Source organism: Choloepus didactylus, chromosome 4 (assembly GCF_015220235.1).
Source record: "Choloepus didactylus isolate mChoDid1 chromosome 4, mChoDid1.pri, whole genome shotgun sequence".
Taxonomy (NCBI): domain Eukaryota; kingdom Metazoa; phylum Chordata; class Mammalia; order Pilosa; family Megalonychidae; genus Choloepus; species Choloepus didactylus.
Window position 1 is genome coordinate 121,498,034 of NC_051310.1, and position 60,948 is coordinate 121,558,981.

At 39.6% G+C, this 60,948-nt stretch overlaps 1 protein-coding gene across 1 annotated transcript; it reads right to left on the bottom strand.

Moving 5' to 3' along the window:
• Positions 1-1,661: 1,661 nt before the first annotated feature.
• AQP9 (aquaporin 9) lies at positions 1,662-53,192 on the bottom strand. Its single transcript, XM_037833854.1, has 6 exons — positions 52,804-53,192; positions 21,986-22,112; positions 16,254-16,391; positions 14,799-14,917; positions 10,341-10,558; positions 1,662-5,771 (listed from the first exon to the last, which is right to left on the bottom strand). The coding sequence occupies exons 1-6, from the start codon at positions 52,912-52,914 to the stop codon at positions 5,597-5,599; spliced, it is 888 nt and encodes a 295-aa protein (XP_037689782.1). The 5' UTR covers positions 52,915-53,192; the 3' UTR covers positions 1,662-5,596.
• Positions 53,193-60,948: the final 7,756 nt, after the last annotated feature.

The following is a 60,948-nucleotide window of genomic DNA, read 5'->3' on the forward strand; positions in this document are numbered from 1 at the left end:
AACCGAGAGAGTCTGACTCTAAAATCCATTCATTCGTTCATTCATACAACAAGTATTTATTGAGTGGCTGCCGAATTGCAAGCACCGGGGCTGCAGTGATGAGTAAAAGAGAGAAAAGTCCTGCCTGGGCAGTGTTCCCATTTCAATGGGAGGAGACAGACAGAACCCAACAAGTGTAATATATAATATGGGTATTTTCCTGATGGTAAGTGCTGTGGAGGAAAATGAAGCAGGGAGGATAGGGAGTGACAGAGAGTTCGGAAAGGCCTGGTTAATAGGGTGACATTTGAGCAGAGATCCAAAGGAAATGGGGAAGTGAATCTCGTTCTAAACATCAGACGCAAAAGCCCTGTGGCAGAAGCTTGCTCACTGGGTGGAGGATCAGGAAGGAGGCCCCCGCAGCTTAAGCAGAGACGACAAGGGAAGGGGCAGTAAGATGAGACCAGGGAGGTCAGTGCACAGGACACTTTGGAGGCCACTTGGGCTTTTACTCAGATAGAGGTGGAGCCACTGTTGGGTTGAGCAGAGGATTATCTAAGGATTACCGAGGCTAACGTGTTGGTAATAAGCTCTAGGGAACTCAGCAGGAAAAGCAAGGAGACCAGTTGGAGGCTCTTTCTACTAAAACCCAGATGAGAGATAATAGTGGCTTAGACCCAGGCTGTAAGTGAGAGAAGGTCAATTTAGAATACATTCTGAGAATGGAGCAGACAGGATTTTCATTGAGAGCCTATGTTCTCAATCACTGCGCCATTCTGAAAATATTTATTCACATTTACAATGGTTTGAAATTTAAAATGAAAAAATTCTTTCTGTCAAATCAAAGAAGGAACATTTGTCTGCTGGAGGATCATGAGGCTTAGCTTGCACATCAGTCTGGGGAGAGGCTCGGGGTGGGGGATGAGCACTGGACTTGGCTCTGAAGTAGGGTGGCCTCCTGGTTTTGGCACCAGAAGTCCTGGGTTCTGGGATACTCCTGAGTACTGGGCAACCTGGGAGAGGTGGTCACCCTACTCACACATGTGGCTTGAATTCCACCTTTGCCATGCTCCACTCTGGATCTTGGAGCAAAACATTCAGCTCCTCTGAGCCTCGGTTACCTCATCTCTAAAATGGGTTTCATAATCTACCTGCTGGCAGGTTTTGAGAGTCTTAGGAGCTACTGAATGTGAACACACTTATACACACAAGCATAATGTGTTAATAGCACATCACAGGATCTCTGGAACGTATGATGTCCAGCCCCTAGGAATTTGCGGCTTCTTTTGAGGGAGGTCGGGAGGCCCCTTTCCAGCCTGTTAGCTCTGCTGAGTAGGAGTGGGGGTGGCAGCAACATGTAGACAAGCTCCATGACCATGGGCTCAAGCGGTGGAGTGTCCCTCACAACCTCCAGGACTCCCAAGGCTCTCTCACATCCCCATCCCCACTCACGGGCTCAGCCTGCCATTGGTCCTGGTTCCTGAGTCACCACAGGCCGGGATTTGAAGTTTACTAGGAGGAAGAGACTGCAGTGTGACTGGGCTCTGGGAAAGCAGGGGGTGAGCTCAGGGGAGGAAGTGGGAAACAGGGCCTACTTTTCCATTAGGTGCAACCCGTAATACTTTTCGGGGCCCACGAAAATGTTTTGAACACTTCGAAAATCAGAAAGAAATCAAATATAATACAACTTGAACTATATTCATTTTTATACCAACACAGACATAAAATATAACTTTTAATATTTTTTATGCAGAAAGGGTCCACAAAGGCAAAGGGAGTTGGGTCTACAAAGGACATGATTTGGCCCTGGCGAGAGGCAAAGCCAAATTGTGCTAAGAGGAAGACGGCATCTCCAGCCACACATAGTTTCAAGGATTCTCTTGGCTAATTTGGTTCCTTTATATGGGGTTCTGCTTATATGGAGGCCCTTCTTCTTTAATTAATCCATGGGCAGCTTCTCTTGGATAAGAGCTACTCCATTTCCAGTAACACTTTTAGAGAGAGGTTGGGATTTGGTTTATCAATTAAAAATGAATATCTCATCTATCTATCTATCATCTATCTATCTGCCTATCTATCTACCCAATCTATCCATCTATCTCATTGTCATCTATTTATTTTTATAGAGACTTAGAGAGTCAACACAGTAAGCTTGACCAGGATGACCACTGCTTCTCTCCACATACTATTATTAGTAAATGTTATTTCAGAGAACACACATTCCCAGTTGGATAATTTATTTGAAATACTCTATTCATGATGCTCGGTGCGTTGAGTGCTACCATTTAACCTACCTTAATTCATTTATTAAGAAGTCTTTAGAAAACTACCTAAGATCAAACTAATATGGCCTTTGGTAGATTCTATCTGTGAAACTTTTATAAAAATATTCATCAACTACTTTTGCCTTTATCAGTGGTTTTCAAACTGTGAAACTGTTCTGAAGATGATCTGCTCCCTCGATTTCTCTGCAGAGACCCCTTGGGGGCTGCACTGGGGTAAGACAATATCACAAGCAGGATGAAACTCCTGATCCCCATTTGACCGCCTCTTTATTCATATTATCACATAAGGTTTTATTCAAACAATAGAGTCTGTGGCAAAATAAAATTTATAAACCATTCTCCATAACTGGAAATCATAATTCTTTTTTCATGATGATATTGCTGAAAATGGACATACCTTAAAATAAGACAACAGTGTTTATGTGTGTGTGTGTGTACACCAAAGCAGCTTAAAATGAATGATAATTTATATTTTAAGGATTGGAATTTTGAATATGACATTTTTACTCCACATATACTATTCAATAACCAACTCTGGGTATTGCTATTTAGAAAAGTCATAAAACCTTTGACATGCTCTGAGTTCTCCACTGGTTGGCTAATCATAGGAAAATTATGTTTTGGGCATTAAGATAAATTCTCCTACCAAGTTTTTCAGTTGAAAAGGGGTGGAAGGAGGAAGGACTTTACAATTCTAACTCCTAAAAGATCTATTTAAAAGCTAGATGAGTTGGCTGTAACTGGCTTCTAACACAGATAATTCCACCCATAAATATCCTCTTGGATAAGAAGCTGATGTGCAAACCCACTTGTAAGTTAGGAGGAGATGTGAGTGTTAGCACCTGGAACAAGAGGGCTTTTTTTCCATTTAAGAAAACCTTCCCAAGGATGATTTCCATAAGTGTGTGCTTCCTCTTCATAACCCTAATCATCAGTCATCAAGTAGTGATTAATGAGCACCGGCATTCGATCTCAGATTCCACATCCAACTTGAAAACTCAAATTTTGGGTTGCTTCTTCCTCAAAGAATTTTAGTCCACCTGTGGTCTGCTCTTTGTTTGGCATCTCTGCTCCTGGCAGAGCTTGAATTAGAGCACAGGGTTTCAATGTTTTTCCTACTCACCTTTCCTCAAATCCAAAGTTTCTCAGCCTTGGCACTAATGACATTAGAGGACAAATAATTTTTGTTGTCAGTGGCTGTACCTTGTGGTTGTTCAGCAGCATCCCTGGCCTCTACCCACTGGGTACCAGTAGCTCCTCCCTCCCCCACCTTGTGACAACCACAAATGTTTTCAGGCATTGAGAAATCTCCCCAAGGGAGGGGAGAAAAATTACTCCTTGTTGAGAGTCACTGCTCAACTCCCTGAGGATCCCAAGACCCTAAGAATACCACCAGGAATTTCTGACCACTAGACATGGTTCTCAAAGGAATCTTAGACTCATGTGATTCAACTGAATCAACAAATCCACCTGCACATTAGAATCACCTAGATATTTACAAATGGCCAACTGGGCATTAGTATATTTTTGAAAGCTCCCCAGGAGATTCTAATTTGTAGCTAGGGTAGACATCCTCTGAACTAAGTGTACCTAGCAGCCTTCATGCCTCTAAAAACTCAAAAGAGCAAAAACTTTATTTCAAAAAGGGAAGCTTCAGGAAATATCTTCAAAGCAAGAAAAAAAATAATTCCACATGCCTGTAGTTTGTAGAACATAGGCCTATCTGGGACACTTGACATCTGCTTTTTGTTAATCTAGTATCATCACAGAGCAGATGGGACACTAGATGCTTCTGGGAATGCTAGGCTTTTCAAAGGTTTGACTGAAGCAATTGCCCATAGCTCTCAGGTGGTTTCGTCCAAAGTCCTGGCATTTGTAACTCACAGAGACTCTTTTGACCAAAGTGACATCAATTAGAAAATTACCCAAGAGGAAATTCACTGAATGGAATGTTTGGTGTGGGCAGGCAAGGAAGAGCAAGACTTAGCAAGACAAAAGGCAGGCTAGGAAGGAAGGCCTTCTGAACATTTTTGACAGATGAAAAATATGAAGAAATTACTACCTCTTTACTGCTTTAGGAACAGTGGGAATAAAACCAGACCACAAGGGTCCTTATATCTGGGGATCCAGGAGCATCATGTCCAGAATGCTCTTGGAGCATGGGCAGCAGCTGATCCCACTTCGTGTGGCCAGACAAGAAGGGCTGGCAAAGGTTCTAGGCTAGATATGCAGCTTCTGCAAGGGATGCATTAGACAACGTTCAGCTTTCTATGTGACCTTGAGCCACTCACTTAACTTCCCTGAGATTCTGTTTTCCTCATCTGAAAAATGGACAGCATGATATAAACCTCAGACAGTCATTATGAAGATTAAATTAGATTGTATCTGTGAAAGTGCTTTCTGAGTTGTAAAACCAAGTAAAGTAATATTATCTTTCCAGGAACATTACATCCTCAAAATTCTGCTAGACCAGGATCCAATGGCTCTCTCTTTTGCCTTCAAGTGTATGTTTAGAATAATGGATAAGTGCAGCCACTGCCTTAACTTGCCAAAAGTCTGTTCTCAAGTGGACAATCAGGAAAATCCTTTTGAGCTAAAAATACAGAGTGATGTATTTTTCATGACTTGGGTTATAAGTGTATTTAAGTTATTATATACTAAAGACCAGGAAATTAATCGGTGCCCTCTTAAATGCAGAAGAGCAAGATATTAATCTGATAAATAATTTCTATTAAAAAATTCCATTTGATTTCTTGTGCCCTGAGGTTTCTGAGTGCCACAATGTCCTTTCTCTGTTTTCCACCTACATTCTACTGCTTCCTACGTCCCTTGGTTTGGAGATTATCAGTATTTATACAATGCAGTGAAACAACATAATTAGAGAGTTAACCCATTAGCTCCCTAATTCATGGACATATTAACTGGAACCATGGTTTTGTCTTTAGCTTTAGGTTTTGGTTAGTACTCAGAATGTAATCTTTGTGGACACTGAAAATAAGAATTCGGTGGTGGCTGAGACCATCCAGTTAGCTCCATAGTCAAGGTTCCGAGCTACTGGTGCTCATCGTGTCATAAGGATTCCCATTAAAGGATGAAGTAAACAGGGTAGGCGGAAAGACTGTTCCATGGACAATCAGGCCATTCTAGGGGAAACTGGTAAAGAGAAGAGGTCAGTGGTTTCAAGCCTTCACTCTGATGCCTTTCGGCTTAGGTGTCCCACACGGCTAGCAGAAAAAATTGGGTGGATTCCACCCCAGTCTTAAAAAAACACAATGCCATCTTTCTAGAAGAGAATACCTGCTCAGCCAATTGCAAATGAACTGAACATATCACTACATTATAACACTAAGTTCGTATTTCTCTGGATTTTCCTCTGGCTGCTCTGCCTTGAAGTCTGGCTCCGGCTCTGGGTGGTGGATCTCAATGAGGACGATGTAGATGAGGCCTCCACATGCAGCACCCACCAAAGGGCCGACCACAGGAATCCACCAGAAGTTATTTCCAGCTCTGAAACCAAATAAGGAATGAGTGATACCCAATTTGCCTTCCTTCTGGAATTACTGTTGAATTACTCACAAACCAGTCAGTCTTTCCCATGCTCATGGCTCCCCCTTTAACTCAACAAGAGCTAACGATAGAGGCATTCACTGCAGCTTGGCAATCGTCATCCTAGATTTCCCATTGAGTTCTGATTTCAGATGATATGCCCCATTGTCCTGTTAGTACTGATGAAAGAATAGATCCCATTTCTTCGCCTTTCAGAAAATATTGTCCCTGAAATCATGGTCAAGACTCAGGGTGCTAGGGAAAGTTCTGGTCAATGGCACAGAAATTGTTTCTCCCTCACACTGAGGCCTGAGGAGGACAAAGGGAAAGGAGAGCCTCAGGGTGTGGACAGATCTCTGGGCATCATCGACCTATGGTGGCAATCAGAAAATAAACAATCAGGAAATGTCTGCCAATGAGTGAGTGGATTTAAATAATCAGAGGTGGATATATGAATTACCTATTAAATCCATGCTTATTTTTTTGAGGCCACAGTTAAAACTACTCTCTGAAGAGGCTTTCCTGTCATAATTCTCTCTCCCCTCCAGTCATCTTCAAGGTCAGTACGGACTATGCAAGGTTTAGTTCCTGAGCAAAGCAAAGAGCTCAGTGAAGTGTCACCATCTTTTTTTGGAGAGGGGAAATGCATTTAAATAAGTCATGTTCAGAGCCAGCGTGACTATACAATATATTGTTTAAGACTGTATACGTTCAAGATAAAACTATTTTTAACAGCAGGGGAATGATGGACACAGAATAAGGATAATGCAGGAGAGCAGGGGAGTTGGGGCCAGGAGGAATACGTGGACGTATGTGAGCAGTTGACGATGTTCTGGTTGGGGGGAAGGATCCATGGCTTCTCTTTTAATCATTATACTTTATAGCTTACATATATTCCATGTGGCCTTTTGTTTACATCAATGTTGATTAGGTGGGAAAATAAGGGAAATAAATTTTAAAAAATAGGAGTCCTGTCCCAGGTTTTATGAGACCTGGTTCTAACCTCAGACCTGTCCAAAATCTTTGGGGAAGTCACCCCCTCTCTGAGCTTTAGTTCCTCCACCTGGATCCTAACATTCTCATAAATCTTAGTTCAGGAATGCAGGCTCCATGGAAGAGCACGGAGACCGAACACAGCAGCCACCAGATGTCACTCCCACTGCATGGTAGAAGAGAAGTTGCAGTTCTGCTCTCAGCACCCTTTCCCATGCCCCCAAATCTAGATCGACTTTTCTTTGAGAAGTCAATGAACAGTGGCTTTAAAGAGAATCAGGAGCCTTGTCTGGGAGCAAGCACATGAAGCGAGTATAAACCACCTTGTCTGGTCCATCATTTCCTTTCTTCTCTTACTATTTTATCTGTCATTGAACAGATAATCTGCCAGTACAGATGCCCTCCTTTCTCTGGCTGAACCTTCTTCCTTTTATCAGGGCTGAACATGTTGTGCCAAGGTCACAAGTCACAAATAGAGGTGCTCAGGTGTGGTTGCCTGCCTGGGGCCAGGATCACAAGCACACAGGGCAATGGACATTTGCAAACCACGATTTTGGAAATGTCAGGAAAATCTCTGTGCCAATTGTCTAAAGGACCATTTTGAGGGATTCGTTCCTTCATATAGAACATTATCAAAAATTAATAATGCCCCTGAGATTCTTTACCCATTAAGTCATTAACACCTTTATGTAAATCAGTGGAGAACACGTTGATGGGGAATGTACTAATATTTAAGAGAGAGTCGAGTCAGCCAGGCTCTGTGGACTCCGGCATCTGTCAGCCCTCCTGGACGCCATCTCCTGTTCGTCCTTCCCTGCGTGCCACACGGGGGCGAGCGAGGACCTGCGATGACAGCCCTGCTTTTCTCTGAGATCTTGGGTGCGGATCCAAACTAGGATATCTAATGAGGCACTTGGATACAGAACCCTGAAAGGATAGGACCTTCTAGGGACAATTTGGGGGCCTGTTATCCCTTAAGTTTTTTTGTGTGAGTACCTTCGAATGAGGATTTCCTGCCAGCCTAAGTCTTCTCTGTTTTCCACTCCACTCTTTCTTCTTTCAATTTATACTATGCAGTGATACCAGATTAATTTTGCTAAAGTGAAGCTCTAAACATGTCAAACCTCTGCTCCAAATCCTTTGCTGCTCCCTACAACCTCCGTGATCTGAAAACTGCCCTTTCCAACCTTCTATATGTACCCTTCCAGCTCGACTAGACCACTTGTTACTGTTACAGTCTGCCTTTGTGCACCAGCTTCTGTCTGCCTGAGATATCCTCTTTCCACATTTAAGTATGTCCAAGTGCAACAAAATGCCCCACTTCCACCCCCATAATTCCCAGAGTTGGGGAAGATTTCACCTTCTCTCAACAACTGGAGCTCGTTAGCCAAACCTCTTAATGGCACTTGACAACATCAGCATTGTGTAAGAGCCTATGTCATCACCTCTTAAAGAAAACATAAATTAGTGAAGGGCAGCAACTGGGTCTTTATCAGCTTTAGCTTGGGGTCTTGAACAAAGGAAAAGATATTTGAATGAATTGAATGAATGAATGAATGAATGCATAAAAGGAAAGGACTCTGATGATAATGAGGGACATATTTGTCAGAGCTTAACGTTAGGTGACCCCAGCATTCCTTACAAGTATGGGCTCTCCTACATATACTTAAAGCAAAAGCAGTATCTCTACTTTTTTGGAACCACCTTCACTCTTAAGGCTCTGGATGAATCACCTTCTTGGCTTCAGAGAGAGGCCAGAACATTTAGGCATCCTTCTTAAGGGGTCTGTATGAAACTGATAAAGGTGATTGGGGAGGAGGCCTTCTAGAGCAAGCCATGGGAGATTGGATTAAAGGAAGCTCATAGGCTAGTTCTGGGTTCTGGGAATAAGTAGATCTTTGGGACATATATTTTTGATGCTCCACGGAAAGAGTACAAGAGATCCTATGTAATCTGGGACATTTTATTCAACCTTTCCAAGTTCCAATGATGATCATTCTAGAACATCATTTCTCAACCTCAGCACTATTGGCATTTTGAGCCAAATAATTTTTGTTCTTGGGGTCTGTTCTGTGCATTATAGGATGTTTGGAACATTTCTGGCCTCTACACACCAGATGCCAGAAGCACTACCATCCAACAAAGTCCCCAGACATTGCCAAATGTTCCCTTGTGGGGCAAAATCACCTCTGAGAACCACTGCTCTAGAAAATTCATTGCATTGTCAATTTTTGAGGATAGGGAATGTTGTTTAATTCTCTTTGAATCCCTCAGCTCCTAGGACAAGCCTGACACACAGCATTTATTCATTCTTTTATTTATTAACTTCTTGTTAAGTCCTTTCTCTATGCCAGGCTCTGTTCTAGGTCCCGGGTGCATACAGCAGTGAATATGTGGTCAAAGTCCCAGTCCTCGCTATGCTTACACTCTAGAGGCTCTCAAGAATACTTGTTGTGGTGATCTGAATGGTGAAGGACAACCAAACTATCATTTAAATAGAGTCATCACAGGCATAGGACTACATGTACAGGGCAGCATTTAGGAGCATTCAAGTCCTTTGTTCTCACAGCAAACATTAAACTAAAATTTGCTGACACAGGTTTTCCTCCTTCCCTTTTTTTCATATTGGAGCCCTCTTTCTTGATGAACCAAAGTGCGTTCCTTTCCCATAGAGAGCCATGATAAGCAGATGGTGCTGGACCACTGTGACTTTATGGGAAGAAAAGTGGACCGGAATTAGTGGGGAAAATTTGTACTGGGAGATTCAGACCAACAGTTTGTATATTTCCTCAGCACATTAGGAGGGAGAAAGCATGGGGTCTTGCTGTCTACATTTGTTCTGTCAGGAATTTCTTACTCCTCCCTCAAGACCCAACTCAGCTCTCACATCTTCAGTGACGCCTTTCCAGACTTCCCCTGCAGAGCTCATCACTAGCTGTGCTCCCTCAGCACTTTGTTTAGGGGCTGCTGGAGGACATAATACATTGTTCAAAGCTAGTGTCTCATTCAATTTTGGATTCTCCTTGACTAGCATAGTTCCCACAGCATAGTGTGTTGAGTAAACATCTGTTGAATGAATGAATGAGTGAATGAATTAAGCATAGGTAGCATGATTCAATGGATAGAGCCTTGTAGTAGTATCAGAAGATGTAAATTCTAGTCCCAACTTTGTCATGAAGTCAGCGTGCAGCCAAGTTACACAACCAAAATATTCCCAGAAACCCATATACCAATGGAAGGATTATTATTACTATACTGGACAGGCCTATCTCTATTCACCTGAAACCAGCTATCTCCTTCTCCTTCTCTCCTCTCCCTCTCCTTCTCCTCTTTCAGTCTATCCTTCTTACACACACACACACACACACACACGCACCACAAAACACCGGTGAAATGTTCCACACTTATGATTGCAGCATGTACTTAATCCTCTCCCTTCGCCATTTGGACTCTCCTGGATCCCCAAAGTCAAAGCACGGCCCTCCCCAATAAGGCACAGCATGAATCTTTCTCTCCCTTTCCCACATTGTTACTTACGTGAAGACCCCAAATCCCCATCCTGCCAAAGCAGTGAATAGTCTGGGACTCAGGTCTCGAGCTGGATTCATGGCACAGCCACTGTTCAGTCCCAAAGAGGATGCAATGACAACAATCATGAGGCCGATGACAATGGGCTCTAGACCTCTGGGGACTCCCAAGTTTCTGGAGTCAAAAATGGCAAAGACAATCATGATGAGGAACATGGTGGCCACCACCTGGAGAGGGAGAAAACATCAGTGGTTTAGCTTGTATTCTGCCTACTTGCCCTCCTCAAAAATAATCTTGTTGTTAAAAACAAACCTAGTAACAACTCAAATCCACCGACTCTTAACTACTATACTATCCTGCTAAGCTACTACCCAGCTGCATAGAAAGGCAAGCTGCAGGCTGGAAAAATGAATGAAGGACTTGTTCAAAATTGGTGAGGAAAACAATGAGAGGTCAATGATAAATGGGCAAAGTAAATGAACAGAAAAGTCATAAAACAGAAAACAGAATTAGGGAACAAATAAGTGGGAAAAACTTCCTAGTCATGAAAGAAATGCAAACAATACCAAATGTTAGAAAAATTGTGCCAGTTATTTCAGGCTTTTCCAGGGGAATTAAATAGGTACAACACTTCTGAAAGGAAATGTAGCAATACTTACTTTTTTAAAAACTCTTAAATTATTCATACACTTTGACCCAGTTGGGTATTGGAGAACTAGACCATGGAAATAATCTAAAACATGGACAAGTCATACAACAAATATGTTTCCTTAAGTATTATTTACAGTACTGAAAAACTGGAAGCCACCTAAGTATGTAGTAATAGGGAAAAGCTACCAGATTATAGAGGGTCCATTTTATAGTGTATTTTACAGCCTTTGAAAACAATAAATATAAAAGTTATGTGGTAACATTAAAAGGTTTTGATATTAAATGAAAAAATATGTAAAATTATATGTGCATTATGTTTTATATCTAAAAGCATGTGCAAAAGAAAAATGTAAGACATATACAGAAAATGATAACTGGTATTCTTGGGTAGTAGGTTAAAGATGTTTTCCCCCCATTATTTATTTTCTAAACTTTCCAATTATGTTACTTTAATAGCTAATTGATAGCTACTATTTATTTAACACTTACTCTGTGCTTTGTCTCATTAAAACTTCATAATAATCTTATGAAATACATCCTATTAATATTCCCAATTTACAGATGAAGAAAATTGGATAGAAAGAAGTTAAGGAATGTGCCCCAAGGCACACAGCTCATAAGCAGAAGAGTCAGGATGAGAAACAGGCAACTGATTTTAGTTTGAGCTCTCCATCATTTCATCTAATTCCCCAAACAACAATATTAAAAGAATTTGGATTCAAAGAGACACATTCTGTAAAGGGTGCCCTTCTCTCAAAAATCTTTCCAGACTCTCCCAAGCAGAGTAGAAGCTCTCTCCTCTGGACTCTGTTACATTCTGATCTTTACTTCTATCACTGTCCTTATCACCTTGTAAGAGAACAATCTGTTTTACTTGTCAGATTGAGTGCCAGACTCTGAACTCCTTGAAGAAGTAATAGCAAGGAGGAGTACCTGACCCAATAGGTGCTCAATAAATATTTATGGACCAATGAATTAATGTGCATTGATTAAATTATTAAATATGCCTGAACAATATTTAGAGTCTAATACAATTTAGTGTCTTGAGATAAGATGATCCAGAAATATGATCATAGTGGCCAAGAGTGCTATCCACTGACTGATAATTGGTACTTTTTAACCTTCCCCCCCAAGCCCAAGGAATACAGAGAAGCTTCAGTGATTCTTAATGGTTGGAGCATCAGGGTTTCTAATATTCTTTTTTTTCTACTTAGCTATATATAGTAACTAGCTTAAAAAACCATGGTCCTTAGAGAAATTGGTAACTCACTTGGAGATGAGGACACAATAAAGAAAGATTAGGAGATATGTGGATAAACATCAGCCAAATATGAATAACCCTCAGTGAGGCTGGACCCTCACTCACTAGGAGATCAAACAACTTCCTTGTGACCAAGACACTTGATGAAACATCCTGGGGATAGGAATTGGGAAAATATGTGAAATTCTACCAGATTCCATTAGAAGAATAAAGTTAGCAGAGGGAGGCAAGTAGAAAGGGTCAAGGGTAGAAAAATCAGTAATTGTTGACTGCCTACCATGTGCCAGGGCTTTTACTGTCATGACAATTCTCTGAGGTTGGTAGAATTGATGTCATTTATCAGAAGACTAAGCTGGAGCTTCAAAAGTTTCTAAGTAACTTGCCCAAGATCAAACACATGGTAAGAGGCAGGGCTGGAACTGGGCCTCAAATGCTCTTCTTCGCAGCACAGGCTTATGCCAAAAGAGTCATCCTTGAGGCCGAGATGCCCACTGGGGCCAGCTGACTCTCAGGAGAGGAAGGGAAGTGATTCTGTGCGAAGGAGGAGCACATTGCTCCAGGACTCGAGACAGGGGCAATGTCCGGGTAGAGGGAGGGAGTATCGGGGCTGGAGGCTTCACTCAAAACAGCCAGAGAACGCCAGGAATTGACAAGAGGTCAATAGAGTCTCTATTGAGTCCACCCTGATTTCTGGAAAGGTCTTCCCTTTATTGAATGAAACTTCATGTCACCACAATTTCTTTCATTTATGGACTCACCCATTCATTTAACAAATATTTACTGCTCACCATGGGCTGGGAGGAGGAACTACACACACCAACGTATACTCACCAACTCTAATCTTTTTTCCACTTGGCAGCCCTTCAAATCATTGAAAACTGCTTTCACATCCAATCCCCCAGCTCCCCACTTTATCTAGAACAAATATTCTCAGTTCTCCATTTTGAGTCCTTTTACCTTTTTGATTCCTCTCCTCCAGGAATGTGTCCCGTTGAAGTGTGACATTTGGAAGTGAGTCTAATTCTCCCGGTATAGATAGAGTGAGACCCTTAATGACTTCATTGGAATACTCTTCCTCTATTACTGCAGCTTACAATAACACCCCTTTGTCTGGCCACCACATCTCTCTGTATGTTTTCCACTGACTCTATTCCCATAGGTCCTAGATCAACTAGAATCTTTCTGTTCCAAATTCCTGACATGATCCCTACAGCCCAGTTTCCCACTTGATTATATTCATCTTTGTTCCTTTGTCCTTATGTGATTGGTTTTTTTTCCTGAACTAGATTCTAAATTACTGTACAGAAACTGTTTACAAGGCATTTTCCTCATTTCTTTTTCATTTATTCCTTACAAGTGACCAGATGAGGGCTAATATCATCCCGAGTTTACATATGAAGAAACTGAGACCCCAAAAAGTTCAGCAATTTGCTGAAGTCACACAGGAAGTTGGGGGCTGAAATATGATTTTAATTCAGGTTCTCAGACTCTGAATCTCATGTCTTTACAACTCACCTTTACTTGTCAGTCCTTCAAGCTCTAGACACAGGGCTGAGCACATAGTGCATGCTCAGTAAACACTTACTGCCTATTTGGTTAGTGCATGCTCAGTAAACACTTACTGCCTATTTGGTTTGTTGATCAAAGTGGAGAGGAAAAAAGGTGGGGAACATAAGGGCATAAGTTTTTTATCCATCTATCGAATGGAGGCGACCATAGTTGGCAAACTGAAAGATCCATTTTATACACATGCCCACTATAACCTGCCCCATTATGTAAGTCCTGATTACAAGAGAGGAACTTGGGGTGGCTAAGAAGCTGTGCCTGCTTTCCTCCTTTCTTCCTCTCTTCTCCCTTCCTTCCTTCTAGCTTCCTCCCTCCCTTCTTCCCTCCCTCCTTCCTTCCTTCTCCCTCTCCTTCCTTCTTCCTGCTGTCCTGACAAGCTGACCCTGGAACCCTCCTAGGACACAATAAGGGAGGAAGAGCCTGTTGGGTGACAATATTGATCCTGCAACAAACTGGCCAGAATAGTTGTGCTATTGGCTACACCACAGATACTTGAATGCCAGCAGCTTGTTTAAATATCAATAAGGCAGAGATACTTAGGCAAATGCCTTGAGAATTTGGCTAAACCTGTGCACATGGGGAGACAGGTTACCCCAGGTTCAACTATCACCTTCATGGCCCTCGAATTGAGATGGAAATTTCTTCTCTTGAGGGAGGCCTCCACACTTAGAGTATGTGCACAAAAGAGACAATACATATATAGTGAAGTAACCCTATTTGCCACTACACAGATGAAAACGTCCAGTCATCTGCTCTTTGCTGGACTGCAACTGATGTGAAAACAAGTGAATATATTTTACAGAGGAAATAGAAAACTCTAGTGGTATCGGCTTTTGCAAATGTACAGATTTGTCAAGAAAGCTTGGGTGACCTCTGGCTTTGGAAACCTAACCTCTCCTTTCTGATAGGCTGATAATGCTTCTTTGCATTTCACTTTAACAGGTCATGTCTTTTAACCAAAGTCAGGTCTGTGTTGGATCTACACTTACCTGGTCTGCAAATGCATTCATCAGAGACAGATACGGGGCTGGGTATGTTGCAAAAATGTGTGCTGTTGCATTTTCTCCCACGATGAGCAATTTTCCACCAGCAAAGGACATAAGTCCATCTAGGGAAGACAGAGCTCTTGTGCGTTAGTGTTCTCTGGGCCAGGGTGAGGGAGGGGAGGCACCTTGGTGGCCTATGCGAGGCCTTGTGTTAAACAACTTCTATCAAACACGCAGGGGCCCTTTGGCATATCTGCATCCTTTGCCCCTCTCCACTTTGTAATATGGTAGTTTTAGAGCTGTCCAGGGGTCTCCTAGGGCTGGGACTGAGGAAGGTCAAAGGTTGAAAGCCCTGGGGGCCCTTGATGGTCCATCCCAAATTGGAACCATCTTTATAGCCAGTGAGTCCTGGAAACCAATCTTCCTTTGGGGGGAATACTTGGAAATTTCAAGACCAACTTAAAGCCGAAATGGGGCATGGACCTGATCTAGACAGAATTCATAATTCCCAGTGAATTCTCAGAAACCCATAATACTACTCCAGAATTCGAGGGTGCCATGGTATAGTAAAGATGCCCTTCAAATAAGAGAGATGACATCCACCAGCACAGCCAGAGATCTCCCTAGGCCTCTCTTGCCAGAGCAGTTGCTCTCTGAATTTCCAGTCTGGTCTCAAATTTCCCTTTAGTTCTCTTAGTCTTTAATTCTCAGGGTGGTGCTCTGTAGGTAATAACCCCTTCCCACAACCTATTTCTCCAAGGCTTGGTTCATAGATTCTAGTTCCTAAGGGTTTCAATTTAAGAGTCAAAATGTATTGAGACTCACCTTGTATCAGATGGAAGGAACTGCTTTAGCAATTGATTTCATGTAACACAAGAATGCGTAGAGGTCAAGTGGGTCATTGAAGTCACACAGCTATTTACTGACACAGTCAGAACCAAAGTCTAGGTGTTCAAATACCAAAGCAGTGCTTTACCCCAGGACTGTTGCAGAACTGAAGCCCTGGACCTTCAACAAAAGGGGATGAGGTTCCCCACCCAGCCCACTTCTCTGCTGTGCCCCTTCTGTGATTTTGTCACAAATTCCTTCTCTAAATACTTGTCATACCCTTTGACTCCAACGAACTCATCCTCTCTCAAATCAGAGAAAGCAGTGGCAAGGCCACTGGCTTCTTGCTTATTTTGTGCGTGTTCACATTTTAGTTCTAGTTGGGCCTAAAGGTAGGTTTCTTTAAGATCAGCCCTACATTTGAGATGCAACCATTTTCATTAAGATGCTTTGTGAATTTGCCCTGATGACAATGTTGGCCCCATTAGGCTAGAACTTAGAACTCTTAGCACCTGCTGCCAATTGTAGAAGCTTCCTTTTCTAGCTTTATCTATCTCTTCCTGCCAAGCAATTCTGACTTTCAAATTATGCCCAGCTCTCCCTCTCCATTGGATTCAGGGGCTTACTCACCATAGTAAATCCCAAAGAGGGTTGCAGCCCCTGCAAAGGCTCCCAAGAACTGGGCTCCCACATAACAAGGCAGTTTGAACCATTTCATCCGTCCAAAGAGACACATTGCAAAAGACACAGCTGGGTTAATGTGGCCACCTGCAAGGAAGATAAGATGATTGGGGATGTCAGATGGCAGGCCAGGAAGTAGAATAATTATGAAGAAAATCTTATCTGCAGAACTCAATCTTTTAGGCAAAGAATGTATGTGAGGAGAAAGGAGCTTGTGTGTGTATGTGTGAGTGTTGTTTGTGCTTGTGTGTGTATGTTGGGGGGGGTTGCTAATAATCCTCATAGTATCATTAAGAAGTATATGCTTCAAAGGAAATATAGATTTCTGAAAAGAAAGTCAGGGATAGAAAGACATTTTCTTTACTCATCTGGCTCATTTTTGTTGCATTTACCTATCTATAAGACCCCAAAGAGATTGATATAAACTATTAATGTCAATAGTTTTTTTTTGAAAGTCAACATACTTACAATGTTTAAATATATATCTAGCAATTCTCTAGACCATATCCAACAACTTAGGACTGAGATACTCTTTTGTAGGGGGAATGCCCATCTGATTGGCTTATCTGTGATGCCTCTCACCAAAGTAAGAGGTTCCATTCATTTTTTTTTTAATTAAATTCAGCTTTACTGAGATATATTCACATACCATGCAATCATCCATGGTGAACAATCACCTCTTTATGGTACCATCATATAGTTGTGCATTCCTCATCCAAATCTATCTTGGAACATTTTCCTCACACCAGAAAGAATAAGAATAAGGATAAAATATAAAAGAAAAACAGAACACCCAAATCAAACCCCCCCATCCCACCCTATTTTTCATTTAGTTTTTGTCTCCATTTTTCTACTCATCCATCCATTCACTGGATAAAGGGACTGTGATCCACAAGGTTTTCACAAGCACACTGTCACCCCCTGTAAGCTACATTGTTATACAATCATCTTCAAGAGTCAAGGCTACTGGGTTGCAGTTTGATAGTCTCAGGTATTTACTTCTAGCTATTCCAATGCATTAAAACCTAAAAAGTGTTATCTATATAGTGCATAAGAGTGCGCACCAGAGTGACCTCTCGACTCCATTTGGAATCTCTCAGCCACTGAAACTTTATATCGTTTCATTTCACATCCCCTTTTTGGTCAAGAAGATGTTCTCAATCTCGTGACTCGGGTCCAGGTTCATCCCCAGGAGTCATTACCTGTGTTGCCAGGGAGATTTACACCCCTGGGAGTCAGATACCACGTAGGGGGGAGGGCAGCGAGTTCACCTTTCAAGTTGGCTTAGCTAGAGAGAGAGGGCCACATCTGAGCAACAAAGAGACACTCAGGGAGAGACTCTTAGGCACAATTATAAGCAGGTTTAGCCTCTCCTTTGCAGTAACAGAGGCTCCATTCATTTTGAGGTGATCACAGTGTCTAAGTGGATTCTTCTCAGTTCCTCTCATAAACAATGTGTTTCTCTCACACACAGAAATGTAGCAACAATTACCCCACTCCCAACTCAACCTATAGCTGGAGAAATCAACCTCCTTGATTCTCATCTAGCCACAAGATCACAAGATCAGATAAAGTGTTTGCATTGTAGAAGTTCACTAACATCCCCAGCTGCCTTTGCTAGTAAGAACATTATCAACATCATCATCATCATCATCATCATCTCATCAACAACAAAGATAACATCAACATCAACAACATCAACAATAGCAACAACATTTATTGAACACTTGCCAGACACTAACATAGGGGTAGCATGCATTTAATCCTTTTAACAACCCAACCAGATGGATACTACTACACTTAACAGATGAGGGAACTGAGGCACAGAAGTAAAGTAAAGTAACTTTCTTAAGGCCACATGCTTAGTAAGGGATAGAAGCAGGATTCAAACCTAGGTTTATCTGAACTCTAGAATCTGTTCCATGTTATGCCACTTCCAGGCTTTATTCACCATTTTTATAATGACTTTTCTTCCTCACTGGGCAGGAACTTCAGAAATCATTTTTTTGAGCAATGCGGGCCTCACCTTCTTAGGGAAGAAGGATGTTCATGGAGGAATACAGATGTTATTTTGTAAGGAGGGAAAATTAGAATCAAGTTGTGGATACAGTTTTTAATAAAAACATTTATGATGATGATGATGATGATGTTACTACTTCATTTGAACCTCCAGCAGAACCCACAGGAGATCTTGTTTCTGGAAGCCCCTGCCTTTGTGGGCAAAGCTGTGTTTTTCCTGAGTTGTCATACAAAGGTGGGCTTGAAGGGGATTTGGGCTGTTGGCTGCACTACAAGTGTCCTTTCTGTACCTGCCACTGCCATGTAGGGGTTAATATGAGCAAGAATATCTCAATATATAAAAACACAGGTGATTTCCCAAAGCCTTACAAACACTTCAACTGTTTTGGTTTTGAATCCAAGACAGCCACAATTCTGAGACTAGGAGGAGTGCAGCGTACTGGTACAGCTGAAAACAGGTGTTGGGAGATGGAGACACACAGGGCAGTAGAAAGTTCCAGAAGCCAGCCCTGTTCCTCTCCTCCCAGAGACCAATTAGAGAGCAGCTTCCACCCAGCCAACCCCCCAGGTGGATACCTGCCTGGAGACACCTAGTGCGGAGGGAAAAGGGGGCCACAAGAAACCCACTCTCATCAAAAATACCTCCCTTCAGATGATTTCCCAATGAGAGACTTATTTGTTTAACAAGAACCTTTTCCAAATAAAATTCCCCACAGGTAGGTTTACACTTTTTAGGTCCTCATGATAGTGAGCACCCTGGGGCAGGAGTTATTATTTACCTAGGGCCTCAAGCAATGTCGGTCACTTAGTAGGTATTTGAGATACGACTGTTGAAGAAATAAATAATTAGAGACGTCTATTCAGATTGCTCAGACTACAGAGATCTACAGAGAGGGAAAGTCATTTGGGGACCAGCAAGAGTGTGTCTGGAAGGGAGCTTTGCAAAGCAATGAGGAAACTGGGCCGAGAGGTGGCAGAAGGGTTCAGAAAGGGAGCTGGACCAGTGCCTCTGACCACTTTGGCTGGGGGCCGAGTGGCTACTGGAAATCGCTCCCTGCAGAGATGAGTGGCCACCCCTGGCTTTCCACCAAGCACAAAGCAGAGCAGTGTAGTGGAAAGAACATGAGTTTTAGAGTCAGAAAGTCCTGCACTCAAAGCTCGGCTCTGCCAAGGTTGTTGTGACGATCAGATGTCCCACTGGAGCTCAGGAGGCACTACATAAAAGTCTCCTATGAGCAGGGTGAACTCTTGTGAGGTTCTTTTCTAGACAAGCCCTCACCCTCCCCATACCTATAGACAATTCTGTGATAGAGATAACATTACTTGAGTTGACATTAAGCAAGGGTGTTTTGCTTTTTCAAAAAATTTATTTTACTTATAAAATGTGACATCAACAACCACCAGCACGGTGCGGGCACAAGTAGGCAGCGTAAACAGCTTGTGTGAGATGCTGCGTAACTAAGGAGCTCTGCGCTCTTTTTGCTGGATTTGACTGTCAGCCCTTGGCACGTTCACAAGGAAGCAAGGCATGGAAACTTCCTTGCAGTAAGATAATGTTTTATATTTAAAAACCAAATGTCAGCTGACCTCACCAGTCTTTGACCACAAAATAGGATCACATTTATGTTTATACACAGTATATATTGGTTATTTTTGGAATCTTTAAAAAGGGCCTCACATGTGCCCATAAACCAGTATGTTATTGCAGGCATCATGAGATGGTCCCCTCTCACAAGCAAATCTTCTTCTTTTCTATTCCTGCAGCTGAGGATACTGAGGGTATCATCTGCATGGATGTCATAGTTGGGCCACTGGCGTTGTCCATGCATGTTCCCAAAGCCACCAGTCCTCATTAGCCTGAAGAGTACGAGGTTCCAAACCGAGATGGGTTTTCCAACCCAATGCCACCATTTATCTCCCATTTGGGTCTCACAGTCTCTTGTAAACAATTTGGTCAGCTTCTGGCTCCCACCCCTCTAACCACAGGGGCTTCCCCAGATGGGAAGATTTCATGCCATCCCCTCACTAACTCTTCTCCTTCCTACTCCCCTTTTCCTCCTACAGTCACTACAAAAATCCCCCAAGTGTATCAATGAATACAAACAGATAGGAAGGGTGCTAGCTACATTGGTAGGGTCTGGGAGCAACTTATCTTATAATGAACACTTTACAGTGTCAAATTCAGGGTGTTACATGGGAGAAATACTCCCAAACCACATCTGCGCCTAAGATATATAGCTGGAAATGTGCCTACATTTATACCGCATGGTCGATAGAAATCACACTTGTGTGAATGTATGGGAGTGGGTAGGGGGAAGCAATCAAGGATCCTGCCTGCTCATTTTAAGCTAAGGGTGTATTACATGTCTGGCTTCAAGGCCTGCAGTCTAATTAAAGCTTGGCACACTCAGGGCAGTCCCTAGTTATTCCTGTGCTTTACTAACAGTTTGCCTGATGGTAAGCAGTATAGTGCTTTGAGCTCAGCAAAGGCTCAACAAACGTTTGAGCAGAAACCCTGCTCATGCCAAGCAAATCATATATTCAGGAATCCATGTAACCCAGACCACCCTAGGATCTGAGTCTGATGTGTGGAAAGTGCACCAGCCAGCTAATGTCCATTCCATGTGCCCCGTCCAAGAAGTCTCCAGGGAGTCTAAGAAAGTCTTCAGTACTCCAAAGGCAGCATTTGTTACCAGACCACCTGGCTTAACTACAAGGGTCAGTCTGCCCAAAGCTCCTCCTGTAATGACCTCCCCATGTAGAACATTGTAATAAGAGGGACAGGAGCTTTGCTGTCATTTAGCAATGATAATCCAATCTTTGCTCTGCTTTGTTATCAGCTGCAGGACCTCTGGCAATTGACTTAATCACCCTGAGCCCCAGTTTTCTCTGTAAATGGAGATGATAATACCCACCTCAGAGCACTGTTGTAAAAGTTAAAGGAGATAAACTGTGTGAAGCACCTAGCACAGTGTCCAATTGGTGGTGGCCACTTGGTTCCCTATCAGCAAGGGTCTTGCCTTAGAGCTCTGGATTCCCAGACCAGGCTGCTGAGAGATTCAGAGTGCCTTTGGTAATCGGATCATTTCCACAGTCCCTCCTTAAATTCTCAAACTGCACTAAATATCATCATTTTATTTTGCTTCTTACCACCATGAGAGTGGCTTCCAATCAGCCTGCTTCTCAGCACTGAATTAGACCGAGACTTTCTGGATCAGACCTGCAATTCCATGAAAGCAGAAATGCAGAGATGCAAGTCCTCTCGTTGCTGAGGATAAAGGCCTAGAGGCTTGCCTCTGTTGGAATGATCTTCACTGAGCTGTTCATGGGATATCTGGGAAATGGTTTCCAAGCATGAGATAGAGCAAGAAAAAGACAAGCATTGATTGATGAAGAATATGATGTAGGAGCCAGACTTAGGAACTGGTCAGTTCTGAGTTCCAAATCCCATCCCTGTGTCTCATTAAATGTTGCCTTTGGACAAGTAACTTACCATTTGCTGGCCCTTTTAATCTTATCATCTGTTAAAAAATGGGATCAAATAGAAATCCTCACAGGATTGTTGAGAATTAAATAAATTAAGTTATGTGAAGCACCTAGTACCATGCTGGCACATTGGAGTGGCTGAGCTAATAGTGGCTATTATTATTTCTCTTACTCACCAGAGACACCTCCACTCACATAAATGGCCATTACAACTGCCATAGGAAATCCAAGATTGATAGTGACGATCCCTCCAAAAAGCCCTCGACTGAGGACGGCTTGGGCAACAGAGCCACATCCAAGCACCTGGAATAAGAGTAAAGCCCAGTGAGTAAGTGGGGTTGGCCATAGTCGAAGGCAGTTGAAAGTTACAGCAGTGAGAACAATTTTTAAAGCAGACTGATGGATGTGGGCAATGTCAGGCTTCAAACAAATCAAATCATAAAATCCATCTATGCACAGATAGCAAAATGGTGGTCTTGGGGCTGACTCCAGATGTGTTTTTGGGGGCTGATATACTGTTAAAAATTTGCCTACTTTTATATATCAGGTAATTTCACACAACAATGCAAGATTCTGACTTTTTAAAAATTTAAATGTGTAGGTTTACATGTAGTTATAAGAAATAATACAGAAATCTCATGTACTTTCTACTCATTTCCAATCTGGGTATATTTTTAAACAATCAGAAGATCTGACAAGCCTTTGGGGAAATAATCTCCTGGAGCAAAGTAGCAGGTGTCTGCCCCACTTTATAGAAAGCAAGTGCTCTCCCATTTGTATCACTTCATTTCACCCATTTGGGTCACCTTTCTGCCACTGTAGGCATTGAGTTTGAGATCTCTGCTCTGGAAGCTGTCACTATATGTAAGTTGATCAGGCACCCCAACAATTGTGGAAACATCCAAAAAGTTGGAAGTCCATTTAGACCATGTATTAGAAAGAGTATCTGAGGGGAGGCGGGGCAAGATGGCGGACTGGTGAGCTGTATGTTTTAGTTACTCCTCTAGGAAAGTAGGTAGAAAGCCAGGAACTGCATGGACTGGACACCACAGAGCAATCTGACTTTGGGCATACTTCATACAACACTCATGAACACGTGGAACTGTTGAGATCAGCGAAATCTGTAAGTTTTTGTGGCCAGAGGACCCGCACCTCTCCCTGCCAGGCTCAGTCCCGTGGGAGGAGGGGTGTCAGCTCCGGGAAGGAGAAGGGAGAACTGCAGTGGCAGCCCTTATCGGAAACTCATTCTACTGATCCAAACTCCAACCATAAATAGACGGAGACCAGACACCAGAGAATCTGAGAGCAGCCAGCCCAGCAGAGAGGAGACAGGCATAGGAAAAAACACATGAAAAACCCCAAACTAAAAGTGGAGGATTTTTGGAGTTCTGGTGAACATAGAAAGGGGAAGGGCAGAGCTCAGGCCCTGAGGCTCATATGCAAATCCTGAAGAAAAGCTGATCTCTCTGCCATGTGGACCTTTCCTTAATGGCCCTAATTGCTTTGTCTCTTAGCATTTCAATAACCCATTAGATCTCTGAGGAGGGCCCTTTTTTTTTTTTTTTAATCCTTTTTTCTTTTTCTAAAACAATTACTCTAAGAAGCTCAATACAGAAAGCTTCAAAGACTTGCAATTTGGGCAGGTCAAGACAAGAGCAGAACTAAGAGAGCTCTGAGACAAAAGGAAATAATCCAGTGGCTGAGAAAATTCACTAACCACCACAACTTCCCAAGGAAAGGGGGGTGTCCGCTTACAGCCATCATCCTGGTGGACAGGAAACACTCCTGCCCATCGCCAGCCCCATAGCCCAGAGCTGCCCCAGACAACCCAGTGTGATGGAAGTGCTTCAAATAACAGGCACACACCACAAAACTGGGCGTGGACATTAGCCTTCTCTGCAACCTCAGCTGATTGTCCCAGAGTTGGGAAGGTGGAGCAGTGTGAATTAACAAAGCCCCATTCAGTCATCATTTCAGCAGACTGGGAGCCTCCCTACACAGCCCAGCAGCCCCGCACCACCCGGGGGGGATGGCACTCACCTGTGACATAGCATAGTCATCCCTCAACAGAGGACCAGGGGGTGCACAGCCTGGAAGAGGGACCCACTTGCAAGTCTCAGGAGCCACATGCCAATACCAAGGACTTGTGGGTCAGTGGCAGAGACAAACTGTGGCAGGACTGAACTGAAGGATTAGACTATTCCAGCAGCTTTAAAACTCCAGGATCACCAGGGAGATTTGATTGTTAGAGCCACCCCCCCTCCCTGACTGCCCAGAAACACGCCCCATATACAGGGCAGGCAACACCAACTACACATGCAAGCTTGGTACACCAATTGGACCCCACAAGACTCACTCCCCCACTCACCACAAAGGCAAAGCAGGGAAAACTGGCTTGTGGAGAACAGGTGGCTCGTGGATGCTACCTGCTGGTTAGTTAGAGAAAGTGTACTCTACGAAGCTGTAGATCTGATATATTAGAGATAAGGACTTCAATTGGTCTACAAATCCTAAAAGAACCCTATCAAGTTCAGCAAATGCCAAGAGGCCAAAAACAACCGAAAATTATAAAGCATATGAAAAAACCAGACGATATGGATAACCCAAGCCCAAGCATCCAAATCAAAATATCAGAAGAGACACAGCACCTAGAGCAGCTACTCAAAGAACTAAAGATGAACAATGAGACCATAGTACGGGATACAAAGGATATCAAGAAGACCCTAGAAGAGCATAAAGAAGACATTGCAAGACTAAATAAAAAAATAGATGATCTTATGGAAATTAAAGAAACTGTTGACCAAATTAAAAAGATTCTGGACACTCATAGTACAAGACTAGAGGAAGTTGAACAACGAATCAGTGACCTGGAAGATGACAGAATGGAAAATGAAAGCATAAAACAAAGAATGGGGAAAAAAATTGAAAAAATCAAAACGGACCTCAGGGATATGATAGATAATATAAAACGTCCTAATATAAGACTCATTGGTGTTCCAGAAGGGGAAGAAAAGGGTAAAGGTCTAGGAAGAGTATTCAAAGAAATTGTTGGGGAAAACTTCCCAAATCTTCTAAACAACATAAATACACAAATCATAAATGCTCAGTGAACTCCAAATAGAATAAATCCAAATAAACCCACTCCGAGACATATTCTGATCACACTGTCAAACATGGAAGAGAAGAAGCAAGTTCTGAAAGCAGCAAGAGAAAAGCAATTCACCACATACAAAGGAAACGGCATAAGACTAAGTAGTGACTACTCAGCAGCCACCATGGAGGCAAGAACGCAGTGGCACGATATATTTAAAATTCTGAGTGAGAAAAATTTCCAACCAAGAATACTTTACCCAGCAAACCTCTCCTTCAAATTTGAGGGAGAGCTTAAATTTTTCACAGACAAACAAATGCTGAGAGAATTTGCTAACGAGAGACCTGCCCTACTGGAGATACTAAAGGGAGCCCTACAGACAGAGAAACAAAGACAGGACAGAGAGACTTGGAGAAAGGCTCAGTACTAAAGAGATTCGGTATGGGTACAATAAAGGATATTAATAGAGAGAGGGGAAAAATATATATGACAAACATAAACCAAAGGATAAGATAGCTGATTCAAGAAATGCCTTCATGGTTATAACGTTGAATGTAAATGGATTAAACTCCCCAATTAAAAGATACAGATTCGCAGAATGGATCAAAAAAAATGAACCATCAATATGTTGCATACAAGAGACTCATCTTAGACACAGGGACACAAAGAAATTGAAAGTGAAAGGATGGAAAAAAATATTTCATGCAAGCTACAGCCAAAAGAAAGCAGGTGTAGCAATATTAATCTCAGATAAAATAGACTTTAAATGCAGGGATGTTTTGAGAGACAAAGAAGGCCACTACATACTAATAAAAGGGGCAATTCAACAAGAAGAAATAACAATCATAAATGTCTATGCACCCAATCAAGGTGCCACGAAATACATGAGAGAAACACTGGCAAAACTAAAGGAAGCAATTGATGTTTCCATGATAATTGTGGGAGACTTCAACACATCACTCTCTCCTATAGATAGATCAACCAGACAGAAGACCAATAAGGAAATTGAAAACCTAAACAATCTGATAAATGAATTAGATTTAACAGACATATACAGAACATTACATCCCAAATCACCAGGATACACATACATTTCTAGTGCTCATGGAACTTTCTCCAGAATAGATCATATGCTGGGACATAAAACAAGCCTCAATAAATTTAAAAAGATTGAAATTATTCAAAGCACATTCTCTGACCACAATGGAATACAATTAGAAGTCAATAACCATCAGAGACTTAGAAAATTCACAAATACCTGGAGGTTAAACAACACACTCCTAAACAATCAGTGGGTTAAAGAAGAAATAGCAAGAGAAATTGCTAAATATATAGAGACGAACGAAAATGAGAACACAACATACCAAAACCTATAGGATGCAGCAAAAGCAGTGCTGAGGGGGAAATTTATAGCACTAAACGCATATATTAAAAATGAAGAAAGAGCCAAAATCAAAGAACTAATGGATCAACTGAAGAAGCTAGAAAATGAACAGCAAACCAATCCGAAACCAAGTAGAAGAAAAGAAATAACAAGGATTAAAGCAGAAATAAATGACATAGAGAACAAAAAAACAATAGGATAAATATCGCCAAAAGTTGGTTCTTTGAGAAGATCAACAAGATTAACAAGCCCCTAGCTAGACTGACAAAATCAAAAAGAGAGAAGACCCATATAAACAAAATAATGAATGAAAAAGGTGACATAACTGCAGATCCTGAAGAAATTAAAACAATTATAAGAGGATACTATGAACAACTGTATGCCAACAAACTGGATAATGTAGAGGAAATGGACAATTTCCTGGAAACATATGAACAACCTAGACTGACCAGAGAAGAAATAGAAGACCTCAATCAACCCATCACAAGCAAAGAGATCCAATCAGTCATCAAAAATCTTCCCACAAATAAATGCCCAGGGCCAGATGGCTTCACAGGGGAATTCTACGAAACTTTCCAGAAAGAACTGACAGCAATCTTACTCAAACTCTTTCAAAACATTGAAGAAAATGGAACACTACCTAATTCATTTTATGAAGCTAACATCAATCTAATACCAAAACCAGGCAAAGATACTACAAAAAAGGAAAACTACCGGCCAATCTCCCTAATGAATATAGATGCAAAAATCCTGAACAAAATACTTGCAAATCGAATCCAAAGACACATTAAAAAAATCATACACCATGACCAAGTGGGGTTCATTCCAGGCATGCAAGGATGGTTCAACATAAGAAAATCAAACAATGTATTACAACACATTAAAAATTCAAAAGGGAAAAATCAATTGATCATCTCAATAGATGCTGAAAAAGCATTTGACAAAATCCAACATCCGTTTTTGATTAAAACACTTCAAAAGGTAGGAATTGAAGGAAACTTCCTCAATATGATAAAGAGCATATATGAAAAACCCACAGCCAGTATAGTACTCAGTGGTGAGAGACTGAAAGCCTTCCCTCTAAGATCAGGAACAAGACAAGGATGCCCGCTGTCACCACTGTTATTCAACATTGTGCTGGAAGTGCTAGCCAGGGCAATCCGGCAAGACAAAGAAATAAAAGGCATCCAAATTAGAAAAGAAGAAGTAAAACTGTCATTGTTTGCAGATGATATGATCTTATATCTGTAAAACCCTGAGAAATTGACGATACAGCTACTAGAGCTAATAAACAAATTTAGCAAAGTAGCGGGATACAAGATTAATGCACATAAGTCAGTAATGTTTCTATATGCTAGAAATGAATAAACTGAAGAGACACTCAAGAAAAAGATACCATTTTCAATAACAACTAAAAAAATCAAGTACCTAGGAATAAACTTAACCAAAGATGTAAAAGACCTATACAAAGAAAACTACATAACTCTACTAAAAGAAATAGAAGGGGACCTTAAAAGATGGAAAAATATTCCATGTTCATGGATAGGAAGGCTAAATGTCATTAAGATGTCAATTCTACCCAAACTCATCTACAGATTCAATGCAATCTCAATCAAAATTCCAACAACCTACTTTGCAGACTTGGAAAAGCTAGTTATCAAATTTATTTGGAAAGGGAAGATGCCTCGAATTGCTAAAGACACTCTAAAAAAGAAAAACAAAGTGGGAGGACTTACACTCCCTGACTTTGAAGCTTATTATAAAGCCACAGTTGTCAAAACAGCATGGTACTGGCACAAAGATAGACATATAGATCAATGGAATCGAATTGAGAATTCAGAGATAGACCCTCAGATCTATGGCCGACTGATCTTTGATAAGGCCCCCAAAGTCACTGAACTGAGTCATAATGGTCTTTTCAACAAATGGGGCTGGGAGAGTTGGATATCCATATCCAAAAGAATGAAAGAGGACCCCTACCTCACACCCTACACAAAAATTAACTCAAAATGGATGAAAGATCTCAATATAAAAGAAAGTACCATAAAACTCCTAGAAGATAATGTAGGAAAACATCTTCAAGACCTTGTATTAGGCGGCCACTTCCTAGACTTTACACCCAAAGCACAAGCAACAAAAGAAAAAATAGATAAATGGGAACTCCTCAAGCTTAGAAGTTTCTGCACCTCAAAGGAATTTCTCAAAAAGGTAAAGAGGCAGCCAACTCAATGGGAAAAAATTTTTGGAAACCATGTATCTGACAAAAGACTGATATCTTGCATATATAAAGAAATCCTACAACTGAATGACAAGAGTGCAGACAGCCCAATTATAAAATGGGCAAAAGATATGAAAAGACAGTTCTCTGAAGAGGAAATACAAATGGCCACGAAACACATGAAAAAATGTTTAGCTTCACTAGCTATTAGAAAGATGCTAATTAAGACCACAATGAGATACCATCTAACACCGATTAGAGTGGCTGCCATCAAACAAATAGGAAACTACAAATGCTGGAGAGGATGTGGAGAAATTGGAACTCTTATTCATTGTTGGTGGGACTGTATAATGGTTCAGCCACTCTGGATGTCAGTCTGACAGTTCCTTAGAAAACTAGATATAGAGTTATCATTTGATCCAGCGATTGCACTTCTCGGTATATACCCAGAAGATCAGAAAGCAGTGACACGAACAGATATCTACACGCCAATGTTCATAGCAGCATTATTCACAATTGCCAAGAGATGGAAACAACCCAAATGTCCTTCAACAGATGAGTGTATAAATAAAATGTGGTATATACAAACGATGGAATACTACACGGCAATAAGAAGGAACGATCTTGTGAAACATATGACAACATGGATGAACCTTGAAGACATAATGCTGAGCAAAATAAGCCAGGCACAAAAAGAGAAATATTATATGCTGCCACTAATGTGAACTTTGAAAAATGTAAAACAAATGGTTTATAATGTAGAATGTAGGGGAACTAGCAATAGAGAGCAATTAAGGAAGGGGGAACAATAATCCAAGAAGAACAGATAAGCTATTCAACGTTCTGGGGATGCCCAGGAATGACTATGGTCTGTTAATTTCTGATGGATATAGTAGGAACAAGTTCACAGAAATGTTGCTATATTAGGTAACTTTCTTGGGGTAAAGTAGGAACAGGTTGGAAGTAAAGCAGTTATCTTAGGTTAGTTGTCTTTTTCTTACTCCCTTGTTATGGTCTCTTTGAAATGTTCTTTTATTGTATGTTTTTTTTTTTTTTAATTTTTTTTCATACAGTTGATTTAAAAAAGAAAAAAAAAACAAGGAAAAAAATATGTAGTGCCCCCTTGAGGAGCCTGTGGAGAATGCAGGGGTATTGGCCTACCCCACCTCGGTGGTTGCTAACATGACCACAGACATAGGGGACTGGTGGTTTGATGGGTTGAGCCCTCTACCATAGGTTTTACCCTTGGGAAGACGGTTGCTATAAAGGAGAGGCTAGGCCTCCCTATGGTTGTGCCTAAGAGCCTCCTCCCGAATGCCTCTTTGTTGCTCAGATGTGGCCCTCTCTCTCTAGCTAAGCCAACTTGAAAGGTGAAATCACTACCCTCCCCCCTACGTGGGATCAGACACCCAGGGGAGTGAATCTCCCTGGCAACGTGGAATATGACTCCTGGGGAGGAATGTAGACCTGGCATCGTGGGACGGAGAACATCTTCTTGACCAAAAGGGGGATGTGAAAGGAAATGAAATAAGCTTCAGTAGCAGAGAGAGTCCAAAAGGAGCCGAGAGGTCATTCTGGTGGGCACTCTTACGCACACTTTAGACAACCCTTTTTAAGTTCTAAAGAATTGGGGTAGCTGGTGGTGGATACCTGAAACTATCAAACTACAACCCAGAACCCATGAATCTTGAAGACAGTTGTATAAAAATGTAGCTTATGAGGGGTGACAATGGGATTGGGAAAGCCATAAGGACCACACTCCACTTTGTCTAGTTTATGGATGGATGTGTAGAAAAATAGGGGAAGGAAACAAACAGACAAAGGTACCCAGTGTTCTTTTTTACTTCAATTGCTCTTTTTCACTCTAATTATTATTCTTGTTATTTTTGTGTGTGTGCTAATGAAGGTGTCAGGGATTGATTTAGGTGATGAATGTACAACTATGTAATGGTACTGTAAACAATCGAAAGTACAATTTGTTTTGTATGACTGCGTGGTATGTGAATATATCTCAATAAAATGAAGATTAAAAAAAAAAGAAAGAAAGAGTATCTGACATGCAAGAAAACAAAGAACTGCTGGGGGGATAGAACTGGAAATCAGACTCCTCTATCTATATGTCTCCTCTCCCTGATGAGACTGTAGTTTCCTAGAGAGCAGAGACAAGCAGTGCTATGCTTGTATTAATCATTCTGCAAGCAGTTGTACAATGAAGATGAAGTATGATAAACTTCAGCTGGTAGGGGACATTTGGGTGGGTAATATCAGTATTCAGAATGATTTGGAATGAATATATTATGGTACATCCATCAATGGAATACTATGCAGCCATAAAATAGAATGAGGGAGATCTGTGCATACTAAAATGGAATAGATACTGCCTATTATATTAAAAATTCACTCTCATTTCTTTTCATATGCGTGAGCTATCTCCATGAATACACAAGCAGCAGGAAATGTGAATGAGCCCCATGGAGGGAAAAATCAGACAGGTGTGGGAGAAAAACTTCCCACTTCATGTCCTTTTCACCATGTATTCACTAATTTTTTAAAAAAGGATCAATAGTCATTGAACAACCAGTTACAACCCATTTAGTGATGGTCCATAAAGAAAGACTTGGCAAAGGAGGATTATTGGGATGAAGAAAGTGCTTAGAAAAAAGATTGAAGAGTCACATGCAAGTTAGATAGGAAAACAACTTTAGGCCACCAAGATAAGCAATGGTCATCAGCCATCCATACTGTGGTTTTAAAAGGTAGTGTGACCCTGTAGGTATAAGATCTGAGATCGTCAGAACCATTAGGTCATTGATCTTTAGAACTGGCCATCTTTTCCTAGAATATAGAGTCTAGTTTGGGTTTCACAACTAAAGAAGAGCATTCAACTTGGGGGAGGGCTCCGCATTGGTAATAAATATTATTTAAAGTCAGGAAAATAAACATGAGGAAAGCTTTCAGAAATGAGTATATTTAAGGAGAAAAGATTAAGAATGTGAAGTCTTCTTTGCAAGAAAATAATAACTAGATATTGAGTATCTTCACAATGGGATCAACCAAAGGAAAGTCTTAAAGTGAAATATGAGAGGTTGTACATAAACAATTTCCTGATAGTGATGAATTCTAAGTAGCTCTCTGGGGTGCATTTGTGAAGTCCTTCAGAGATACATAATTTACAAACAAGGGAGATTAAAACATATAAAATGATTTCCATTAACTCTTTCTCAAAGGCACAGAAATTACCTAGAGGATCTTTTAATGTCCCTTCCAGTCTCCAGTTGTAAGATCTACTTGTCTTAGTTCTAGCTGCTATGGTAGGGAGAAGTCGGAGAGCTTGACAGCTCAAGGGAAGTACTAGGTCCACACATCACATCCACATGGCAAACTTTGAGTTTAATCACAAACTTGGCTCCATACCCTATGTTGAATTTTAAATAAAGTTGCAGCGGTAACATGTTTCATTTTTCCTTTTCAAGAAATCCCCTGGGATCATTTCATAGCCTACCAATTTTTCATTACTTTTTCTAGAATCTCTATCATAATAACTGCCAAAATCAAAATCATATTGCCACCATTCTTTTTAATTTAAAACCAATTAAATATCCAGGCACAAGTTTCAAGCTAACAAGAATTTTGGTAGCATCTCCTGAAACCACTCTGGTTTCCTTTTTCTGCATGCCCTGGGTATTACTGTCTTCCTTCATATCAAAAGAACTGTCCATTACGGTGTTGCAGATAAAACTTCCAGCATGGTTACTTGCTCTAACCTTTAAGAACTGCCACACCTTTTCACTTTTTAGACACAGAAGAATCTCATTATATCTCTTCTGCCCTCCCTATCTGGAAAGCTTTTCTATGCCCCTCACCCATTCACATTCTTCTCACCAAATCTCACCTCTCTTTACTGATCTTGACTTCTTCTCTGCAATTCAGTTGTACTGTCTGTACTATACAATAAGTACCCAATTGTCTTCCAAGTACCTGATCTTGATTTCCTTACCTAGAAAACAATTTATTTTATTCTATACTGTTGGATGTACTGTTTCCTGAGTGTACCACCTACTCCTCCCTTACAGGTAATCTACAGAACTTCCAGGTCTCTTCTAACTTCTTGCCAGGATCCAGCACCTGCTCAACCTAGCTGCCTTCTCCAGAAGTTAGTAAATTAAAAAGCCATGAGGAGTGGGGGACATTACAAAGCCACAGTTCTAGTCTTCACTGTATCCTCACTGTGTCCCCAAAACTTACTTGTCTCTCACTAACACTCACTATATTTTCCCAAGTGTCACCAAGCCTTCTCTCTTATCATCATCCCAAGCCACCCACCCCACTTTCTGCAAGCAAATAATTCCACCTCCTATTTGACTCAACACCTATTAATTGCAACTCAGAATATCATGTGAACATTGTGTTCCTTCTGTCTACTGCTGCATAATTACTTTCAAACTTAGTGGTTTAAAGCGGCAATAACATTTATTTTGCTCATGAGTCTGTGGTTTGGGCAGGGTTTGGCAAGGCATTTCACCTCTGCTCTATTCAGCATTGAATGTAGCGGCTCAGAAGCATTATCTGAAGGCTTGTGCATCCACAAGTGGCTGTGAGCTGATGTCACACCTGGGGTGCTGGTCAAAACACCTACAAACATCTCCAGGTGGCCTGGCTTCTTTACAACGATAGCTAGGTTCTAAGGGTGAGTGAACATACAGGCATCAGAGACTGTGTTCTTAAACCCTGCACCACAACGCCTCTCAGCTTATGGCACTATGCTGGATCTGAACTCTACAGCACGCAGAGTGGATTTTATGTCGTCATTCTCCCTATAACATCCTTAATAGGTGATCGTCTGGTCCATGTTGGATTACCTTTAGGGGTAGGAAACTCATCACCACATTAGAAAACTTGTTCTCAATTTTTTTATCATTCCAGTGGTTGGGAAATCTCTCCTTATAGGAAATCGTTTTGTCTCTTTGTGATTACTCTCCAAAGATTGGTCATTTCATAGTTGGGGAGTTTAAGTGCTTTGGGTAGGAAAGCAACACTAGAAAGGAAAGGGTAAACGCTATTTTTATTATCATATTCCATGCATGACAGGAATGAGAGAAAGAATTTCAAGGGAAAACGAAGAAAGACATTGAAAAGGCAGAATGCCCGCAAAAGATTGATTGGTATGTGTATGAGGTGCCCCTAGTCACCCCCAATCACCCAGTCTAAACATTCTGGAATCATTTGCCATTCTTTTCCCTCCTCTCCTTTGGCTTCCCATACCCAATCATTCCCAAATCTCGCCAAGCCTTCTTCTGCAGCCTGTGACCAGTTTCCCCACCTCCAGTCTCTCTCTATCCAGCAACCATGCTTGTTAATACACCCATTTCCTGATGACTCCACTGCTCAAGAAGTGCCACACAAACTCTGCAACCTGGTACCAAGGGCTCTCTATTGGCTGATCTCTTGGCCCAGAATTGCTCACATGAGTCCTCTGCATCGGCCAGGTTTGTGTCCTAGTCACTTCCCTTTGAGCCCACAATGCTCCTTCTGACCTCTGCTCACCTTCCAGCAGGGGAATCCTTTTCCTGAACCTTCCCCAGCTAGACCCATCTATTCTTAACCCTGAGCTGAAAGCCTACTTTTTCCAAAAAGCCATCTTTGACAACTTAAACCCAAAGAGACCCCTTCTACCATGTGTCTACACTGTCATTTCATTAAAACCCACCTTGTTTTGAAGCTCCCCAATAATGTCCTTTAGGATAGTTCATGCTTCTTTGTATTCTTGCTCAAAAAATATTTGATGAAAGAAATTAAGATATCTTAATATGAGCGGGGGCAGGGGTTCAGGGAAACCCTGGGTAAATGCCTTTTCAAGAGAAAAGATTAATTTGGGGGTAGGACATGAAAAGTGGGAAGCATAATTCCTAAGAAATAATAATTGAGAATGCTGGGCAGTTGCCATAGTCCTTACGAAAGGATATTTAATGGAGACAGTGTGAGACCTAAAGGGGGGATGTGATTATCATGAACTGAAACTCTGGGAATGAGCAGAGGGAGTAATAAGCCCACAGATTTTATAGCATTTGACTGTTCTCACATCTCTTGCACATCTATTACCTTCTTTAAAGTGTAAACCAAGATGTTTATAGCATGTATGTGATGCATAATAGACAATAAATATTTTTTTCAATGATTATGTGAAACTTTGCCCTTTCAGTAAATAAGTAGTTAATGAAGATTAGGAATTTCTTAGTAAAAGTTTGCAAATGCATGCCACCTGGGACTAGGGACCACTGGGAGTCTTAAAATTATTGCACAGGGTTTGTGATTCGCTGTGTGCATCAAACATTGTCCAAAGGTGAACAAAATAATATATCTTGAATTTTGCTATATTTACCACTACTTTGAAATGTATGTAGATGTTATGATCAATAACAAAGTATTGATTAATTCACAGTATTCTTCAGTGGTTCAGTATTTTAAGACTTAATGGATAGTAAAAGAAAAGTTACTATCCTATAGAGTTCTGGAAAAAAATTGAAGTTAAAAAAAAAGGTCTTACTACTCAAATTAATATTCAAAAAACAAACAAACAAACTAGGGAAACACTGTCATGGACTTCAGAACAAAGGTTGTAAGTTTACTATCTTTAGTCATCTCTTTTAGGGTAGTGTGAATAAGGAATACAAATAATAGCTACCATCTATGTGGTGCATTCTTTGTGCCAGATTCCATGTTAAATGCTATACCTGTATTACTTCATCATTATTCCATTATTAACTTACAGTCACCGTGGGAGTAAGTGTTATTATCTCCATTTTATGGATGATGAAATTAAGGCTCAGAAAACTCAACAACTTGTCTATTGTTACATAATCTTAAAGAGACAGAGCTGGTATCTAATCCCAGGCCTGTCTTAGGCAGATGACTGTGCTCTTCAGCATGACACAGTGGATGGAGCAAGAGGTTATCAGAAGCAACCAATGCTCCCAAGAATTTGTGGATATATTCAGGGAGGACATTGGATTTTCCAGGGGATGTGGGATGGGGGCGCTAGTCTACTTGTGCATTGAAAGTAAAGAGCTATCTGGGAAGGGTGAAGGACTTGGAGATCTAGGCAACAGTCATCTGTTACCAATCTATCCAGGATGAAAGGCTGCACTGTAAGCCAGATACATCAGGCCGAGGAGAAAGAATGGAGGTTGAAGCTAATCTGGGAGCTTCCTTGTAGTTCCTGGTCTTTGTGCCTTGATAAAGTGGCTTTTCTGGTGACAACAAATGTGGTCACCCTGGTTCAGAAAAGACCCAACACCTGTGCTTTTCCACCACAGCTTCCCAGTGACTAGAGAAAAATTCTTTTCAGCTCCATTTCCTTCTCTTTTTCAGAGATTGAGATATGTTGGTGATTAAGACCAGCTTGTTAAATTTATGTTGAAACTATTTTCTTGATTTCTATTTGCCTGACTTCCAGTTCTTCTGAAATAAGTGACTTCTACTAGCTGACCAAGTGCTTACCAGTGGAAAACTTGACCAAAAAGCAGAGTTAAGCCCATTTCTCTCTTGTTCTTTCTTGCTACCTCCTTTCCTCACAGTGTCCCCTGATTTGGGGAGTGTCACCAGAAGGCACACTCACATGCCCAAACTTTCTTAATACTGGAAAGTGAGCAGACTGGGGTGGGGACACTGAGATACTGCCAGGATGCATCTTTCCACACTGACCAACCATACTCACAGGCCACATAGATTTCTTGTGTTGTGGTCAGCATTTGGGAGACTTATTTAACATTCATTTCCATTTTCAAGACCAAAATTCAAAGGGGGAAAACATAAAAATAATAAGAAAAAAGACCCAAGGGGCCAAACAATTCCCCCACCCCCATCTGCCCCTTTTACTGAACAAGAGCTAAAGAAGTAACCCAGGTAGCCATCCTAAAATGCCCTGATACCTCCAAATTTCACCTGGCCAGTGTTTATTTATTATCGTTCTTTAAAAAAATTCTTTTCTAGGAAGATAATACACTCCTTTAATCCAGTAGTGCCTGTTCAGGGCACATTTTTTCATATGCACATGGCTGCACCAATGCAACTCAAGATGTGTATGACTGTTTGAACATGTATGTTGACGCAGTTCTTAGAAATAGGTAAGGAATACATTTTAAATTAGACATATGTTCAAGTAGATATTTTGTCACTAAATGATAGAAATGTTCATAAAACAGAAGTCAACACTGGAAGAGCATGTCTGTGGCAACATTTGCATTTTAAATAAACTGCTATATATATATATAGTCATGTAGTCCCCATAATAACCTGATGGGGAGGAAAATTCTCCTGTTTTTATCTAAAGAAACCAATAAATTAAGTGATTTGCCTGAGGGCATACAGCTAGTGAAAAGGTCTTTTTGAAGCCACAGTTGACATTTGAGTTCAAAGTTCATGTTCCCTAGCCTACGCTAAACTGCTTTCAACTCCCCCTGAACCAAACAAGTAGTTTGTCCAGATTTGTGCCTCAGAAGTCTGTCTTTCAAAGAGATCAAATCATGGGAAATTAAAATTCCCAAGTCTGTAAGCACCTCCATCTTGGATTTGCCATTCCCTCAACAACTCACACATTTGTCCTTACGTAAGTACATTCAAAAATCTAAGTGGCAAACATGGTGCCTGTGATAACAGGGATGCAAAAAATGAGACACAGGTCTCCCTTGCAGACCAGTGGGAGAGATAAGATACACAGCTGTAATGCAAACTGAGAAGTGGTAAGAATCACAAGGAAAGTATGGATGAAATGCAGCATTGTCATAAGATATCGGCATGTTATCATTAAAGACTAACTTAAGCATTTATGCCTGGAGAAAGTGCACGGAGATATGAGTTTTCATAATCCAACCTTACTAACTAAATGGTAGTAATTTTGACATTTAAGTCTCCCCACATAATCTAATCACTTGATCAATTCTTTGAGAGCACAATACTATTAAATCTGAGATACATTGATAAATGTACATGAGGTATAACAAATTAGTTTAATGGGGAACTAAGCTATCGCTTCTGATATTGCCTAAAATAAAAATGGTTTGCTTACTATTATCTCACTCAATCTCCCCAGGGGTAGGATGCAAAAGGAAAGGACCACATTCTTGCACGTATGGAAATTAGATTTTCAATAGCCAGCCTCATGTAAACAGATGCTACAAAACAAAAGGATTAGATCCTCAACATCTTTCCATTTGCCCTTTTCAATAAGAAATATTTAGTCTTTGAAGACTGTGGTTAAGGACAACTTCAGAGTAGAGTTCCAAAATGGTGTCCATGGCTGAAGGTATCCTATGAGTGGAATTGACCCATTGATGTGTTTTTGTTTGTCCAACATGGTAATTTCTCTTTAACTTTGGAAATTGTTGCCAGTATTTAAAAATAGAAAAATGGCACGTAAAACTCTGGACTTCTGACTACCTTGAAAAACTGGAAAACCCGGTAAAACCTTACCATATTCCTGCTCTGCCACCATGGAAAGCATCTGAACAGTGGATGCATCCCCCCCACTCCCTCCAGACAGGGCATACACTGTCCACTTCTACCCTAATCCCACTTTGCCCACCTCCCTCATATATATTATCTGCCTGGCCTGAATATGCTTTAGGCTTTTGACTCCAGTCTTAAGGTCTGAAAGGAGAAACCCATTTAGTTTTTGATGCCAGTGATTTTGGGGCCCTTCAGAAAAATCATGGTGATAATTTACCCAGGCTGAGATGCAGCATAGCCTCCTAGTTCCTATTGGAAGGATCTGCAGCTGTCCTCAAATGAAGGTCCAGTTTCAGGCAAAACTTTCTCTAAGGGGGTGGTGACAGAGAGACCATAACACATAGTCCCCATTCTTGAGAAGGGAGTTACCTTGGGGTTTGCCAGAGGCTCTCCTCCTCCTGTAAACATTTTGCTTTTTGTAACTGGAGAAGCAGGGAAACAAAGACCAATCTGTCAGCAGTCTTCTCTGCAAACCTTGGTCATCTAGCCTGTGCTTTAAGTATGTGTTATTTGAAGAACGACATCCTATCTTACCTGTCCATACATACCTATTCAATTTATGTCACTGTACCCATTTGAACATATGATAATAATAGTAACAAGAACAGTAATTTTATCAAGTGCTTTTTATGAACTAAACACTTTCCATACATTAGTCCATTAGTCTCTACATTGACCCTATGAGGCTGGTGCCCTTACTATCTTCAGTTTACAAATAAGGAACTTGAAGCTTAGAAAGGTGAAGAGAATTTCCCACATTCACACAGGTAGTAAGTGATAGAGTTAAGGTTTGACTGCATACAATTTTCTCTACTGAGTGGATAAATGAGCCTATATTTGCAGCATGTGTAATTACCATGTGTATTAGTTTCCCAGCTACTAAAACAAACACCATAAAATTTGCTGGCTTAAACAATGGAAATTTATTGGCTCACAGATTTAAGGTTGGAAGAAGTCCAAAATTGAGAGCAAGCTGATGCTTTCTCCAGACTTTGGCATTCTGGAGCTGGCTGCTGGCAATCCTTGGGGTTCCCTGGCTTTTCCATCACATGGCAATGCACATGGTGACTTCTTCTCCTTTCTCTCCCAGGTTCCATTGACTTCCAGCTCCCGGCTGCTCCCCATGGTTTCTCCTTCTATGTCCAATGTCCTTTGCTTAGAAGGACTTCAGCCATATTGGATTAAGGCCCACCCTCATTCTGTTAGGGCACACCTTAACAATATCTTTAAAAGTCCTATTTACAAATGGTTTCACACTCATAGGACTAGGGGTTGGGGCCTGAACATGCCTTTTGTGGGAGACATGATTCAATCCCCAAAACATGGGCCAGGTATTCTCATATACATGACCTCAGTTATTCAACCCCATTACTTAATCCCCATTTAAATGATGATGCTCAGAAAAAACTGAGTGACTTGACAAAAATCAGATAGGTAATAAGTGGAAGAATCCAGTCTGGAGTCAGGTTCTCTGATGTCCAACGCTGTGATCTTCCTATGGGTCTATTTGTTCCCTTTATTAGGACAGAATGCATATTTATGCATGGCTTTCCAGGCAGTTAGTTTTCCAACTGGAAAATAAAACTAATAAAACTTTCTCAGTCATAACAAAAATTGTCACAAAGAACCAAGACTGAAACCTAAAAGTTCTGGTTAAAAAGAAAGTATTTGGTGGTGTGCAGCCTGAGAGAATAGCAGGATGAGATCAATCATCCCTCAAGAACGAGCTGTACTTGAAAAGTGATATTAGGGTCAGCTCATAAAAAGAGAGGAATCTGAGATTTGGGAACCAGGTGAATGGGCAAATGGCCAACCTCAGTGCTCTCCAAATTGACTCTCCAAGAGTACCAGGAACAAACTCAGGCCTCAGAAATGAAAGATGATTAAATTTCATTATTTCTATTAAGCTGAAAAGACCATTGCTCTCCTTTGCTGACCCACACCAGCCATTCACATCCCTCAACTCACCCCAAATAATGCTGATCTGGACAAGAACTTGATCATGATCTCTGGACCCAGATAGAAACTATATAGAAGTTTACATTTAAAGTCATGTGTATTCATATTAGGAGAACTGTGGGTATGTGTGTGGTGTGAGGGTTGCTGAAGTCAATTCTCCCTCTTTACAGAATGACACAACAATTTCAAATACACCTCAGGTCACTCTCAATCTGGAAGATCCCTGAAGACAGAGGAGTTCTGGGGTCTGATTTGTTTCTCAGATTCATTCTAGGTCCTGCATTTCCCAAAATGTGTTCCACAGCTCATCAATCCCATGAGATGATCCTCAAAAAAGAGGTTTTGTAGTCAAGGAAGTCTGGGACAGCTGTATATTCTATTCTCCTCTTGGAGATTTACAGCAAACATCAAAGGCCCTCATAATTTCCATAGTCAAGAAGTCTGTTTAACTTAGGTTAAGCCAGTGTTTCCCAAGTATATTTTTTTCACTATATAGCATCTAATGAAACTTGTGTTCTTCAGCACACATTCTGAGCAACTCCCTAAAACAACTGGAATGGCCAAACTTCACTGTGGGGAGTAAGGAGTTGAAGAAGATACACATTAAGTTGTACAATTTTTAAAATTACAAAAGGGAATAAAATGAAATATGATAAATTCATCTACTTCTCACTCCAGATGCCAAACTCCAAATATTCTCCACTCTCAATACTTTCTTGTATTTTCTTTCAAAAATATGATATATATGTGTTTATACAAATGGTAATATTTTATACATACTATTCTCTGCATGCTTTTTCATTTTGATACCTTATAAAGTCTTTCCATATCAGCATGTAAAGATTGGCTTCACTATCTTTAATGGCTTATACAGGATTCCATTACATGATGCATCCCATATCTTTAACCAATTGCTTCTTGAGAGATACATAGATTTTTTGGGAAGTTCCTGGTAAGAAAGTCTGAACTTCCAGATAGAGTCTAAGGCATATGGGTTGATTTGAGGCTGAGAAGGACTCAGGTCACTTATGTCTTGATTGGCTATCCTGGGTTTGTGTCTTAGCATGACTTGCCAACCTAACAAGAGTAAGCAGAGCACATGTGTTAGTATATTTTTCTCCTAAAAATGTTGCTTTGCTTTGCAGGTTCAGTGACCTTAACAATCTCATCCCAGACATGAAATTAGGTGCCCCCTAGCTGTATGGAACAACCCTCACTGTAGGGTTGTTTTAGCAATTTGATTTGTCCTAATATTCATTGTCTCTGTTGTATAAGGCTTCTCTCCCTGGCATCGCATTCACTCAGTGCTGTATCTTCATTGCACGGCTGATTTGTAAAAACAAGACAACTTCTGCTCTCATTCACATGTTCTCCTTTCTTTCTTGTCAAGTAAAGGGAACATGTTGCAATGGGCTTTGCTACTCTAAAGAAAAACCAACTAAACTCACTTCTGGAAAGTGAAAAAAAAAAATGCTTCCCCTTTGCAAGTCAATGAAAACAACAATTTTTCTGGTTCAAAATTAAAGCTGAAGGATCAAAAGATGAATTCTGTTTGGTGAATGACTTTTGGCTACAAGAGTCTCCAGCCCTTAGATCAGTGACCCAAAACAGACTTCTCTCCCAAGGTCCTTTGGAACTGTGAAATTTCCCAGCCTAGTCTGGTTATTCGTGTTCACTGATGATGAGGGGAAGCCCTGAGGAAAATCCCACTCCAGCTGACACTGACTTGAGGTCTAAAGACTCGGATGGAATCTGCCTCACATTGAAGAAGCATGGAATCTCTTAGTCATTCATGGCCACATGTCCCACTTTGGGAGAAAGAGAGCAGATAGCTGCTTTTTGCGGATAGTGTGCTTCAACAAGACACCTATGTTCAACAATCTTCTTTTTACAGTTTTCCACTTCACAATAATCATTTTCAGTTAGTGATATACTTAATGAACATGGAAGAAGCAAATGTAAACCTGCTCTGGAAGAATAATTCCACAGCTCAGGCTATATGGAATTACCATGGAGAAAAGTAAACTTCCCTAAAGAGTTTACAATACAAATTTACAAAACATGCAAGGAAATGCTCGTCATGAGTGAGAGTAAGTAGCTAAAACAAGGAGGATCATTAGTTCTCCCAGAGCTTTAGATTAAAAAAATCATAAAAATACTATATTTATATTAGACTTTAGTGAATTAAAGAGATAAAACAAATGATAAAAGAAAAGAAAAAAGAAAGCCAATTAAGAAAAAGAACAAAACAGAACTTCTAGAAATGAAAAAGTATTAATGAATTAAATACTCAATAAATGTGTTAAACAGATGATGAGATACAACTAAACAGGGAATTAGTGAACTGGAAGGTATATTCAAAACAACTACACAGAATTCAGCATGGAGATGTTAAGAGATAGAAACAAAAGAATGGTTAACAGACATGGGGAAATTTTGAAGGGATCAAGCATATATACAAATATAATACAAAAGAAGTTCTAAAAGGAGAAAATAGACAGGGAAAGAGGCAAGGCGACAAAGCTGAGAATTTTCCAGAATTCTTGAAAATTGCCAGTCCTTAAACTGAAGATAAACAATGAATTCTGAGCCCTCCAAAAGAAAAATATGGTCTCTTCCAGCCATATTATAATGAAATTTCAGAATAAAAAACAAAGAGAAAATCTCAATAACAATCAGAGAAATGTAAATTATTAAGGACAAAAATTAGACTGACAACAGACTTGTCAAAAACAATAATAGAGACATTGGGATGACACTTGAAAAATATCAAGCCAAAACAATTATCAATTTAAAATTTCATGCTCAGCTAATATATCTTTCAATCTTGAGAATGAAATAAAGACATATTCGGGGAAACAAAGACTGAAAGTTTATCCCTCATACACCCCTCCTGAAAAAATTCCTAAAGGAAATACTTCACAAAGAAGGAGAATGCCTCTAAAAGAAAGAAATGGATGTATGCTATAATAATTAGCAAAGAAACCGGCAAATGATAGCAAATTTAAATAAGAATTCACAATTAAAAACATTATTGAATAATAGTGATGACTAATGAGGATGGACTTAAAATATTAGACAACAATGAAAAGTAACATGGAGAGGTTGATTGGAATTAAGATTTTAAAAAATCTGTGTGTTGTCAAGAAGAGACGTTGACTTACTTTAAACTTTGTTAACTCAATAATGCATTTTTAAAACTTAAGGGCAAATACTTAGAGAGTAGAAAGGACATATAGAGGAGAAAAGGAAGGAATAAAAAAAGTTTATCAACTCAATAGAAGTCAGGAAAGGAGAAAATAAACAAAGAAAAAGCCTGGTATAGAAAATGAAAAAGAGAGAGAGAGAGAAAGAGAGAGAGTTGATAGAATAAACCCAAATTTATTTGTATACATAACAAATAAATATAAGAAATTAAACTCATCAGTTAAAAAACAGAGATTCTCAAACTGGATTTTAAAATTCAACTATAAATTTTCTACAAGGGACACACCTAAGACATAAAAACTCAGAAAGGTTGAAATAAAGCTTGGAAAATGAGGTTTAGGAAAAGTATTAACCAAAAGAAAGCTGGTGTATCAAATTAACATCAGATAAAATAGACTTTAAGGTAAAGTCATTTTTAGAGATAAAGATGGTCATTGAAAATGATGATAAATGAAACACATCACTAAGAATATATAAGAAAACTGAACCTGTACACCTCAAGATCTGAAACAAAACTTAGCAAAATTGTGGGTTTAAGGTGACAAATGCACAAGCCTAAGAATAGTTTTACAAGCTTCTTAGAAATTTATCAAGTAGACACAAATTAATAAGATACAGAAAGTTTGAACAAAAACTCAGCAAATTTGATTTAATGGTTATAGAAAGAAACTTGCATACCATAATTAAGGAACACATGTTCTTTTCAAGCACAGGGGAACATTTACAAAAATTTACCATATATTAAATTTGTCTTGATAAATAATCAAGGACTGATATCATTTAGACCCTTTTTTCTGATTATAATGAAACAAAATTAGAAATTAAAAAAGATAATTCTCAAAATTAATGTTAAAAACAAATGTTAAGGTGCATTTACAGATATTGTATGGATTAAAGGAAAAAAAAATCAGTGAAAACATAACCCATTGAAAATTCCAAGAAACATCTCAAGAAGGACTTGGAAGACAAATATAAAGCCTTAAATGCACATACTGTTTTGAAAAGCATCAACAAAGTATATTAGATAAAGAAAACCAGGTAAACTCAAAGAGGAAAGAAGGATGTAAGAAAGATCAAAACAAGAATTACTGAAGTGGAAAATAAAAGAAAACCACCTTAAGAATTAAAAAGAGTACATAATCACAGATCCAGTAGAGAGTTAAAAAACCATAAGCAAATACTATAAAAATCATTTTAAAATATTATTTTCAAAGTATTAATTTTCAATGCACTAATAATTTTGAAAAGCTGCATTTGAAAAGGCAGATGAAATACAATTTTCTAGGAAAAATATAAATTGTCAAATTGAATCAAGAACAGAAAATTTGAATTAGACCTATAACTTTTTGGGGTATCTCCTCTCTCTAAGACTCTCTCCCCACAAATAATCTTTGATAAACAGGTAATCTCCATTTTATAAAAAGTGTTCCAGAAGATAGAAAAAGAGGAAAAGAACTCCAATTCATTTCATGAGACTAATAAAACCTTGACAATAAAACTAGAAAAGGACAACACAAGAAAAAGAAATTACAGATCATATCCTAAATAAAACATTGCAAACTAAATGCTGCATGATTAGGTAAGAATGATTTAACACTAAAAAATGTATCAATGTAATTTACTGCATCAACAGATAAAAGGAAAAATCCATGTGCTCATTTCAATGATGCAGAAAAGATATTTGAAAAAATTCAACAATCATTCCTAATGAAAAGATTTAGCAAATGAGAAATAGACAATAATTATTTACTCAAGTGAAGAATGTTTACCAAAAATCTGTAGGAATTATATTCTTTAAAGAAGATGGTTCTTTAAAGTTGGTAATAAAACAAGAATGTCTACAATTATAGCTTCTATTAACATTGAACCAAATACTGTAAGTATAATTAACAATGCTGAGTGTGAGAACAGTTGAAAGGGGAAGGCTAGGGTCATCATGCATGTCACTAGAAGGAAGGCTAGCGGGTAAAACCTGGGACTGTTTAACAGTGAAACCGTAGTTTCACTACAGGTGAAATGACTGTAGTTAACTACAAATGTAAGAACGTTCTTACATGAACTGGAACTAACATACATCAGTATTAGATGTTAATAATAGGGTGGTATATGGGAAAAATTACAACTAGTGCAAACTAAGGACTATAGTTAACAGTAACACGGTAATATCCTTTCATTTATTGTAACAAAGGCCCTATACCAAAGCTAAGTGTCAATTATAGGAGGGTATGGGGGTGTGGGGTTTTTGTTTGTTTGTTTGTTTGTTTTCAGAAGAAATGAGAATGTTCTCATATTGATTGTGGTGGTGAATGCCTCACTATGGGATTATACCAAGAGCCACTGATTGTATAGTGTGTGAATTATACACATCATTACACTAGAGGTTTTAACTAGAATAAGATAAGAAGAAGAAATTAAATATTTAAGGATTAGAAAGAAAGAAAATAAAAGCCTGCATTAGTCTCAGAAAAAAATGCTTGTCTAGCTCAGTGGTAGTCCAATAGAACATTTGGCAGTAAGGAAAATGTTCTATATCTGTGCTGTCCAATATGGTAGCTACTAAGCATTTGAAATACAACTAGTGAAACTGGGGAACTGAACTTTTAATTTTATTTAAGTTTAATTTTAATTTAAGTAGCCATATGATTAGTGGCTATCATATTAGACAGTGCAGGTCTATACAGAGTATCCAAGATAATTTACAAACTTGCTTGAATTAGTCAAAGAGTTTAGCAAATTTGCTGAATACAAAATCAATATATAAAAATCAATATTGTTCTTAAACCCTAATAACAGGCAACTAGAAATTATTTTTTAGAAATTATTTTTAAAAAGATAGCATTCACAATAGTCACAATAACTATAAGGTGCCTAGAAAATATATCTAACAAAAGATACATATGAGTATACAAAGTAAATTATAAAACTTTAATAAGGACTATAAAAATCAACCCTACGGATGAAGAGCTATTTCATGTTCATGGATGGGAAGAGTCAATATTCCAAAATGTCAGTTCTACTGAAAATAATATATAAATCTAATGCTATTCCAATTGAAATCTCTACAGGGTATTTGTGGAACTTGATGAACTGATCCTAAAATTCATGGGAAATAATCCAGAGCAACAAATGGCCAAGAAAATATTGAAGAAAAATATCAGATAACGAAAATTATTTATAAAGTGATTTTAACAAAACTTATGGGATTGGTGCAGGTTTGGGCAAATAGAACAATGAAATCAAATAAAGTCAAGACATAAAACTACATATATATGAGAACTGGAATATGACAGCTATCATCAAAATCAATTGAGATAGGACAGACTGGTCAAATAATGGTACAGGGACAATTGACTATTCTCTGAAAAGAAATAATAGACATCTACTTCACATCATACATCAAAGTAAATTCTAGTGATTTAAAGACCAAAACATGAAAGTCAAAATATTAAACCTTAATAAGAAATCATAAAATATCTTTAATGTCTAGATTTTAAATAAACACCAACATCCTACAACCAAAAAGAAAAAGTAACCCACCAAGAGACAAATGCGCAGAGGATATAAATAGGCAATTCTGAAAGTTGAGCAACCTCATGGATAATTAAGGAAATGCAAATTACAACTGCAATGAAATTCTATTTCTAGCCATCAAAGGGGCAAATATATAAAAGTTGAATAATACCAACAATCAGTCAGATGTAGGAACCTGGAAACTCATTTGTGGCTGCTGGGAGCATAAGTTTGAAAGCACTTTGGCGAACAATTTTACAATACATGTGAAGTTGAAGATATACCTAGGACCACCAAACCACAGCTTGGTGTATGCTCAAGAGAAACTCTTGAACATGTGCACACAGGTGTCCATTGCAGCAGCATCAGTCATCAGCAACATAACTGTTTATGTGGGAAATGGATAAACAAACCACCACACTGCACAATAGTTAAAATGAATTAACTCCATCTCTATGCTCCTAAATGAATCTCAAAAACATGTCTTTTGGGGAAAAACTCAAGTAGTAGAAGGTATATAAGCTATGATGCCATGTACATAAATTCAAAAACATACAATAGCATGTATTGTTACCTTCGACAGTAGTAAAATTTCAAAAACATCCATGAGAATGATAACGTCAGCACAGTGAAGAGAAGCCAAAGAGATCTGATTCTAATCCCAGCTCCACCACATACTTGCTTGTGGGCAATTTGCTTAACTGTGCTAAACTTTCATTTCCTCATCTGTAAAATGAGAATAATTCCTTTCCCTCATGAGATTTTTTTCAGGATTAAAGAGCATCTGGTGTATGAGGTATGTTCAATAAATGTTAACCCCCTTTACCCACTCTTGTCCTTATCACAGTATTTGAAGAGGTAGAGCTAAGTGTCAACTCCTGCTTCAGGCCTGTTTGTATCCCCCAGGAGCAGAACCCTCGGTGCAAGTGTTTCTACACGCTCAGATTTTGAACCTTCGACTTTCTTAAAGTGACAGAACACTCCGATACTGAAGTACAAATCCATGAAGAACTGAGAACTGAACATAAATCACAAGTAAATAACAAGAAGCAGATAGGATTGACTGTGGAAGTTTTCATTGATTTCCTCCTGTGAAAAGAGCATTTGACAGAATTCTGTGAGACCGTGGACAAGACTCTATTCTCTCTTCAGAAAGATGCAGGGGTCAGACAACTGAGACCACTTCATCCCAAAGCCAGGCTGTGAGGCTGGAGGACAATGAATCCCTCCACATCTTGGGCAGACAAGCCACCAGTGGCCTGAATCCACCAGGGCACTGCTGAGAGGAGAGACTTCCTGTTTACCACCTGTTGGCAACCTGACAGCTCTGGCTCCATGGGATTCCCAATCCTGGCCATCCCAGGTGTGGAGTAGGGGACAGTTTGGCAATGGAATAAACTAGACCCAAGCAGGGAAGAAACAGAGAAAGGGTGGGAGGCTATCAAGTCAGAAAGCAAAAGAGAGTCTCTTGAGGCCCACTTCCTGGTGGGTCCTTTGCTCCTAAACCAAAAGGGTGGTCTCAAGGAGAATCTGGAAAATAGAAGAACTAGAGAAAAACACCGGTGCTATGCATGGGACCAGGTGAACACCTCAGATCCCTGGTGCTAAAAAACATTTCAAGAGGGTTATAGGTGATGGAGATGTCCAAAAATACTATGCTAGCACATCATCTATAAAATTTCCTTACCATGATCACTTCTGTCCTATATAGGATCTTGTCCTTTAATAACCTCTATGGTCCACTGCATTTTAGGCTAACAGGTTAGTAAAGTTCTCTTGGGCTTTCACCTGAAAGGAGTTAATCCTCATCAAATGATAGCACATTAAGAATGACTGGAGTCAAAATGTCAGCCTTGCATTCGTTGGCTGGGTGACATTGGGTGAGCCTCTTAATTATGTTACACCTGATTTCCCACCTGGCAAAATGGAGTTGATCACTGTTTTAGTTTGCTAATGCTGCAGAATGCAAAACACCAGAGATGGATAGGCTTTTATAAAATGGGGGTTTATTTCACTACACAGTTACAGTCTTAAGGCCACAAAGCATCCAAGGTAACACCTCAGCAATCGGGTACCTTCACCGGAGGATGGCCAATGGCATCCGGAAAACCTCTGCTAGCTAGGAAGGCAGCTGGCGTCTGCTCCAAAGCTCCGGCCTCAAAACGGCTTTCTCCCAGGACGTTCCTCTCTAGCAAGCTTGCTCCTCTTCAACACATCACTCCCAGCTGCACTCCGTCTTCTCTCCTTGAGTGAGCTCATTTATATAGCTCCACTGATCAAGGCCCACCCTGAATGGGCGGGGCCATGCCTCCATGGGAACATCTCATCAGAATCATCTCCCACAGCTGGGTGGGGCACAGTCCAAGCAAATCTAACCAGCACCAAAATTTCTGCCCCACAAAACTACAAAGATAACGGCATTTGGGGGACACAATACATTCAAACCAGCACAATCACCTTCTGTCTATCTCCATGGAGGATACTATTCTGAGCTCCTCGGAGGAAAAGTACAATGGAAACCCCAGGCCAGTGCGAGCATAAGGGAGGGCAACTGAGCTGTGTGCTGATCAGGAGAAGAGGTGATTGTCTCAGCCAGTGCCTCAGCTTCCCTCTCAAATAAAAAGGGCCCCATCCTATCTCAGAGCTGTCTACTAGTACTTGGGATTCTAAATAATGAAATAGACCAAAATTGTACTGAATTATGCCCTGCACAGTGGATGTCTCCTCCAACTTGGTTTATTTTACTCTAAAAGCCACCTGTATATTCTTCTGTTTCAAGAACATTTGAAACAAATGCCCCTGATATATAATAGGCCTACTCTAAGATCTGAGGATACTCTGTAAGAGCAGTTTTAAAGCCTTAGAATTTCTATAGCCACATATCTGAGAACCAGCCGAGAAATGAATGACGAACTCTGTAACTCTGGCAAGGAGGGAAGTTTTGTCATCAAGGGACTGGGGAGGAGACATGTAAAACACTGCAATGCCTGAAACTTCTCATATACCACCCCACTTCCTTCCCTCCTACACTGCCCACTCCCCCAACCCTTCCGTAGCCTGTGTCCCAGGCCTCTGCCCTCTCTATTTCCCCTTCAGGACACAGATCCAGAGGAATACTTTTAGCAGAATTATTTGCATTTTTCATTCTTAGTGATGCTAAGAGGTGGATCTCTAGTATAGAAGCTTGACTGTGTGAGCAATGAATTTAATGTCTTATCTTCTCCACTATTGAAGTAGAAGTTGCGTACTCTGAAGGCCACCTTGGAAGGAAGCTATTCTACTTCAGGAGGAAATATGGTGGTTTCTTGGGTTGTTCACCTCAGCATCTTCAATAAGATGAGCTCTGTAACCAAGAATCCTGGAAAGTTTGAAGACAGAAGAGGGTACCTGGAATAGCAAAGAGGGAATGTAGCCCCTGTGAGAAATGACTAGAGATCCTGAGAAGTAAAGACACTTGCTTAAGTGTACAACAGAAGGGCTGGTCTCATCCATGTGCACAACAGGTAAATTAGAATGGCCGCAAGTAAATAAAAGGTAACCCATGGCTCCAATCTGTGGAAATGTTGAGGCAGAGAGTCTGATTCATCATCTATCAGGGACATTGCAAAAGGGATTCCAGCAATGGGAGTGGAGAGCATAGGTTCTGGAATCAGAAAGAATCTCAGTTCTTTGCATTCCTGGCTTGGGCCAGTCACTCCGTCTCTTTGAACGCTCATGTCTCCAACTGTTTATGGCTGATAATAAAGCTTTCCTAATGCAGCTATTGTAAGGATTAAACAAATGTATCAAAAGAACTTAACACACAGAGGGTACTCAACACATGCTCCCTGTCCTTGCAGCTCAAGGCTTCTAAACCTCTTCTCTCTGATCGGAAAGATGCACTGCAAACTTTTTCAGACACTAGCAAAGCTGAAAGGGCCTGGCTATCCAGATGTCTAAAAGGCTAAACTGGAGCTAGTTCTTTGGCTTATGACTAGTTAATGTTAACATTAGTTATAGTTTTACAAAGAATTTTTCATGGATTTCTCTTCCCTTAATGTTGCCAGTAGGCTTTATTATTCATTTACACTGTGGTATGAGTGAATGTGAGATGCTTTCCCTAAAAGCAATTTTTTGAGAGGAAGGAGAAAAATGGTAGTACGCTGCCTGGGTCTAGGGGAGAAACCAACTTCATGATTTGAAAAACTGATGAATCCTGCATATCCTCTTCTATCTTTTCAATGTCCCCATTCCTCCCTGCTTTATCATCATGGGAAGATTTTTATGGGAAAAAGCAAGGAATAAATGTACATTTTTCCAATAAAGCAGAAATAATTACTTTGGATCACTTTTGATTTAGGTTTTATTGATTAAATAATTATTGTGTTTGTGCAGAAAATTCTTGTTTACCCATTCCTACAAACCTCCACAAAATCTAAGCCTATCTTCCCAATTATGGATTTCATCAGGGTCCACTTTGAAAATAAATGTGCAGTATTTCAGGAAATGACTAGCATTAGCCAGAATATACTAAGTTTAATTTTTTAACATACAATAATATTAAGATATTATTTCTTTAACTCCCACCATGAATACTATGGGGCAAGTATTCCCCTAGTACCAGTCGCAGGAGTAGAATAATGAAAGGGTGAAAGCAACTTTCGCCTTCTCAGTTCAGGAGGGATAGGGTTATGAAACATGTTGTCATTAAGAAATAAAGAGGTTGTTAACTTTAAAGGTTGTGAAAAGGATGTTTATTTCACTTCCTCCTCTTTTTTTTCTGCAGAGTACTAAGAACTGTAGCTCTATTTGCTTCACTTTTCTGCACTGCAGGTCATTATGGGGCTGAATCAGTCTGCAGTGGAAACCCCTCTCTTTGGGACACGATTGTCAAGTAACTTGACTCAAGGGTCTCTGCCTTGCTGAGGGTGATTTTTCAGTAAGCAGTGAATGGAAATCAGAGGAGTCGTGGGCTCGCTCTTTCTCTTTTTCCCATCTAACTTCTCCTACCTTAATTGCGATCAGAGCAGCAAGAGCTTATGGACAAGGGAAATACAGAAATGCAAGGAATTGTCCATAACACCTTGAAAATACTTGTGTGAATCAGGAAAAGAAGAGGCTCTTAGAGACCAGAAAACTTTGACTCTTCATTTTCTACCAGTTCAGTTTTCTGTGTTCACATTCACGTGTATCAATCTCCACTTTGCTGACACAACTTAAGCTCGTTGTACTTTCCTCCAAATTATTATGTATTCACCCAAAGCAAGGAATTTTTTGTGCACAAAGTTTGCTGGCAATTCTCTATAACCATAAGAAAACTTAAATTATTGATATCCAGAGTAGGGAAGCTTTAAGTAGGTTTTTATTTTTAAAGCAAGTTAAAAACAAATGTTGCCATACATTTGCTCCATAAATGGTCTGACTCCAACTAAAAATGCAGGATCCAGACAACAGAGGACTATGCGGCAAGATGAAAGCCTAGAGCCCACACCACTTAAGAAAACTTTCCAATCTCTTATTAATAGCTGAATAAGTCTCTGGACAAAATCCTCAAGAGATTCTTAGAATCATTCATATCTAGAAGGTTCTTGAAACTGTCTAATTAAAGATCTTTGGAGATTAGCTTGAGTTAAATAGAGGAAAAAAGGATACAAAATCAGGAGCTTGACTATGGCAAGTGATCTGACAATATAATATTTGCCAAGTACTTACAGTAATGACCTGTTTCTTGCCATCCATAATTATTGACTGCCAATACTTATTTCAGATAACTGAGTTGCCACAAATGCATGTGGAAAGCAAATAGGGTATAAATTAATTAATCAATGAGAAAAATTTCAAACAACTGACTTTTTATATCACAAAAGTCATTTTAGGGTCTGAGTAAATCCTTGAAATGAAGCAAATGCTTGTTTCCCCCTCTTCCCACCTCCATAAACCTTTGTGGATAAATGAAATGAATTAATGAAAATGCAATATTGTGGCCACTAAAATAACCAAACAGCCTGGAAATAACCTGTTGTTTCTGGAAAGAAATGACTCCAATAACTAACTTTAAAAACAAAATAAAACTCTCTACCACCAGCTAGGCAGATAGGGAGGCATTATTTAGTCAGAATTCAGGAAATCAGGAAATACTTACAATCATAATAAACGTGCCCAAGAACTCGGAGAGTGTTTCTTTAGCTAAGCTGCTCTTCAAGGCTAGTTTCTGCTTGAAGCTCTTTGCCTTCTGTCCCTTGTCAGACTGCATCTTGGGGCTTCTCCAAGGACCACTCTCTCCACCAATATCTGCTTGTTCTGGTCCTTACTTTTCACTTGAACATGAAAATGGATATTCTGACAACTCCTCACAGATTCCTGGAGATGTCTGGTGAGATTCTCCAACTATACAAACACTGTCCCAATTGAGGCTGTGACTTAATCCTCTTCTGGTAAAACTGCCATCCCCTGTTTGCTGTTGTTTGTTTGAAATAGCAAGTCAGAACCTGAAATCCCCCAAATGATCCTTTTTTTGTGCCTGATAGATTAATCATTACCTTTATTCTCAGAGTATTTTTTCTGTTTTTTTTTTTTTTTCTTCAGAAATGAGAAAAGAGAGGTTGCGCTGGTTGTGTTGCCAAACCACAGAGATGGGCTCCAGTCCAGAAGAGATTTACATATTACACAATTGTAGGCTTCTGATTTTTTTTTTTTTTCCTATTCTGAAGTGGGTGGTTGGGGTGTAGTTTAGAATTGTCAAATCAGATACATATATATCCAGTGTAAACATTCTTTTCTGAAGTTTTCATGCACATTGGAGAATATGATAGGGAATACAGATTTACTGTTCTTCCAGATTAAGAACTCTCTTTTTTCTTCTAACATCATTTCAGAGACTTCATAATACCACCCTGAGGTTGGTGAGAACCACTGCATCCATTTTAGAGATGGAGAAATTAACACAGTGAGACCACTGCAAGTATCACTTCACAGTCTGTGGTACACGATGGAGTCTACACCTTGGTTATTGAAGCCGGACATCATCTGATGGATAGTTTGGGATCCAAGAATCAGGAAAAATAGAGAAGGCAACTTCTTGAGTTGCCTGGTAAGTCTTTCTTCTGAAGAAGCATTCTCATTTGAAAGCCAAGTTACTTCTCTTCATTTGGTAGGAAATACTTAGGCAAAATACCTAAAAAATAAACAACAGCAGCTTGAAATTCTATACTGAAATATCACTGAGATCAATCTGAGTATATGTCACCCCAATTAAACAAGAAAGGGGGGAAATACACCCAAACAACGCTCCTAGTTTATACCAGTTAAGTTTGATGAATTAATATCCTTGCTCCTTACAGACAAACAAACTGCATTTTGGACTATATTCTTGTCCTGTCAAATATTCAAGCCTTGTTTTCAAATCTAGTTTGTCGGAAGAAACAATATCCAGCAGTAGTATCTGAATACCAAAGCTGTCCCATGGAATTAGTACCCACGCTGTGTCCTTCCTCCCAACCCTCCCACAGAGAAGCCAGCTCTGTTTCAGGCCCTGTCCTACCTTTGCAGGAAGCTGCCGTTTCCAGCTGAGAAGGTAGGCAGGAAAGGAGGGAGGAGAGAACCAGGGAGGGAGAAGGACAGGACATGGAGAAAGCAGCTTCTGAGAGTCCAAGGGCAGAAGGAGATGCCTAATCTGCAGGTGAAACTTAGAGTTTGGGCCTAAAGAAGTTATGACTTGCCCAGGGACTCATCATTTCAAAGCCAGGACTAGAACTCAACATTTTGGCTTGAACTCCTGTTTAAGTTATTATGGACACCATTGTCTAGAAGAGATGTCTATGACCACACTTTACCAAGTCCCAGTGGATGGACCAGAGAAACAGGACTTAATTGCAGTGACTACAACTAATACCACACAAAGATGTTCCTTGGTCTCTTCCTCATTCATCTAACAAATATTTATGGCATATTCATTATGTGCCAAGCACCACACATAGCAAAGGCACTCAGGGTTCTTGGCCTCCAAAGAGCCTAGAGTCTACTGGGGAAGACAGACATAAATGAAATAATCACACACCACAAAATATAAAACCACAACTGACATGTGTGCTATAAATATAGGGAATATATTTCAATGAAAGAATATAATGGGGGAATTTTGCCTTGTCAGAGAGATACCTGATGCTTCTCCAAGGAAATCATGTCTGAGCTGAGATCAGAAGGAAGCCTACAGGCTAACTATGTGAAGGGTAGAAAGTATGCATTTTCAAAGGCTTTGGGGAAGGGGACAGCGAGATACCTATCAAAGAATGAAAGCAATCTACTGTGGCTGGCCTCAGAGAGAGTGAAAGAGTTGCAAAATGAGGCTGGAGCCATGGGCAGGAGCCAGACCATACTGTGAGGCTTATAAGTCATGTTTAGGGCTAAAAGTGGGGGTAAATCATTTGGGTGGCTTAAGCAGGAACACGAAGCCATTATTTTTGAGCTTTGTAAGTGTCATCCTGGCTGAAAGGTGGAAAGGAAATTGGAGGGGGCCTAAAATGGACATAGGTAGACTACTTAAGGGGATATTATGGAATTCCAGAACTGGGTGTTAGCTTTGACAATGGAGAGAAATGGAAGGATTCAAGAGTTAGTTATATCTTAAAATTGAAAGGACTTGGTGGTGGACTGGATACAGAAGATGAGGAAAAATGGAGTCTTCAAGGGTGATTCCTTGGTCCCTGGCTTGCAGTGGAAGGTGATGCAAGGCACTGCCAGAGGAGACACTGGAAGTAGACCAGGATTGCAGGGGAAGATCATAAATTCCTCTTGAGCAGATTGCACTTCAGGAGCTCTCTGGTGTTTCTGAGAGGTGTCAGGTAGGAAGTGACACGGTTCCAGTGTTCAGAGGAAGGATCTGTTTGCTTACAATGGTGATAACTGCAGCCAGGGATAAAGATGAGGTTACCTAGGGAGAGAGTTTGAAGGGAGCAAAGGCTGAGCTTTAGGTACTGAGCATTTAATGTTTGGGTACAGTAGGATGAAATATTTATTATTTCTTTTACTGTCACCTCCATTATATGCCTTACAATCTTCAATTTTTCTCAAATATATTTTGATGTGTAGCACAAGGTAGGGCTCTAATATTTTTGCCCAAATATTTTGACAAGTTTTCCAACACTATCTGATTTGAAATTCCATCTCTCCTAAATAAAAAATTCCCCTTAGTAAAACTGTAATTTTAATTACTCTTATCTTGTTACACTTTTTGATATATTTCTGGCAGAGTAGTCCTTCCTGTCATTATTTTCAAACATTTATTAGCTAGATGAACAGTTTTAAGTTGCATCTCCTTCCAACTTTAATTAAAGAAAAAAGCATTAAATTTATAATAAAGTTGCGTAAGTATTGAATTTTCCCATTCATAAATATGGTCACCTCTCCATCTATTCAAGTAAATTCTATGTCCCTAAGCGAAGTTACACATTTTCCCCACTGGGTCTTGCAAATTCTTGTTGAGTTTATTTCTAGGCATTTTATTTTTGTTTATATTTATTTTTGAAATCAGAATGAGTGCACTTCTTTCATTCCCTTTTCTAACTAATTATTACAAGCAAAACTATTTTTGGGCACATCTTGTATCTGTCCATCCTAAAGAGTTTCTTATAGTTTCAAATAGGCTTCTAGTTTATATAGTGAACATTGTTTCTTCCCTACTCAATATCTATTATACCCTCTTTTTAACAGTACCAGATTTCATTTGAAAATATGTTCTTTTGCTATGCAACTATGGGTCTTGTGGAGAAGGCTAACGATTCCCAGTTCTAATAGTAAATACTTATTATTCTAAGTATATTAGAGACATTTGTCCTCTTGTGAAACTGTGCCTGGTTCAAGAATAATAATGCAAGTTAATTTGGGCCAATGAGATTTGAGAAGAGGCTTGTTGGGGCTTTAGAAAGGAGTTCATGACGTCTATGAAAGCTATAAAACCAAGTTCTCTATCATCTACTGGACATGAACAAGAAAGTTTGTAGCCCTAACCATTATAGGTAGTTATCCTGTCACTTTGGGAGGACTAACCTTCTAATTATGTTGACACAAAGACTAGCAGAACACAAAGATAGGCAAAACCTGAGACTGTGATAACATCACCAAGTTCCTGGATCAACCCAACCTTGGATCTACTCCATCTCTGGGCTTCTAATTATGTGAGCCAATAAACTTTCACATTGTTAAATCAGTTTGAATAGTATTTCTGTTAATTTCAATATTAAAATGCACTAACTGAATTCATTATCTTGGATTTTTGAGGTATAACGTAACATAATATAAATAATCATCATTTAATCTCTTCTTTTTTTAATATTTATACAAGTCATTTCTTTTTCTTTTCTTGTTGCATTGGCCAAAACCATTGCAAAAATGTTGAATAACAATACTGAGAAAAGGCATCTTTATATTGTTCCTGAATTTAAAGACAATGCCTCTAGTGTACCCTTTATTAATTTTCATGTTCCTTATTTATCATGCTAAGATAATTTTTTATTGTTGGATTTTATTAAATGTCTTTTGGGAATTTAGTGAAAAGATTTTATCTCAAAAATTTCTTTTGTTATTCTTTATGTCATGAATTGATTACAGTTGAACCAGCCTTGCATTTCTGGAAGGCTCTCTAGCTGGTCATGATAAATATACACACACAATATCCTAACTAGGTCAGGCCCACCTGGGATAATCGCCCATTTGATTAACTCAAAGTCAACCGATTAGGAACCTTAATTACATCTACAAAATCACTTCCATTATATAATAAAACATAATGATATGAGAAATGTTCCAATTTTATATTCACAAGTCTGCCTCATACTCAAGAGGAAAAATTTATGTATCTTAGAATTCTTCCTACCACACTTACCTGTCAAATTCTGAGCAATACATATTCAAATCTTCCACCATGACTATGATTTTGTCAAATTCTCCTTGTAAAATTGGAAGTTTTTGCTTTATATATGGCAATGCTATGTTGCTTGTGGTAGCTTTGTAATGTGTCCACCTGTCTAGGCTGAATAAATTTGGTTAGGGTAGGCCAAAAGAGAGATTCTTGTGCAAGATTTGGAGAACAGAATTGAAGCAGCACCTATTTTGTAGTTCACAGGTTGACATTTGTCTGATGCCTCACCTTGTTGGTATGGCAGTGGCTAGATTTACAACCACCCCACCTGCTTCTAGATCCTGCTTTAGTTTCTCTGACTCTTGGGCCAGGTGTGTTTAGCTCCAAGTGTCCCAGCTTCTACAGGAAATCCATACCATCAAGGTCAGAGTCAGCACAAGTTGACACAGCTTTTAGTCTATCTTCATAAGCCACAGATTGTGCTTGTTGGATCCAGCTTGTTCTTGCTTTTCCCCAGTTGACATCCATCTTTCCTTCTCAAATGCCTGTTCACTGTATTTTAAGCTCCAGCATCAGATGTGAAGAGAATTATTTTGGTTTTCTAGCTGCCAAAACAAATAGCATACAACAAGAATGGGTTAACAACAAGAATTTACTAGCTCATGGTTTCAGAGGCTAGAAGGCTTGCTTCCTCCCAAGGTTGGTATCTTCTGGCTGACCAGCAGTCTCTGGGGTTTCTTGACTTTTCCATCACATGGCAAAGCACATTGCGCATCTTATTCCTTTTCTTGTAGGTTCCATTGACATCTAGCTTCTGGTTGCTCTCCATGGCTTCATTCTCCTCTGACTTTCACTTTACTTATAAAGGACTCCAGTAATCTGTATTAAAGCCCAACCTGTGCCCAAGAGTCTCCTGCTGCATGCCTCTTTGTTGCTCAGATGTGGCCCTCTCTCTCTTAGCTAAGCTAACTTGACAGGTGAAATCACTGCCCTCCCCGCTTCATGGGATCAGACACCCAGGGGAGTGAATCCCCCTGGCAGCGTGGAATATGACTCCCAGGGAGGAATCTAGACTCGGCATCATGGGATGGAGAACATCTTCTTGACCAAAAGGGGGATGTGAAAGGAAATGAAATAAGCTTCAGTGGCAGAGAGATTACAAAAGGAGCCGAGAGGTCACTCTTGTGGGCACTCCTACGCACAATATAGGCAACCCTTTTTAGGTTCTAATGGATTGGAATAGCTAGCAGTAAATACCTGAAACTATCAAACTACAACCCAGAACCCTTGAATCTTGAAGATGATTGTATAAAAATGTAGCTTATGAGGGGTGACAACGGGACTGGGAAAGCCATATGGACCACACTCCCCTTTGTCCAGTGTATGGATGGATGAGTAGAAAAATGGGGGCAAAAAAAACAGGCACCCAGTATTCTTTTTTACTTTAATTGTTCTTTTTCACTTTTATAAGTGAATTAATAAGTGAATTTCAATTAATAAGTGAATTATAAGTGAATTTCACTTTTATAAGTGAATAATAAGAATTTTTATTCTTATTATTTTGTGTTTGTGGTGATGAAAATGTCTAAAAATTAATTTTGGTGATGAACACACAACTATATGGTGGTGCTGTGAACAACTGAATCTATGCTTTGTATGACTGCATGGTATGTGAATATATCTCAATAAAATTGAATTAAAAAAACAAAACAAGCAAAAAAAAAAAAAAAAACTTAAGTACATCAATCAATACCTTAAGAGAATGGGTTATATTTTATCTGTTTCAATAAAAATATTAAATAATATGTCCAAAAAACAAAAAGCCCAACCTGATTCAGTTGGGCCACACAGTAACTGAAGCAACATCTTGAAGAAATTGTATTTACAGTGGGCTATACTCCCCAGAATGTGGACCAAGACCAAAAATATGTCCAAACTGGGGTATGCAATTCAATCCACCACAACAACAATCATATAGAGACTGCTTAACCAGCTCCCACAATTGTGTAAAGTCAAATCTTTTATATATTAGCGGTTCTGCTTCTCTAATTGAACCCTGACAGATACATTGTTTTGTATTTATTTTCATGACTATGACTATTCTTTATGAGTTTCATCTTTTATCAAAATAAATTGTTCTCTTTCACCCATGTAATGTTTTTTGTCTATAGTATATACATTACATACTATCAACATTGCCACCCCTGCTTTTGTATTTGTTTGCTATATCTTTGCCCATCCCTTACTTTTCAAACTGTTTAATAAAAATTAGCCCTGCGTTACATTTTTGTAATGCAGATCTAAATCTTTTGGAGTCATTTTGGAATCTTTTGAAGTCATTTATTTTAGTACTAAAATGGAATTTTACAAAGAGAAATGCCTTTAACTATATTCCTGATTTCAAGTGATTCCTCTCTAAGAGATTCTTTTATATGGGTAACTTTAAATAGAGTCAGAACAGGGAGGCCATGGTAAGCCGATAAATCAGTACATGGTTAGTAAATGAGAACTTTTTATTTCAATTATAATCTACAACTTTTAAGTGTAAAAATACAATTTCCAACAACAAATATTTTAGCAAATGTAGTTTCTGCTAAAATTCATATTCTACATGTTGAAAGTTAGCAGTCATTGGAAATTGAAAAAAACTCATCATTGCAGGAAAGGTTTTGCCCTTTTTAATAAAGAGAAAATCAACTGTATGATAAGATTCAGAATAAAGAGTAGATATAATAAAAAATTTTGTAGCTGGTATGTAACTAGCTGCTAGTCTTCCCTCTCACTGATATAAACAAAAGCAAAATGCTACTCTAGTGCTTTGCTACTCTCAAAATTTATGTCAAATTTTATGTCAAAGAAACACATTTGGAACTTGTATTAACTTATTTCTGGAAACTCTTCTGAATCCTTTGTGTGGATAATTGAAATTAACAGTGAATGGCCTTCCTATCTTCCAGCTCTTCCTTTCTAATACAACCTTTAGACTGTTATCAGCCATCATCCTAAAACACAGGTCATGTCTCATTTCTCCCCTTTTCAATATACTGTAGAATAAAGTCAAAATTCCCAGGCCTAGCATTCAGGGTCCTCTATTGCCAACACAGGGTTGAATTTCTTACACAAGGCACAAAGTGTACAAACCATAGAAGAACATGTTGACATATTTGACTACATTGAAATTAAGAACATCTGTTTATGAAAAGATAACATAAAGGGAGTTAAAAAAGATTTGGAAGGAAATATTTGCATCACACGTAACAAAGGACTATATCCAAGTATATGTAAAGTAAAAGTAAGCAACCCAATGGGAAATTGGATAAAATATCTGAAGAGGCACTTCAAATAAGAAACTCAAATGATTAGTAAACATATAAAAACATGCTCTACTTCACTAGTAGTTGAAAAAACTGTAAATTAAACCCCAGATACCAC

What these genes read in the sequence shown, in the direction of transcription:
- AQP9 (XM_037833854.1), bottom strand. Translation starts at nt 52,914, where the DNA reads ATGCAGTCTGACAAGGGACAGAAGGCAAAGAGCTTCAAGCAGAAACTA. An exon ending in CCTCTTTGGGATTTACTATG is followed by an intron (nt 14,918 to 16,253) that starts GTGAGTAAGCCC and finishes TGTCTTCCCTAG; the next exon opens with ATGGACTTATGTCCTTTGCT. An exon ending in TGGGGATTTGGGGTCTTCAC is followed by an intron (nt 5,772 to 10,340) that starts GTAAGTAACAAT and finishes ATTTGGTTTCAG; the next exon opens with AGCTGGAAATAACTTCTGGT.